General features: G+C 33.7%; 10 protein-coding genes across 11 annotated transcripts; 7 read left to right on the forward strand and 3 right to left on the reverse strand.

Moving 5' to 3' along the window:
* The first annotated feature begins 201 nt into the window (after window positions 1-201).
* On the forward strand, window positions 202-2,559 carry LOC124914157 (glutamine synthetase cytosolic isozyme 2). Of its 2 annotated transcripts, XM_047454648.1 has the most exons (12): window positions 202-344; window positions 508-547; window positions 635-738; window positions 833-881; window positions 956-1,062; window positions 1,150-1,237; window positions 1,334-1,462; window positions 1,548-1,622; window positions 1,708-1,761; window positions 1,853-1,890; window positions 1,964-2,123; window positions 2,210-2,559. In XM_047454648.1, exons 1-12 carry the CDS (start codon window positions 271-273, stop codon window positions 2,360-2,362), a joined length of 1,071 nt encoding a protein of 356 aa, XP_047310604.1. In that variant the 5' UTR covers window positions 202-270; the 3' UTR covers window positions 2,363-2,559. The 2 variants fall into 2 exon arrangements, with proteins under 2 accessions (XP_047310604.1, XP_047310605.1); XM_047454649.1 differs by lacking the exon at window positions 1,964-2,123 and having other exon boundaries at window positions 2,261-2,559.
* Window positions 2,560-4,421: 1,862 nt separating this feature from the next.
* On the forward strand, window positions 4,422-6,386 carry LOC124914348 (putative pentatricopeptide repeat-containing protein At1g09680). The gene has a single exon (XM_047454874.1). It carries the CDS (start codon window positions 4,435-4,437, stop codon window positions 6,232-6,234), a length of 1,800 nt encoding a protein of 599 aa, XP_047310830.1. The 5' UTR covers window positions 4,422-4,434; the 3' UTR covers window positions 6,235-6,386.
* A 3,081-nt stretch (window positions 6,387-9,467) lies between these two features.
* LOC124914121 (aspartic proteinase PCS1-like) lies at window positions 9,468-10,900 on the reverse strand. The gene has a single exon (XM_047454603.1). The coding sequence runs from the start codon at window positions 10,870-10,872 to the stop codon at window positions 9,607-9,609; it is 1,266 nt and encodes a 421-aa protein (XP_047310559.1). The 5' UTR covers window positions 10,873-10,900; the 3' UTR covers window positions 9,468-9,606.
* Window positions 10,901-12,374: 1,474 nt separating this feature from the next.
* Window positions 12,375-15,423, reverse strand: LOC124913637 (NADH dehydrogenase [ubiquinone] iron-sulfur protein 1, mitochondrial-like). Its single transcript, XM_047454044.1, has 5 exons — window positions 14,906-15,423; window positions 14,544-14,790; window positions 14,164-14,458; window positions 13,695-14,069; window positions 12,375-13,500 (listed from the first exon to the last, which is right to left on the reverse strand). The coding sequence occupies exons 1-5, from the start codon at window positions 15,321-15,323 to the stop codon at window positions 12,598-12,600; spliced, it is 2,238 nt and encodes a 745-aa protein (XP_047310000.1). The 5' UTR covers window positions 15,324-15,423; the 3' UTR covers window positions 12,375-12,597.
* Window positions 15,424-17,734: 2,311 nt separating this feature from the next.
* Window positions 17,735-25,444, reverse strand: LOC124916769 (nicastrin). The gene is made up of 16 exons (XM_047457532.1): window positions 25,141-25,444; window positions 24,905-25,024; window positions 24,707-24,821; window positions 24,069-24,151; window positions 23,891-23,967; window positions 22,787-22,864; window positions 22,093-22,164; window positions 21,921-21,994; window positions 21,529-21,661; window positions 21,360-21,431; window positions 20,850-20,969; window positions 20,184-20,255; window positions 19,668-19,802; window positions 19,241-19,325; window positions 18,634-19,075; window positions 17,735-18,168 (listed from the first exon to the last, which is right to left on the reverse strand). The coding sequence occupies exons 1-16, from the start codon at window positions 25,202-25,204 to the stop codon at window positions 17,901-17,903; spliced, it is 2,010 nt and encodes a 669-aa protein (XP_047313488.1). The 5' UTR covers window positions 25,205-25,444; the 3' UTR covers window positions 17,735-17,900.
* Window positions 25,445-25,580: 136 nt separating this feature from the next.
* Window positions 25,581-30,782, forward strand: LOC124916770 (protein ABA AND ROS SENSITIVE 1). Its single transcript, XM_047457533.1, has 8 exons — window positions 25,581-25,720; window positions 27,698-27,828; window positions 28,584-28,683; window positions 28,790-29,006; window positions 29,412-29,691; window positions 29,899-29,974; window positions 30,063-30,109; window positions 30,468-30,782. Exons 2-8 carry the CDS (start codon window positions 27,740-27,742, stop codon window positions 30,640-30,642), a joined length of 984 nt encoding a protein of 327 aa, XP_047313489.1. The 5' UTR covers window positions 25,581-25,720; window positions 27,698-27,739; the 3' UTR covers window positions 30,643-30,782.
* Window positions 30,783-34,477: 3,695 nt separating this feature from the next.
* On the forward strand, window positions 34,478-40,570 carry LOC124915499 (potassium channel SKOR-like). The gene is made up of 13 exons (XM_047456223.1): window positions 34,478-34,697; window positions 34,774-35,050; window positions 36,821-37,045; window positions 37,180-37,243; window positions 37,636-37,975; window positions 38,249-38,544; window positions 38,662-38,742; window positions 38,823-38,921; window positions 39,000-39,221; window positions 39,292-39,480; window positions 39,567-39,642; window positions 39,714-40,127; window positions 40,198-40,570. The coding sequence occupies exons 2-13, from the start codon at window positions 34,827-34,829 to the stop codon at window positions 40,458-40,460; spliced, it is 2,493 nt and encodes an 830-aa protein (XP_047312179.1). The 5' UTR covers window positions 34,478-34,697; window positions 34,774-34,826; the 3' UTR covers window positions 40,461-40,570.
* A 17,412-nt stretch (window positions 40,571-57,982) lies between these two features.
* Window positions 57,983-60,947, forward strand: LOC124915419 (metal-nicotianamine transporter YSL3-like). The gene is made up of 7 exons (XM_047456131.1): window positions 57,983-58,514; window positions 58,597-58,769; window positions 58,917-59,014; window positions 59,091-59,225; window positions 59,305-59,494; window positions 59,579-59,693; window positions 59,771-60,947. The coding sequence occupies exons 1-7, from the start codon at window positions 58,151-58,153 to the stop codon at window positions 60,700-60,702; spliced, it is 2,007 nt and encodes a 668-aa protein (XP_047312087.1). The 5' UTR covers window positions 57,983-58,150; the 3' UTR covers window positions 60,703-60,947.
* A 2,474-nt stretch (window positions 60,948-63,421) lies between these two features.
* LOC124914535 (metal-nicotianamine transporter YSL3-like) lies at window positions 63,422-66,115 on the forward strand. The gene is made up of 7 exons (XM_047455111.1): window positions 63,422-63,830; window positions 63,906-64,078; window positions 64,257-64,354; window positions 64,430-64,564; window positions 64,645-64,834; window positions 64,916-65,030; window positions 65,103-66,115. The coding sequence occupies exons 1-7, from the start codon at window positions 63,482-63,484 to the stop codon at window positions 66,035-66,037; spliced, it is 1,995 nt and encodes a 664-aa protein (XP_047311067.1). The 5' UTR covers window positions 63,422-63,481; the 3' UTR covers window positions 66,038-66,115.
* Window positions 66,116-67,174: 1,059 nt separating this feature from the next.
* LOC124916113 (PHD finger protein MALE MEIOCYTE DEATH 1) lies at window positions 67,175-69,445 on the forward strand. Its single transcript, XM_047456847.1, has 3 exons — window positions 67,175-67,469; window positions 67,543-67,786; window positions 67,855-69,445. The coding sequence occupies exons 1-3, from the start codon at window positions 67,175-67,177 to the stop codon at window positions 69,443-69,445; spliced, it is 2,130 nt and encodes a 709-aa protein (XP_047312803.1).
* Window positions 69,446-69,470: the final 25 nt, after the last annotated feature.

Here is a 69,470-nt window from a genome sequence, read left to right on the forward strand (position 1 = left end):
TTTGCTCTAATTTTTTCCTTCTTTTCTTATTCACAACTCTATCACTCTTCCTATTTATTTATTTATTTATTTAATTTTCCTTTTTTTTAATACAGATTCTTCTCTTTCATTAAATTATTATAATATTATATACGTAAAAAAAAAAAAAAAAAAGTCTATAAAATGGACTTCTACGTTTCCGTTTCTCTGCATACAATCTCCTCGTGAAAGAAGAGAATCATTTCAAATACTGTATTTGCTTTTTCTCTGTTCTTCTTCAGCTGCTTAAAAATGTCTCTGCTACATGATCTTACCAACCTTGACCTCTCCGACTCAACGGAGAAGGTGATCGCCGAGTACATATGGTAAGCTTTCTCTTCCCTTTCTTTGTCTCTTTCTCCTCTGTTTCGAGTCTATTTTCTGAGAAGTTATTCTTAGCTGCACTTAATACTTGAATGACTATGCAAAAGTTCATGGATCTATCTCTATTGTTATCATGTTAAAGAAGCTCATGAATCATTTTGACAGGATTGGCGGTTCTGGCATTGATATGAGGAGCAAAGCCAGGGTAATTTATCAATCCAGTGAACGATTTTCTATTAGTTTAGTTTATTGATCTTGCATGTCTATTGATAATATGATATGCATTACACAGACTCTTTCTGGACCTGTTAGTGATCCCTCGAAGCTACCGAAGTGGAATTACGATGGATCTAGCACTGGTCAAGCTCCAGGGAAGGACAGTGAAGTGATCCTATAGTATGATTTTCCAACATTTCATTCTATTTATTGTTTTAACATCAAACATGGTTAATTACTAATTGGATCAATCCTCCTTGTTAATCATGATCAGTCCTCAAGCAATTTTCAGGGATCCTTTCAGGAAGGGAAACAACATCTTGGTGAGTTGAAAAAGAACTTTGTCTGTTTATTTAATTCGAGAAAACTTTATTAAACAGATTTGATGATTTCCCAGGTGATGTGTGATACCTATACTCCGGCTGGGGAGCCAATTCCAACCAATAAAAGATCGAATGCTGCCAAGATTTTCAGCCATCCTGATGTTATTGCTGAAGAACTATGGTAGAATTATCAATTATGCCATAATCGTCATTCATACAAACAATTCATCAAGATTTTGATTTATATAACATAGAAAATATGAATTAGGTATGGTATAGAGCAGGAGTACACCTTGCTGCAGAAGGATGTCAAGTGGCCAGTTGGCTGGCCGATTGGAGGTTACCCTGGACCTCAGGTGAGGAATGATATATATACCCTTAAGTTGATCTGTTTGGATTAAAATTTCTTCGTTTTTTTTATTATTTCCAGTTGTTGTGTTTCATATTTTTAGGGACCGTATTATTGTGGAATTGGTGCTGACAAGGCTTGGGGACGAGATATCGTTGATGCTCACTACAAGGCCTGTCTTTATGCAGGCATTAACATAAGTGGGATTAATGGAGAAGTTATGCCCGGACAAGTTCGTACATTACCTTGTTTACTAAACAATTTAACTCTTTTTTTTGTGTGTGTTGTCTAATGTTTGAGAGTGAATGTCGATCCAGTGGGAGTTCCAGGTAGGACCTTCGGTTGGGATCTCAGCAGCTGATGAGATATGGATTGCCCGATACATCTTGGAGGTAGCGAAAAAATCATTACAAAACTGTTTATGATGCATAGAAATAATGCCAAATGAATGAAATTTGTTCATTTTCATGTCAACAGAGGATCACTGAAATTGCAGGAGTAGTCCTTTCCTTCGACCCCAAGCCAATCCAGGTTAATTTAGCTTATGTTGATGATTATAAATAAAGAAAGAAAGAATGTGGCAATTATGAAAATTGAAAATCTTGTTTGATTTGCTCAACAGGGTGATTGGAATGGAGCAGGGGCTCACACTAACTATAGGTAAGGACTTCATGTTTTATCTTTTGAATTCCATAAAATGGGGAAATCTTGATTATTTTTTTCAAAAAAACAGCACGAAATCGATGAGGGATGAAGGGGGGTATGAGGTGATTAAGGAAGCCATTGAAAAGTTGGGGCTGAGACACAAAGAACACATTGCGGCTTATGGTGAAGGCAATGAGCGTCGTCTAACTGGCCATCACGAGACAGCAGACATAAATACTTTCCTATGGGTACAAATTATAACCGAGATTATTATTATTATTAGTAACATGAACAAATAATAAACTCGTATATTTACTTATCGGGGTTGAAACAGGGAGTTGCAAACCGTGGTGCATCGATAAGAGTTGGTCGCGATACGGAGAAGGAAGGGAAAGGATATTTTGAAGACAGGAGGCCAGCATCAAACATGGACCCTTACGTTGTTACTTCAATGATTGCGGAAACAACCATCCTGTGGAAGCCATGAAAACATAATATCTGAGATATGGTCATTTGAAACAGAATTAATGTTGTGATTGTTGTTCCATAATTAATATGTTTGTACTTTGCTTTAAGTTTGGATTTGAATATACATCCAATCCTTGTTCCATTATGGTCCTAATTGTTTCTCAACTCTAATGGACCATTTGGACATTTTACATGTATCAATAAAACAACCATTTTCTCATAATATGTCCTTAGAATAAATTAATAAAACATAAAATGAAATGATTACTAGTTGGCACGACATGTAAGTCTAAATCATATAATAAGGAAGCATAAGTGTCGGCTATGTGAATTGTTATAGAGAGGAATTTAATTAGGAGATCAAGACAAAAATAAATAAATAAATAGGCCCTAATATTGTAATAGGACAATTAAATCATGGATTAGTTTATCCGATCCACTAGTTAATCATAACATGAGATTCTAAATTCCCAATCACTTCATTATTTTTCTATTGATAATTCATAACATGATTTTAAAATAATAATAAAAGTTTAATTTTCATAATTAAAAATATTGTAATGAACTTATAAATAATTTACTTGTGAAGATAGAGTTAATTATATTAGATTGTTTTAATTGAAACCAAAACAAAAGTTCAATAAATTAATTTTTCACATATAATGCGTCCAAAATGCTCATGGTATAATAATAATATATATAGCTTCACCCTTAATTATGGGGAGGGCAGTCGATTCTTTGAATATATATCATTCTCTTTTCATCAACACCACCAATATTTCAATCTCCATCTTCAAAATTAAGAAGAAAATAATTTATTTTTATGGAGTTTGACCCTGCTGCTCCTAAAGTAGTACTTGATGATAATATTATTGCTAGTGCCTATAATTCATCACTTTTTGATGCATACGAGATTACAAGAATCTTAAAGCAGCTTGATCTATACAGCCTTGATCAGAGCCGGGTGCTGAAGTCGGCGCCGGAAAATGATAATGATGATAGATCTAATATTGGGTGGTCGACCCATAAGAAGAAGAAGAAATTAGAGAAGATGACGAGGATCAAGAATATTCCAAAAGGACTAGGGTTAGGGTTAGGATTAATAAGGCATGGGGTGGTGGTTTGTGGTGGCTCCAGAAATCAGGTGGTGGAGCCAATGGCAGTTTCCGATCGTCGGTGGCCGGAGGGGAAGCATATTCCGGCCAACTATCGGCGGCGGGAGACCAATGCGCCTCAATAATTGATCAGTAATGAACCACGTAGTTATATAAATTAATATGTTAATTAAGTATTTTGAACTCTTATTGTAATTTAATTTGTCCTAATAAAACAACTTTGTGTAGTCGGCTGTCTCGTTTACTGTGTAATGTAGCCTAGCTCATTTTGATTTCAATAAAATAACATTTATCTTTTAGTATATTGATGATTCTTGATTTTGATTTGATCTTCTTATGAAACATTTCTTTTATTAGAGACAAATATTGAAGACAAACTAGATGAATTGTGAGATGGTAGGAACTGCAATTCTAATTGAATTTGAACATAAATATGTTATTAAATTTATGAATAAAATGTAATTTAAATTAATATTTAATAAAAATAAATACATATATATTTGTTTAAACCTAGATCTAGAACTAGATATTAGTATTTTCAAATAAGGCCTATATATAAGAAGACATATCAATGAAGATAATTATATTCAAACCACTCTTAATTTCACTTTAATCAGTTTAGAAGTTAACTTTAAAAGTTATTCAAGTTCACAAAGATTGCAAATTCTTTATAATTAATTGAAAAAATATTTAATTTAAATGGACAATTATCAAGAAAATTTGAGGAATATTTTAAATTTTCTAAATATCTATAAGCTAAAAAATTGAAAATAAATTTATAAGATCTAAGTTTTTTTTTCTAACTAAATGCACAACCGAATCACACAATAATATATTTATTGAATCATGCACAAATTAATATAAAATATTTAATTACACTTCAAATTTAATTTTTTTAAAACTAAAACAGTTTATAACAAAAACCCTTGAGAATTATTAGTAAAAAAAACTATCATAGAAGGAACTAAACCCAGATATGGCTGCTGCCATGAAAGCCCATCCACGGCTCGTCTGCTGCTTCTCCACGGTCGCCGCCGGCGCCAGAATCAATTCAATCGCCTGGTATGCCCCTCCATCGCCCAATCAGCATCTCCTAGAAGCAGACCCAATTCTCAAAACCCTATCGGAAGCCATAAAAGATGCCAATTTCAAGCCTCTTGATACCTCTATCGGAAAGCTAATCACTTCCATTCGTCCCCGTCACATCGTCGATCTGATCAACGTTAATCCCTTATCTATTTCCCCACCTTCTCTTCTATCCTTTTTCCAATGGATATCCTCTCGTCCCCCCTTCCGCCACACCGTTCACTCGTATTGCGCCATGGCCATTTGTCTTTCCTCCAATCAAATGCAGTCGGAGGCACAAACCCTGATCAAATTTCTCATTTCTCGAAAAGGGAAAGAATCCGCTTCTTCAGTTATCGATGCCATTCTTCAAACTAAAGGTACCCATGAGCCAATTTCTTTGATAAACGATCTTATGAATGCTTACATTGACTCAGGATTCATCTCCGATGCGATTCAGTGTTTCCGGTTGATTAGAAAGCATCGATTGTCCATCCCATTTCAGTCAACACGTCGCCTTTTAGAAAATCAGCTCAAATCCAATACATCTGGATCAGCTTGGGGATTTTATTCAGAGGTTTTAGAATATGGGTTTCCCCCTAATATATATGTATTTAACATGTTGATTCATTCTCACTGTAAAGAAGGTAAACTTAAGGAAGCTAAGTTGATCTTTGACGAGATAAGAAAGTGGGGATTACGGCCAAGTGTTGTGTCTTTCAACACTTTGATCAATGGATATTGCAAATCTGGTATTACAGAAGAAGGGTTCAGATTGAAAAGAGCCATGGAACAGAGCAATGTGGCGCTGGATGTTTACACCTACACTGTTTTGATCAATGGACTGTGTAAAGACGGTAATCTAAGCAATGCAAGACAACTGTTTGATGAAATGCCTGAGAGAGGATTAGTTCCAAACAAGGTCACTTTTACTTCCTTGATAAATGGTTACTGCAGGAATAGTATGGTCGATATAGCCATGGAAATTTATAGAAAAATGCAGAAGCAAAACGTGAAGCCTGATCTAGTAACGTATAACACGCTTATAAATGGGCTTTGCAAAGACGGAGAAATGATGGAAGCAAAGAACATTTTAAACGATATAATTGGTATGGGACTGAAACCCGACAAGATCACTTATACATCTCTTCTAGACGGATATTGCAAAGAAGGGGAGATGGAATCAGCATTGAAGATGAAGGAGGCAATGATTAGGGAAAGGATTGAGCTTGACGATGTTGCTTTTACTGCACTTATCTCCGGTTTTTGTAAAGACGGTCAAATGGAAGGAGCAGAAAGAATGTTTGGGGAGATGTTGAGAGCAGGATTTAAAGGTGATGATGCAACTTATACAATGATGATTGATGGATTCTGTAAAAAGGGAAATGTTAAGATGGGATTCAAGTTGTTAAAAGAGATGCAGAAGAATGGTGATCCTAATGTTATCACATACAATGCACTTATGAATGGTTTATGCAAATTAGGTCAAATGAAAAATGCCAAGATGCTTTTAGAAGCTATGCTTAATTTAAAGGTGGTTCCTGATGATATTACTTATAATATCTTGTTGGAAGGTCATAGGAGATGTGGAAATCTTGGGGATTTTGAAAACCTAAGACACGAAAAAGGACTTGTTTCTGATTATGCTTGTTATAATTCGCTTGTTAGCAGCTTGGGTAAAACATCCAAGTATCATCGAAATCATCGATGATTTTTGTTCGTTTTTTTGTGATATCAAAGGGCCGGTTTGAGCAAAGGGAGACTAGCGCAACATCGTGATTATAGTGTGCAAAATGAATTATTTTTGTATACCATTAAATGTTAAACAACCTCTGAGTTAGTTCTTTAATTCCTGAAACTAATACAGATGTCTATTTAAAAAAATTGTAATAGTTTGGTTTAGATAAACTAGTTACAAATATGTGTAAAAATTTATAATTGTATGATTTTACAAGTTATAAATTATTTCAATTTTACTATTATATATCTTAATAATATTTAGATACTGAAAATCAAAAGCATGATAAAAAAAATATGTTACAATAGAAAATTGATATAACTTATAATTTTTTAAATATTGGAACAAACATGGACTTGGTAGATAATAAATTAGTATTTTTGGGCTGAAAGCTTTCAGGCCCAATGTAGATACTCTCTCCCTCAATAATTGTTTGAGTTTGGATAGAAATCGCGGGTTCGGTTGAATTGAGTTGATGAGTCACTATTTCATTTATCTACTGGTATTGAACTATTTGACTCGAAAAAACTATAAGATATTCAATGATCGTGGTCGACCTATGTGTTTACTCCACAACACTGTTATTATGACTATAGAGAAGTCTCTTCATAAAAATAGTTGGAGACGGTAAATTAACTCGGTGATATTCTTGAGAATCTTCTAGCTCGTTAAAATCAGTTGTTATGTTTGTTCGTTGTTCATTATTTTTTTTTAATAGGTTTCATTTTTATTTGAAATGGTTCATCTCACTTTGTAGGTAGGTGGTTGGTGACCTTTTGGACACTCATGTCTTTTTTTTTTTAATAATTTTTGTTATTAAAGTTATATTAACTCTCATTTATTTCATATTATATTAAAAAAAATTGTCTTTTCTAGTCAATCAATTATTTAATTAAACCTATGTTTAAAGCAATCCTTAGTATCAAACTATTAAAACATTCAATATACAAATAATAAAGCCCTAGCCATATGCGGTCGGCTTAAAAGCCTAAATTTGCTCATTTTCAATTCCAAAGTATTTTTGCCAATTTGATCAACACTTTTTGGGTGTCGAAGTTAAGTGTGGACCAGAGAAAACAACAACAAAGAGAAAATTGACAAAAATAAATAAAAATATGGCCAATTGAAATTCATTTTGTTTTTTGTTTGTCAAAAACATGCTTAAATTTTAATTGTGTGACCCCTTATTTGACACAGGAAGGAAGGAGACAAACATGAAGGAAGTTGCATACATAGCTGGGCAAATATTGGTGGGTCCTGTTTGGTTTGGGACCAGTTATTAGCTGGCTTAACTGTCTTCTTTAGGTTAGGGCATATAATATTATATTATATATATATATATATATATATATATATATATATATATATATATATATATATATATATCAGCCAAATTAAGCACTTAAACGAACGTCGACCGTATAAGAGAATCGAATTAAGCTAGCTCCATTAATTGTATAATGTATAGTCTTTATCCTTCTTTATTGTCTTTCTAAGGACAATCGACAGCTGTTTCTTTTTTTTTTCTTTTGTATCATTTGGTGGTTCCAATATTTATTTCATTTTCAATCGAATAGGCCAGTCATGCGCGAAACCGATGTATACTTTGGTTTAAATTTATGGCGAGATTACGAGTTCATGTGATAATGTCAATCTCAATCTATCTTAAATAATCTTGGACAAAAAGAACGTAAAAAAAATAAAGTGATGCAGATTTTTAAATGTAAGTAATAAAAGCAAGGGAAAGCATGCATGGATGGGTGTGAGTCAATTTATTATAAACTTTCGGCTATATCATTTTTAACCATTTAAAAAGTCATATGATTTTATAATAAAAATAACCAATCAATTAATGACTACTCTTGATCGTGGAAGCACTTAATTAGCTAGCTAGAGTCTCGAAATTGTGACACCTATACTCTTAGAGGAAGAAGTAGAAACCCTAAAATTAAAAGTGGAAAGGATGCGATAGGAACTTAGGATATGATATTTTACAAAGAAAATTTATCTAACTTCTGTTTGTTTAACTCTTGAAAAGTGTTTCTAAATATAAACCACTTTAATTAGTTGTCATTAATTATCTAGTCTTAGGATTTGAGAACAACCCACTTTTGTAGTGTTACGTGTAAATTAATTATATTATATTATATATAACCCACTAACATGATCTGGTCTCTACTATACCACCAATTAACCTAAGTGGGTTGACGCCAACACACTAATTTATCCCACAATTAGCTACTAGTATATTGTATACGGTCAAATAAGATCATTTTTTAAAATAACTAGTATGTATCCCGTTTTCGTGCAGTTGCACGAGTAATAATATAAAAACCATGAAAAAAATATTACGGTAAATTTTTATGGGCGGGTCAACTCACAATCCGACCCAATTATCCATTTACTCTCACATATATCCAAATTAATCACAGCTCTCGACCCGGAAATCCGGACACTTTAAAAATTAAGCATTATATATATATATATAGATTAGTTAGTTAAAAAATTAAACTTATATTGTTAAAATGTCACGCGTTTATTAAAATTTGGGTTGAATTTAAAATATAATGTCTTATTAGTCTAGTTGGTTAAAAGGTTATACTTATTTTGTTAGGTTGCAAATTCGAACCATACTTATAGTATTTTTAATTTTATTTTTAACCGTTTTAAGTTTATGGGCGGGTCAACCCACAATCCGACCCTAATATCCATTTACTCTCACATATATCCAAATTAACCACAGCTCGACCCGACAATCCGGATACTTTAAAAATTAAGCATCATTATATATATATATATAGATAAGTGTTACATAAGAATTTAAATTGGATTGAAGTGGATCGATACTAATTTCTTAAATAAATAAATAAAATATTATTTTTATAAGAAAATAATTATAGATATAAAAAAAAAATTTACATATAATATAAAATAATGTTAAATATTATTACAAGTATAGAAAATTTTAAATTTTATTAAAAGAATACAAAATTATATATATTTGTTAAGTTAACTCTATAGAAGAACTAGCTTAAATTTAGTAACAAATTTTGATAAAGTAAATTAAACCATTTTTTTTTGGTAAGAATAATCCCCTCTCAAATAATTTAATCTTTAATAAAAAAAATTGACATTATTTGTGAGTTGATTAACCATCTACATGTATTATTTAAATAATGAAAAACTCATCTATTATGAACAACAAACAACCCATCTATTAGGAGTATTATTATTCAAATATCGACAAATCCGATTTGATTATACAAGTAAAAATAAAAAATAAAATAAAAGGAATAGTATTAAACTAGCTAAAACTTTCAATATACCCTCACACAAGATTACTACTCACCCTAATCTGCTGCTTCTACACAAAGCCTGACCAAATCCAACCCTACGTTTGTCCACGTCATATTCAACCCAAAGATCTTGCTGATGAACGTTCCCGATTATATTACTCGCAGCTCCCAACAATCCCGACCGTGAAATTCCCAAACAGTGGATCCCACCTCCAACATAACTCAAAACCCTCTCTTTCTTCACTACAATCTCCACTCCTTTCTCAAATTCAAATACCAGATCTCCTATCAACCGTCCGATCTCCTCCATCTTCCCACCACCAAAACACATCTCTAATCCTCCCTCATAAACATACCCTTTCTTCATTTTCCGACCAACCACCTTTCCAATTTCCTCCTTCACCTTATTATAAGCTTCATCCACCAAGTAACTGAATTCACTGCCGGAATCTATCATAGTCTGACCAGACCCTCCAGTGTCCGGTCGGAATACTGAAACAGAAATGTTCAATCTTTTTCCGGCTAGTCTTATACCCACCATCGGAAGTGTATAAGCATAAGGATCAAGATTCGGCATTTGTTGAGGCTTAGGAAAGATCAATATGTTGACGTATTTGAAAGTAGGAGAATTCGGATTGTCACCTAAATAGAATATTCCGGTCGAATTCCGACTCGGTACGCAATAAGAGAACTTCCCCAGTCTAGATTGTGAAGCGAATGACATCCTGCCGCGATTCATTCCCAAGATACCTTGATTATCGGATGAGTAAGATGCGCAACCGAGAATCAAGGGTGGGGTGATATGGGCTTTTGAAAAAGTGAATCTTTCCCGGACTAAATTACCTTCTGCCAGAGTACCGTCGGCGTAGAAGTAAGAATAGTGACAGAGACGGTTATGGTCGCAGGATGTGGGTAGGGTGAAGTCGGGTTTTCGAGGTTTGCAGAGGGGATGGGTACATGGGAGAAGAGAGAAGGAGGATGAAAGAGATGGATCGAACGATGATGTTGGGTTGTTGCGGCATTGAATCCATGAGAGCTGGCTACCTGTGTCGAGAACCATTTGTTGGGATTGTGGTGGTGTGCCTATTGGAAGAGTGACGATTAGGGCCATTGAGTATTTGAAAGATGATCTGTAATTGTATGGATGGTGATTATTTGTTGTTGCTTGAGAAGAAAGGAGCTGTTGGTTAATGGAGGAGAGAGAGATGGATGTAAGAGGGAAGGAGAGGGAGAGGGAAATTGAGAGAGGGATTAGATGGGAGTTGAGAATTAGAAATGTGCAGAGCATGAGATGAGCTCTGGGTGAAGAAGCCATGGAAGAGTTTGAGAGAAGAAATGTGTATGTAGATGAAGAAGAAGAAGAAGAAAGAGTGGTGTGGTTGAATTTATAGGATCTTGAAAATGGAAGACGCGGTTTCATATGACTGGACACAGAGAAACATGGAAAGATGATGGTCTAGAAACAACTAAAGCTTTGCATTCAATACATAAGTGTTATATATACTTTTTCTTTTTGAAAAAGTAATTTTGGATATTTTTATTATAAAAAGAAATCATTGTTAATAATTATGAAGTTTAGATACAACTTAAGTTGTATGAATAGATTGGTAACAAATAAAAAATCAGATATTCAGCAGTATTAACTTAATTGATGAATGGTTATTTTTTCTTTTTTTTTTCATGTCTAAAAAAACTATAAAAGATTTGAATCATCTTATTTATCTTTTCGTTTCTTAAATTTTATTTATCTTTTCGTTTCTTAAATTTGAGTTAGTGTTGTGTTTTTGTTCGGTATAACGTTCTAAGAGTATTATTGAATTTGTCGTTTGAGATTTTATAATTCGAATAATACTCTAAATCTTTGATGACCGTCTATTTCTTATACATTCAATCGTATTGGTGATCATTCATTGAGTTTATATTTATCTCTTTTTTGTAACAAAGAAGATGTGTAATCGGATTTTAAGTTTTTTTTTTTTTTTTAATAAAGAGTTTTTGGATTTATCTTAACTCTAGTGAAATTTTTACAGGTATTTTCTAATAATTTCGACGAGTTTCTCGCTATTTTGATCAAATTTTTAGATACTTACATAATTTTTTCTGACGTTGTTAACTAACCCTAAAACAAACACAGATTTAATTGCCACGCATAATTTATTTTGGGTATAGATTTCTCCGACAATGCTTAATTGGTTTGTTCGTTTGCCACACATAATTTATTTTGGGTATAGATTTCTCCGACAATGCTTAATTGGTTTGTTCATTTTGTTTTCCTTAATGACTCGTTATTTTGAAACTCTCTTATTATCTATAATATTTCAGTATTATGTTTACAAGTCTAACATCAATAATTCTGTATCATATTCAAAAGGGAATATGATGTACTCAGTTATATCATATTTCAATAATAATTCAATTTATATACATCCAAACTTAACATATTCTACTTGAATATATATATAAAAAAAGAATGTTCTTTCCTCTAGGTTCAAATCCATACAACATTACCCACCCTAAACCCTAACAAACCCACCACCAAAATTACCTCCACCATTTATGACACCTTGATTCTGGAGTCTGAGAGTCAAATTGAAAGTATAACTAAAGTCTTAAAAAAACTAAATATGATAAAACATATAACATAGACGAGGTCTTGAGTTTGACAAATTTTGCGCCTATTTAAGTGTATTTGAGGACTATCTGCTTAATTCGTAAAAAAAAAAAAACCTATCATATCTTGTGCACAGTACATGGAATATCAACAAATAGCTGAATAAAGTTATGCTCTCCAAAAATACAAAAGTAGAAAGCAAAGAATAGCCATCAAATTACATTTTTAATTCCAAAAAAAAAACTATCACAACTTCGATATAGATTAGTATCTTCAATTTTAATGCACAAATACATGGAATATCAACAAATAGCTGAATAAGTTATGCTCTCCAAAAATACAAAAGTAGAAAGCAAAGAATAACCATCAAATTACCCGGGGGAGTATCATCATTTATTCAAAATATGTAAGAGATAGCAAAATAATCGACTATTTCTTGTTCAATATCATCGAACTGCACTGTGCCATGATCTTCGAAGCTCTAGTAATAGCGTCCGTCATGTAAAAATTCTCAACTGCAGCCTTAAAAGGGGCAGAACTCGTCTCACCTTTCGACTCCGGTTTCAACTCGCCAAAATACGAGGCGGGTTCTATTTCTTCAACCTGCAACAAATTAGGAGCAACAGACCTCAACCTCAATCTCAAACCATCAACATTATCATAACCCAACCGAGCTCCTGCCACCTCAGACAAAGCCCTAACTATTTTCCAGTCATCTCTTGCATCGCCAACTGTCGTAACCGCAGGCACTGTTTGTTGGGTCCGACCTTCTGTATTCGAATATGTCCCTTCCTTCTCAGTAAAAGCAGTCGAAGGTAATATAACATCAGCCCGATAAACACCTCGGTCTCCATGATGCCCCTGATAAACAACAAACGCGTCTTTTGGAATGTCGTCCAAGTTCTCATCGTCAGCACCCATCAGATAAACAAACTTGGCGGTTTCAATAGCTTTGTCAGATTCTGGTACAAGGCCTAGGTCAAGGGCAGCGGCTTGGGCAGAGTGGAGGAGTAATACGTTGAATCCGTTCCAATCCGGTCTGACTAAGTTGGATTTCTTCACTATGGTATCGATAGTTGAGAAAATAGCGTCCTTATCCTGTCTATCGAAAACACCGGCTCCAACAAGAATGACAGGGTTCTTCGCATTGAAAAGGTCGGAGGAGAAGGGATGGAGACCGTCCGCTATCTGCTTGAGCGTTTCGGGACTTGTTCCGAGGTGTTTGTGATCGTAGTTGATATCGGTTGGTGGGCCTATGTACCCGACCTTGGCTTGTGTTGCCCGGACAGTTTTCCTGATTCTCGCATTCACCATAGCTGCTTCAACTCTTGGCTGAAGAAGGAAGATCCACATTGTAATTATAACACTTAGGTGAACTTTACTAGAAATCAAATGAAACTAACTTTGCACAGCATAAATCAAAATCTCATATAGAGTTTTACAAGGCCTTGTTTGATGAGTTATCCAAATAGGCTCAAAATTATTCTATTCAATGAATATGATAATTCTAAGCTACAATATTTTACCTCAGTTCCCACCAAGAGAAAGACATCAGCTTTTTCAAGGCCACTGATGCCGGTATTCATTATATAGCCTGAACGAAAATCAGCATTTGGTCTCATTTTATTTCCTTCACACCAGATGTTATTGGATCCCATTTTGTTAAAGAAATCTTTCAGTGCCATCATAGATTCAGCATCAGACAGCCGACCAGCTATCCCCACTATCTCCTCTCCTTTAACTTTGTTAATAACCTCAGCCACTACAGAAAAGGCGTCACGCCAGCTCACAGCTTTAAAACGCCCATCAGCTCCCCGAATCATAGGGTCATTAAGCCTTTGCCTCTTAAGACCGTCATAACAAAAACGGGTCTTGTCTGATATCCACTCCTCATTAATGTCCTGCGTTACGAATTCAGATACAGTGTTACAGGATAAGTAAGAAAAAAACGAACATAACCAATAGTTTCAGCCTCTTTATACACATATAAGCAACCTCGTTTAGTCGAGGAACAATACGCATGACTTCTGGGCCTCTGCTGTCAATTCGGATGTTTGAACCAACAGCATCAGTAACATCGATGCTCTCTGTACCTTTCAACTCCCAGTTACGGGCTTTGAAGGCAAAAGGCTTTGATGTAAGGGCTCCCACAGGACAAATGTCAATCACGTTTCCAGAAAGCTCGCTGGTCATGAGTCGTTCCACATAAGTTCCTATTTCTTCTCCACTTCCACGTCCCATCATACCTAGATCCTCAACACCCGCAACTTCGGTTGCAAATCTAACACATCTATCAGACAAAAAAGATCAATTAATAAAAATCCTATTGTGAAACAAACACAGATACTGTTATGTGAACTGATAATTCTGCTGACCTAGTACACTGGATGCATCTAGTCATGACGGTCTTAACCAGTGGACCTAAATTCTTGTCAACCACAGCCCTCTTCATCTCAGTAAAGCGGCCACGATCTGAACCAAAAGCCATGGATTGATCTTGTAGATCACATTCTCCACCTTGGTCACAAATGGGACAATCTAAAGGATGATTCATCAACAAAAATTCCATGACCCCTTCACGAGCTTTCTTTGCAACAGGTGTATCAGTTTTTATCTTCATACCTGTAGTGCATTCCAACAGGTCCTAAAATATCTAAAGTTACACTACACAACTGCATTAAACACTTCAAAAGACGCATACTTTCCACCACCGTGTAGAAAAAGAGAGGTAAAAAACCTGGAAGAGCAGGCATGGCACATGAGGCGACGGGCTTGGGTGACTTCTCGACTTCGACGAGGCACATTCGGCAGTTTCCAGCGATCGAGAGACGGCTGTGGTAACAGAATCGAGGAATATCAACGCCGGCAACCTCGCAGGCCTGTAACACAGTCATGCCTTTGGGAATTTTAACAGGGTACCCATCGACGAAAACCTCGATAGCGTCGTCGGGGTTTGTGAAGTGAATTCTTGCTCCCCCAATGGGAGTCCTCTTGGGGAGAACTTCAGGAGATGGGTCTGGCTGTGATTGAGCTGCTTCAGCATTCTGGAGCTCGGGTGTTGAAACAATTGGACGAATGATCACATTTCTAGGTTTTGAAGAAGTTAAGGTCCTGGATGATCTTAGGGCTCTCGATGCAAGCAACCCTAATCCCATCTTCGCTCTTTATCTCTCTCTGCAGAAATTATCTTCCTTTGAATACTCTAACAGTGATTGAACGTTCACTTCTCGTCTCAAAGAGGCTAAAGAATCATCCTAATGGAGAATTCTGCGTGTGTCAACCACAGACGGTGGAATTGGGTCGACCCGTCGATACCGGTTTTCGGGCGGTCTATTTCTTTCAGTTCCAGATTAAACTCAATAAAGAGTTACTTATACAACAGTATTTTACAAAGAATAAAAAATAACATGAACTAAATAAAGTCTTAAATATTAAATAATACAAATTTGTAAAGATTAAAAGTTCAATGTAAATGATCCATAAATCATGCAATCTTTTTTAGATTTGTAAGGTAATTCAATAAACGAACTCATGTCAATTCAATAACGAGCGATGAAAAGCAAGTCAAGCAAATTAATAAAGCGTTGTCGAAATAATTCCTATCTAAAATTTCAAACAATAGTGCAATTTATTTTTATCCGAGAGTTCGTTACTCACGCGGAAAATTTTTTATAAAATGATAACTAACCATTTACAAATATAGTCAAAATAGATACAAACTCATAAAAATTATTAAAAAATACATGTAAAAAGTATCCGGATGAAAGATAATTTCAAAAACTGTTTATAAAAAGTTTGAAAAGAATTTTAAATTAGCAATTTATGCAAAAGAAAAGACAAACACTAACTTGAAAAATGGTCACAAATACGATTTAAAGGTATGAATAACAGACGACCCACAAAAGAATAAGAGTATTAGGGTTGTGCAAAAAAAACGAAAAATCGATAACCCAACCGAACCGATAGCTTATCTGTTTATTTTACTGTTTTATTGGTTAGTCGGTTCTAACGGTTTTAGTTAATCGATTTTTTATCGGTTAAACGGTTCGGTTTTCGGTTGAACTATTTTTCTAGCGATTTAACCGACAATAATTTTAATTATATATATTTATATTAGTTATTTTTATAAATATTAGATATATTATAAATAATATTTAATAATATATATTAATTATTTTTAAAATTTAAATTATAATGGTATAAAATTATTTTAAAAAAATTTAATTTATATAGTTATTAGTTTAAAAATTATGACTTTTAAAATATATTATATTGTTAATATAATATAATATATTATATTATAACAATAATATAAATATTATTGTAGAGGAAGAAATTAATGATGTAATATAATATAATTATGAAGAATCTAATGATATAGAGAAAGAAAGCAAGGTAGAATCAAATAGTGAAGAAATTAACGAAATTAATGAAATATGTGATACTGAAAAAGATAAATTTAAAGACAATGAAGATGAAGAGGTAGAAGATGAAATCAAAGATACAATAGAAAAGAAAAATACAGAGAAAACCAAGGTTGTTGATCCTCAAACACGTAAAACTGAAATTGAGAAAAGTAGTGACAAAAGCTCTGAAATTCTGAAGAAGAATACATTTTATTATGTTAGTACGAGTTCATATAGAGGAAGATTAAACAATAAGAGCAGACAAACATCATCATCAACTTCAATTCAATCTCCCTTCATGAAGAACGCAAGAAGAATGGGACGTGGAAAAATGCAATATGGTCAAAATGCGGATATGGAGACAACATAAGTTGGGATAGCTAGATTATAGTCTTTGTTCATTATAATCTGTGTTTGGTAATGTGATTTGACTGCCACCATTCAGAAACTTTTGGGTCTTTTATTTGTCATCTTACAATTAAAACTAGGGTTTGTCTAGTTTTGATTATTGACCCCTCCCACTTTTGAGCCTTTTAATGAAATGGTGTTAAACCGTTTTCCCCCCAAAAAAACATAGCTAAAAAAAATATAAAGAATACTATAAAAGTAAAGCGCAAACAAGAATTTTGAAAGAAAAAAAACTATTTAATAAATTTAATACTTAATTTAAAATTTTGTATTATTGGTTCACGGTTAAGCTGACTAGTACCAATAAAACTAAAACCGATAAAACCGATACCAATATTGGTCAATTAACCGGCTTGTAAAATAAGAGGTAAAACCAGATTTAACCAGAACCGTTTAACCGACCGGTTGAACGTCCCTAGAGAGTATTATTCGAATTATAAAAATACGAAACAATAAATTTAATTCAACTAAATATAGTCCTTCACCTAACAAAAAAAAAAAAAAACATTAATTTAAATAGAGCGATAAAAAGATTAAAAAAAAACCTAAGAAGCTAGAAAATCACACAAAGTGCCATGCATAAGATAGGGTTTTTTTTAGAAAGAGAAAAGATCTCAAGTTTATTTGTAATACTTTAATGGTATGAATTAACAATGATGTGAAAATGTACATTATAACATTTTACTTGCTACAGTTTAAACTCAAATTAAAAATGTTCAAAAAAATACAGATAATAAATGAAATGTCCAAGCAATGGTTAATATAAATGCTTCTAAAATTGAAAGACTTTGTATAATCAGAATAAACAATTCAATGCTCCATTACATAGGTTTTACATTTCGTATTTCCCCCAAGTCAGACCATGAAGCTGAAGAATTTCAGAAACAAATTAGCCTTTTCTAGGGCATTACAATTGATTCAATCTCTTTTCAAGGCCTTGATGATGAACCCTTTAGTTGCTACAGTTGCAACGTAAGTCAATAACGTAACAGCAAGGCCAGCTAGAAGGACCAGACGGTCATAAGTAGCATCCTGAACAGTGTAAACCCTAAGCCCAATTGTTGCCCAAAAGCTCTCTGTCCAAATAGGATCATTCAACATCAAAGGATCCGAGGAATTGAGAGGCAATACCTTCCAACCTACTTCTGCCTCATACTTCAACCTTGTTGAATATGCTGGAACATATCTAAACAGTGGCAACACAGATTATAATCAGTAAGGAGATTGTAACAATAATTGGGATATAATAATAAATTAAATGAGGCTACTATAGTAATCAGTAGAGGAATGAGGTTAGTAAAAATAAAAATAGTAAGGATATTAGCTTCATTTAAAAGATTTTTTTGTCAAATTTCTCGTCACTGAACTTAGTTAGACACAAATTCATAAATTTATTAGCAGTTTCTCCAATAGGCACGGATCCAGATACCAAAAATATAAGTGTTTCCAAATAGGCTCATTGTGTGAGCCAGTTATGAATGTATTAAATCTGGGTTTCTCTCATCTCAAGGCTTAGGCCCTTCTCTTTTCATCTACTTGTTCTTCTAAAATTCAAAATCTGACTAAGCAGCGTAAAGGAAATGTACTATACATGCATAGGAAAGGAAGTTCTAAAAGCTGGAAGTTGTAGGAACCATTATTATGTGTTTACCTGGTGGAGGAAACAACACAAACTCCCTTTCCTTTGATCTCTGATTTAATGCACAACGCACCTTTCTTGGTGCAATTACTAGTGCACTCAGACGCAACATTCTCTGAAGGCATGGATGTTTTTTCGGCCAAAAAGTTCCACAAAAACCTTGAAATATCGCTCACATATACAAGGTCAGGAGAGGAGGAAGGTTCCTCCGCCATAACACCCACATAATGGCTTGGGCAGGCACCAGTAGTTGATATATATTGCTTTATCAGCCCACATGATAAGCCCGGATCGCACTTCAATAGGCAACTTTCCAGTTCTTCAACAAGAGAGGAATTTACACTGATACCCTTTATAGTTGACAAACTAGGAGTGGTCTCGCCACTGGCAAGAATGTAAAGGGTACGAGCAACAAGGGAAGCAGCTGCCACTATGGCCGAGGAATCGACATTTGCTGCATTAGAACAATAAGAAATGAGAAAACTATACAAAATCTAGATGCTTAAGGAATCAACATCATACAAGAACCGAAAGTATTTTGATTCTAACTTTGTGGGTTCGAGCCTTCGTGACCATTTAAAAAAAAAGAACCAAAAACTGAAAGTAATGAGCAACTCACAATGATCATCCAGATGACTATGGTAATATTTGTTTGTGAAGCTAGAATCAAAATCCTCCAAGATGATCCCAGAAGTTTGAGGATTCTGACACACAGAGAAAGAGAGTGAACCAATGAAATATTAGTTGCCTGCCAATCCAATACAGCTTCTTAGAGGATGCAACAAACAGAAGTAAAGCCTTTGGTTGCTTCTTCAGACTTTAGTCAGAGAGAGCTTAGTCTCTGTGACTTTTGGTTCATAGATAAAAAATGAGATTGAGAACATTCTCAACGAAAACTATGGAGGGAAAAAATAAATAAGGGACCAAGTGGAAGAAATAGAAAGAGCCTTTACAGGATTTAGATGAGCACTAAGTTCAATTCTAGTGATAAAAGCAAGAGTTGAAGGAATGAAGAAAAATAAAGTAGGACACATTAACTTTATAACCTTTCTCAGGAATGTCATCAATGAGGATGGAGGTATTCCAGGATTTGTTGCACTTGCTTTCAATATTTTGATGTCATTAAGTGATTCTTCAGCTAGTTGAAAAGCATCCAAAGTTCTATTGGTGGCAGCTGAAACCTGCATGACCAAAGAGTCACAGTCAGAGAGTTCCAACAAAATGTGCGGCATTGAGAAGAAAGCTAAACAAAAAAAAGAAAAAAAAGGTATGATAATTAAATCAGTAATGCACATTATAATTGGAAAATCCACATAGAACGGTTTTGGATACATTATAGAAGTTTATCCTTAGGCGAGAGAAGTAAACGAAACTCTAATGAATACATGTGAAATACACTCCTCTAAAGTGTGTCAAATATTGTCCATGGTGAAGATGTTTTTCAATTCATTATAAACCACAAATACTTTGCAAGAGAAACCATAGAACTGGCAACATTAGCCCAATCAAACTCTGATATAAAGTTACTGAAGATGAAAAATGTAAAAAGAGCGTTTGCTTACACCAGTGGAATGAGTGAAAAAGGACTGGACCCCATTATTAAATGCCTTCCCAACAGATCCTATTTCCAAAACCTGCAATCAGGAGGAAATGAGCAATAATATTTATTTATTTCTTAAATGAAAGTTCCATTAATAATCCTAACTGATTGGAAGACAAACCAGTTAAATACAAGTCAAAACATGTGTAGTCATGAATTCGGAAAATAGAAGACACCATAGGTCACAACTCACCATGGTGTTCAAACAAAAAGAAAAGAAAACCAAATAACTTCCTAGTGTCGAAGTTCACTCCGGAATAGATTCGTTTTTGCTCTCTTCGCAATCAGGAAATGAGGATTTTGAAGAATTCAAGAGGAACTTGTAAAATGTCATCAAATTCAATCTTGATCTGAAACAATAGTACAGCCAACTAACAAGCATAGGGGTGTGTGCGCAAGCTACCCCTGTCAAATTGGCTTTTTGTATTGCCTGAATAGTAGGAATTCCTCTAGGAAACATTAAAAGATGAAAGTTATCTTTTTGGGAGAATTCTCCAGAAATTAATCAAGTCATAATAAAAGAAATACCCATATAGCCATAAGAGCAAAAAAGATTCAATAAGTGGTACTAACAATGTAAAAGTAAAGAAAAATTGATATCATCCAGTTCCAAAGATGAGGCGTATACCGTGTCAATCAATGTGCTGTTAAGACCCTCAAAATCATCTGACTGCTGATCAAGCTCAAGTAGGAATCTTCGACTGCCTAGGTATCCCCAGGATTCTCCAGTGAAAAAAACAAAAACAAGCTGTGGCAACAAATTGTTGAGAAAACAATGAACAGTCAACAGAATTATACAAAAAAAAATTCTCTCCAGGTTCTCTCTCTCTAATCTCTACAATTACTCTCTTCTTACCTAGGAATTCTCTCTTTCTCATCTTTAATTTCTTACCAATGCTCTTAGTTTGTTAAGAGTTCCATCCTCATCTCAATTTCTATTTCTCTCATTCATGTAATTTCAAGGTTTCAGACCTAAATCTAATACTTGTTCTATCACATACCTAATTGTCACAGATTACAGCACACAAAACAATTTTTTTTTTCTTTTCAAGTTAGAAACGGCAAGAATGTCAATGAAAAAAATAACCTCTTATTTAGGAAAAGTTAGAAGAAACATTTTGAATGTAAATATACAAACCTGCTTCCCAAAGTCTTGTGAACCATTGACATGAGAGAGAGCATCAATAGCTGCCAATAATGCAATCAAACCCTGGTTTGGACATAATTTTTGCATTTAGGACACCATGAGGACTTATGTATTAGGTATGTTGGTGTTTGTAAAGAATATGACCAGAACTTTAACTTACAGATATAGAGGAATCTGCACCAAAATTTTTGTCACGAAATAAAGAAGATGAATCCATGGATGCCACTGCCAATATGATTGGCTTTGGTTGCTTCTTGGTTGATGAATTCAAAGCTGGAAATGCTGATAAAACACTGCCCTTCATTGAGATGTTCACATGGTTAATTATCAATGAACAATTAAATACTACATACAATATATATACTAATTTTGTCTAAACCATTAGTAAGTAAATTAAAAGTCAACATTATAAAACCTGTAACTAACAGGATGTATACAATGATAAACACAAAAAGGAACATCTCTATCACCCTAGTTCTAATCTAGCCATTTTTAAATAAAAGACTAAATTAGTTCAAGTTGGCCAAAACCACAACAGTTAAAGTACACTACCTGTATCCTCCTAGTGGAAGACATGTTCCTTCTTTCAAGCAAGATTCTGAATCATGAGTACCTGATTTTGTCGTCTAGGAAAAAGTACGAAGGCAATACAAATATCAGTATAAAATCCTTAAGTTGCATCACATGTTAAACAAAAGAAGTATGATAACATATCCATGAATACCTGCATCACAAGATTAAATTCAGCAAAATCTTTTGTATAAGCATTCTTTCTCGCCTCATTCTTTGTAGCAGACTGCATATCAAAGTACATATAGCATACAAAATTATGCCTATGGGGAAAGAAATGTAAATAGGACGACTGACTCTAAAATCTATGGATCTGCCTAGAAACTGAATAAAAGAGACAATGCTGACAACTAGTTTTTAGACAATCTGAAGGAAGCGCAATGGTAGATAACAATTTTTTTCACTGGCTATACTGGAATACTTGTTTCATAATGGTAAGAGACGGGTTATATGAGATGTGGAGATAAACCAATATCCCATCATCAATCACTTGTTCCATCAAATCATTCAAATGATCAACGAAAATACCCTAAGACCTTTATTTTATACTATAACATTTTAAAATATTATATGCCAATATTTTGGTCGTTTGACCCAAATAATCAACTTTTTCAACAAACAATCTTTTATCCCCAAAAAACAGTTAATTTAGAAATAACCCCAAATCAAACAAGCGCATACATTGTTTCCCCAATACAATGTCAAATTAGAAATTTTGACTTAATTTCCTTTTGATGATAATTGTTGACATCATATAGCTGCAAAAACCTTGTTCGCTCTCATATAAGGTACCTGGTAGATCACTAATTAGCAATGATAGATAAAAGAACAACTTAAACATTGAATACCTCAAGCAAGGTAACTGTACTGTTCTCAGAAAGCAAGAATACAGGGAAATTGTAGGCATTCCTCAAAATATCTAATCCCTGCAACACCAAACATGATAGTTCAGATTTAGCAAATGGCAAGGCTTTTATGTGGAACACAAAGTCACATTGATGGAACAACTAGAGAAGGATGTAAGACAGACGAAGGAAGTGGAGCACGGGGAGCTTAATCCCATCGAACATCCTCTTCCCATCAATTCTTGAGAAAGAAAAGCGGAAGGCTACAGTGTGGTGTTAATTACGATAGTAGAAAAGGGAAAACTAGGAGTGGTCATTCAAACGCCAACACTGTTCTGGAAACCCATCTTCACATGGATCAAACCTCGTCCGAGAATCAATGATAATGCGCATAGTCTTATTAGACGAGATTTTAGTGGTTTTGTGTATGGTACTACGTACATTTTGATGCTTCTTTTTTGATTGTGTAACTCATGGAAAACATTGTTATGACTTGTTTCTAAATGGTTGTCTAGTAGAAAATGCGACTTTCGTGATGACTGAATGTGGTGTTAATGAAATTTTTTGTTTTTCCGAAAATAAATAAAAGGATCTAATCACACAGTTTGACAGAGCTTGTTGGACTCAGATATCATCAATTGGATATGGTGTTAAAAAATTGATATAATGAAAATGACTACTAATTGAATTGCATTTCCTTGGGAGCTTTGAATAACTTAGAACAACTTAGGCAATGTCTAATAATTTGACGTATCACTTAATATGTCTAATTTAAGTCAACTAAACCTTAATTTCAAACACTTTACTAATTATACTTAAAACAATATTCATTTATCTATTACTAATTCACTCAACATATTAAGTACTCAGTGTTCAGTTTTATTAATAATCCCTAATCAAAAGAATCAACACACAAGTTTTCATAGATGGAATATTTCCTCTTATTTTGGGCGTGGTGGGGTGGGGGGAGATGAGAAAAAATTCACAAAGTTCGGTCTTTCTGATTGTAGTTCATTCTTTATCAGCCTGCTATAGCTCGTATTCTGTAGTTTATCAAGTCACAAAAATGACAGAAAACAATGATATGTTAGCCAGAAGATGACATACATTTGGGTTCCACTGGTGTTTTGTGCTTTGGTAAGGGGAAAATTCAGCTTGTGGGAACTTTTCCGCAGGAGAGAAACCTAAAAAGGAGAAGAAATCAACATCAACCTCAAGTATTGCCAGGAAACCTAGTCAAAGCCTTTAATAGTATAAAATATAATGAGGTTGGAACATATTCAACCTTTTAACTTGCTTTCAATGTTACTACCAGATCCCACCAAAACACCTCCAATATTTCGAAGCAAATTTGAGTCATTCGACAGCCTGAAACATAAGAGAATGAAACATGTTACCAAACACATATTCTCCAAAATCATGAAAATTATTCTTATTTGGGCTCCATCAACACATTTCTGGCCTTCATAAGAATGAGCCAAAAAAATAATCAATAATCAGAATGAACCAAACTTGTGTTAATAATTGTGCGAATTGCAGCTTCATACAAACAACGATCCAAGAGGATATATAAAAGATAAATAGATGCATGTTTTTCTTGTGAACATAACTTTGTATGGCAAAGTGGAAATATGCAATTGCACCTTCCGTATGCCAAAGAAACTAATCAACTGAGAAGGATGTAAAATTTGGTCGATTCTTTCTGTTCTCACCAACTATGTCAAAGAAATTGAATAAGTGTGATTGAATTCATCTATCAAATGGATCAACATATATTGGGAAACAATGTTGATCAATGCTGACATGAAAACAAGGATCTCAAGAATGCTTAACAAGTATGGACTCTCTAAAGAAGACATAACGCTAAGGCATCTAACATATATTAGAGAATTAAGTAAGAATGAAATTAAGAGTTAACATTACCTAAGGAAGAAACTTTCAACTTCATCTAAAGATAACAAAACTGTAGATTTCTGCAGCAATTGATCAGCATTTTTGAATCTGACAACTGGGGCAACAACCTTGTCACGACCGGGATCTAAGAAGACAGAACCCATCAGCAAGACTATAAAACTAAAAACACTTAAGGTCAAGTCAACTGATGAAACACTTGATACCCACTTCCACAGCCAATTTCCCCATCAATGTTCAGCAATCGCACGCAAGGAAATCCATCGATAACCGTGTACATTGACTTCTCAAGATCAGGGACCGACTGCAACTGGTTCAGTGCTAACGGAGCTGCTCAAACACGAGTACAGAAAGCATATGAGAAGGGTAACAAACATGTTCAACCTCAAATATAGAAGAAAAAAAAAACTTATAGTAGAAACTTAAAGTAGTCAGCTTCTGTTCACCTGAAATGCAGAGATGAAATAGAGCAATAAGGCAAAGAAGCTGATACAGAAGCTTCGACGCCATATGGAAAGAGGAATGCAATTCTTCCAAGCCCTAAACTTCACAAGTTCCCATCAACAAATAGTCCAAGTCAGTTCATTCTCCTTTCGTTCTCAGTCGCAGCAGACCCAGACCCTGTTTCGTCGTTGAATTTGTGCCTCAATATCAATCAACCGATCAGAATTCTTAGGTTTCCAAATGGGTTTTAGTTCTATTTTGCTCCACACTTCAGTTCGTCGTTAACCGAGATGGGAGAGAGAATGCCGAAAAACGATACATTTAACCGAACCGATCGGGTCGGACCCATCGGATACCCGACGAAATGGTCCCGTTTCCATCTTTACCCAAAAGAATACATTTCTTTTTTAGCGGTTCGGATCTCCGGAATTATGAAACGGGGCTTTGATACCCATAAGACTCGCGTCGAGATTGTTTGCTGATTTTTCCACTTAGCCCATCAAAACCAAAACCCCATTGGCGCTCAGGCTCCCAATCCCCGTCGTCTTCCGCCGCCGTCCGCCGCCGTAATCGAGCCTATTGGTATATGTATATATATCCTAGTTCCTAGCGTCTTTCGTTTCTTGTTTTCTCTTCCATTATCTCCGTTTGATATTTATCAGTATATATGTATGACTGCGATGAATCGGATAACATAATTTTTCCCTAAACGTCTCACGCTATTCGATTTAGTTCTTCTGTGATCATTTAACTTCTAACAATATATCAGAAATGACATTTAATGACTACTTCGAATGCTTCTGTCATGACCCTATTGGGGTATCAACTCACTACTGCAGCAAAGCTTTCATTTTTGAATGTTGATGAATAGTTTTTTTTTTTCCATTCTCTCCTATGAAGCCAGTTATGGAACGTCTTTGGAGCCTTTCATTCTCTTGAATATCTCTCCATATCTCCTCCTTACTTCCCTTGTACTTCCCAAAGAGTCTGGCATTTCTTTCTTTCCAGATTTCATATAAGTGCATTGGAACAGACTTGATCTGAAGCTTGTACCTTGAGTTTCGTCACCACCCATTTCTTGATATCTTCCTATTCTTCAGGAGCATTAGTTTTTATTAAGATTTTGCCAGATGTGATTTGAGAAATGACATTTGAATGTGTTACATTGTCTCCTCTTCTTCTCCATAAAGAGTGCATCTGGTTTCTTTGATTTTCATAAATTTATTCAGTTTGTCCCTTGTTCTGAGTGTGCTCATGAACCCTAGCCAAGGTATAAATTGATGTCTTGGGACAATTTTGTAGGCCAAACTAATTTCCACCAGTTAACTCTTCTCCTTTGCTTCTGATTGTTTCCTATGCATTTGATGTGAAGAAGCTGTTGTTCATTTCTGTTTTTCAAGATTGCAGTATTCTGGTTGATAAGTACATTTGCTTCTTCCCTTGCTTTGAAGATCTTTTTTATTGATCAAGTTGTATTCTCCTTTGTGTTTAGTATTGTACTTTGAGAGAGTAGAAATAGTGTTGCACTGGGTGTTGTTTTGGAGTTACATAAATAGGTTTACTCTTAAATTAATAAATTAAACCTCCATAGGGAAAAAGGTTACATAAATAAGGGCTTGTTTTTAACAAACAAACCCTAGGTTATTTTCAAATAACCCTGTCCGGTATATGTTATTGAAAAGTGAGTTATTTGGGTGAAAAACATTAGAGGTAAAAAGATATATAATGATTTTTTTTAGAATAGATGATATTTTGTTTCATGATTTGAATGATTGATTGATAAAGGAATGTATGATCGAATTGTGAGTTGTTTGAGATTAAACCTAAATAAACTGAAAACCATTAAGGTTTAGTAAAACTTTTGATGTAATTTTGGGGATAAGAAAGGTGTAGTCCCTTTCTCTCTTTCGAATCAATCGGCCATTGGCCTTGGTCTAGCTTTTTCAAACCTTCACTGTATCTTCTTCCCCAGTCCCTCTATCCCTTGTTGTCTCACTCTCTTTTCTCCCTTTCTACTACTCTCTTCACACAAATCTCTTATCAAAGGTTAAAGACAAGCAATTAATTGGGTCGTTACAGCTTCAAACTTAGAGACAAATTGTTTTCAAATTTCAACTGACTTAGGATGAATCTACAACTTGGAAACTTCAAATGACACTATAATAGGTTTGTTTGTGCATATGCCCCATTTTTTTATGCAAGTTTTTTGACATTATATTTATGATGAAGGGTATCACTGGATATAGTCTCATATCATGGATTCTTATATAGAAATGAAAATATGTTCAATACTTATTGCTAGTCAGATTATCTTTGTACAAAAAACTTCAACTGACTCAAGATGAATATACTGCTACTATTTATTTGTAAAGTTAAAGCTTGCATATTAGATTGTCACCAATGTGAATGCAACTTCATTATATAAGAGAAAATTTTGCTGCTGCTGGTCTCTTACAATTGAATTTCTCTTACATGAGCTTTTTATTTTCTGTTTTCCTTTTGCTACCTTGTTGTCAATATGTTCTATCGACGAACAATAATGTTGCTTGACTGCTTCAGGCTCAGGGTAGTTGCTTCATTGGATAATAAAGGGAACGCCCAATGGATTTACAAGCCAGGAAGAAGGCAGTGTATCGTGCTAAACTGAATGCACACAAGTCGGAGAAACGAATAGAATCACCTCTTGTTAGGTACTTTGATCTATTTGTGAGACTAATTTGTAATAATCATGATATATTGTATCTGAGTTGTTTTCTGGTTCACTCTATTGCTTTTCTGAATGTATATGAGAATGATGCCTTATATCTGATTTGTTTTAAGTTGATTTTCTTACTGCGGATTCAGAATCTTCTCTTTCTGTGTGTATGATATTGCTTTTGAGATCCTTCTATTTAGACTTGTCGGCTTCCCTTCTTGATGAGAACTTGACTTGCAAGTTCTATCTGTTTCGTTTCGCAAAAAAAAAATAACATGTATCTTTTGTTATTCCTGCTCATTAACAAGCAATTTTTGCCACCTAGAGTAGACAAATTAAGATTGTCCATAGACAAAGAATGCTTTATTGGCTCCATCTGGAAACAAATCAACCATTTCTTTAATTTTGAATTAAAACTCTTGCATGTGTCAACATTATCTAAGGTAATGGATTCTCAAATTCAAACTTATACTAGTGTATCCAGAAACAAGTATGGTAATTATCATCCATTTCCTATGAGGGCAGTGTATAATTACTTACAATTTTCCAACTGATTCTTTTGGGTAAATTGATCTATACGCATCAGATTCATTTTCAATTTCTCAATGAAAGTCCTCCAACTTATGTTTTCCCTCTTTCACATTGTCATGTTATTTTAACTCTACATTTCTACACTGTTCTTTTTTGTGAATGTCATTGATGAGTGAATTGCTTCACTACAGAGTTGACACATCTGTTTTGCATTTGCAGATATAATGAATCTGATCAACCTGTTTGTCGGGTTTGTGATATCACTTTGAAATCTGAGTCCAGTTGGCCAGCACATCAAGCTTCTCGGAAACATCATGAAGTAACTCTATATGGAGAATCCATTGAACTTTTCAAAGTCTTTGATCAGTCTCCCCTGTCACATCTTTTAGGTCATTATAACAGTTATATATGCTTTATTTGGTCAGGCTATTGAAAATGTCAAAGCAAATGCTGCTGGTCATACACGGGTTAAGGACAAAAAGACAGAACCATCTAAAGAGTTGCCTACATCAAAACTTGAACAATCTAAGGAGCTCCCCCCTACTCAACCTGAATCATCTTCAGGAGTGCCTAAAGCCAGGTCATCAGCATCGCTTCCTTCAGACTTTTTTGACAATAGTGAAACGAAGAAGCAAAAGACAGGTAATTTTATATTCATTTTTTCTAGATCTTACTATACTTCATGTCCAAGGAAGCTGGATTGTGTTAAGTTTCGGAATACCAATTCTGACCTTAATTTTCAGGTATTCTTGTACCAAGTGGTTGTAGTCCATTTTGCCAATAAATAATTAGGCTTGTTTTCTGTATAACATTATCCTATTTGGAATACTTTTTGTTTCTGGATCTAGATTTGAATCAGGATCCAAATATGATACCGCTAATAATTTTTTTAATGTGTCTGACTAAGTTCTGTTTCCAAATGTGGTCTCATCTGGATCCACATCCACGTCTAGAGGAGATATCTGACAGAAAAAGTGTTTCCAAATGTGGTTCCTTTCAAAATGTTTCTCAAGTAATGACCTCTATAACATTATTGTATGCTTCTAGGAACCGATCCTGGCAGAGAGGAAATTCCAGTTTCATCTAGGAAGGCAGTTGGGCATGCTCAAGCTCAAGTCACCAAGCAGTTAGACTCTAGCCAAAAAGTAGAAACTCCAACTGCCAAGTTTAGAGAAAGGGAAATAGAAGAAGATAAGACACATACATCAAAACCTGAAGTTGTTCCAAATAACAACCAAGTTAAAGGCCCTCTTCCTGAAGGCTTCTTTGATGACAAAGATTCTGATCTAAGGGCTCGGGGCATAACTCCAGTTAAGCCAGATGTCAAGTAAGTTTGTACTATGCTGTCATTGATCTTGCATTATCTATTCTTCTTTTGTTAAAAAAATGTTTCATTGTGTGCAATTCCTAATTGTTTTCAAGGTCACTAATTCCTGGCTAACCTCATCTGGACAAAGTTATTTCATTTTTTCATCTTCCTAGTTTGTTATATCTTCTCTCTAGTTAATGACCATTTGTCCAATCTTTTTGTTAGAGATGAGTACAAAGAATTTGAAAAGCTTATCCAAGAAGATTTGAAGGAAGTGGATAACCGCATGGAAGAAGAAGAGGTCAAATTTAAACTTTTCATGCGCATAATATTCCTCCACACATGACAGTATTTTATGTTGACATATTTGGAAATATGATATAATGCAGATTGATGCAGCTGAGATGATAGAAGAGGCGGAGTCTGTTGAACAAAAGTAGGTACTTTAATGGCTTGTTTGATAGAAAGTAAAATGTCATAAAAAAATAATGGTATTTGGGGTATTCTTATGAATGATTTGTCTAAATTCAATCAAGGACTAAGCAAACAAAGTTTCTAATAGCCCACTATCCTATCAACAATCCACTAAACAATCAAGTTACTTAAATCATCAATACATATATATCATATATATTTATATCCCATTATCACTTGTGTCTTTGTACCTACATAACCTGATTTTCAGTAACCTACATCAAACCACTCGGTTATTCCAATAACCCCAGATCAAACAAGGCCTAAATCTATGAACAAGCTTCATTAAAAATTCTCCTTTTGCATTGATTCTTTTATAGGGTCTATTGGGAGAGAGTGGAAAGGCTAAAAAAGAAGAAGATGGAACTTGCAGTTGCCAGGTCTTCTGATTCACGCAAAAGAGCTCCCGAGAATCCCTCTCCCGAAGAAGAGGCATCTAGTGGAGATGAAAGTGACGACGACTTTACAGTTGACTGGAGGGCCAAACGAATATAGTACTAAAATTCATGGATTCAAGTTTTCACTGGATTTTCAGTTGTATATGGTGAATCTACTACTACAGTGCTTATAACTTTGCTTTTGAATTGGTTAAAACAACAGGTCTCAATTTGGAAGCCGAGTCAAGTCAAGCCAAACCACATGTTTAATTTGCAAGGGATCTTTCGATCCCACTAAGAACCCTGTCATTGCGATGACTGTGTGATCGTGCTAGTTTCATTCGGAAAGAAAAAAAAACAAAAAAAATCTGTTTATTTAGTTTTTCTTCTGGTATTGTCAGCAAATCCAATCTGTTTTTACAATCAATCTTTATTGAACTGGTTGAATTAGTCGGACTAACTTGTGTCAGCATCATTAATAGTTATCAAGTTTATATACAAATTAGAGGTCAATCACGTATCAAAGTTCATCTGATTGATTTTTTTATTAAAATAAATTGTATTAATTTATGTAGTAGTAGGTGTCTTGAGATGTTTTTTATTGTTTATTTGTCCTATTAAGGGTTTGTTTGATGTAGGATTATTTTGAAATATTTTGTCTTTAATATTAAAAGAGATTTATTTGGTTAAGATGATTAAAGTATTTTTAATGTTATTTTTTTATTATAAATGTAATGAAAAATAAAGGATAAATATTTTAATTAATGAATAATTAAAAAAAAGTTGATATTGATTAGATATTAGTGTAAAATATTATATTTATTTACTAAGGTAGTTTTATGTATCAAAGTTTTTATTAAAAATAATTGTCTGTTACTAAAAGTATCATTTTTATTAAAATAAACAAAAATGAAAAAAATATTTTTTATCTCTTTACATGCAAAAAAATATATATAGTTTTTTAAATCATTCAAATAATCTCCAAATAACACATTCAAACAAGCTCTAAATGTTTGAGTAAATGACTTGAAATTAATTGGATTAGTTTTTCAAGTAGTTGATAAGCCCGCAAATTGATTGCGTGTTCAATTTGACCACAATTAATTAACATTTTTAGGTACTATACTATATATAATATATGTCAGTATTATTTAACAAATATGTCCTTAATCTATAACTATTATTTTTGTAATCATAATAAAGTAATAAATCTTGGAATTCTCTCATTTCATAGTGGTATTACAGACTTGTTTATTTTAAAGTAGAAAGTATATTTTAACAAAATATAAAATTAAACTAAATGGCATAGAAAAATGTTTGTATTTGAAAATATGGTGTTTGTTTGATTAAGAAAATAAGCAGTGTCTAAGCTGATACAATAGTTTGAAACTTGTAGTGAATTAGTTGTTACAAATAAGTTTGAATCAAACAGATGTAACAAAAATGTTTTTTTTTTCATTTAAATAATAATAAATTATTTATTCTGTCACTATTTGAATCCAACAAAGTTCCAAATGTTTGGTTAATAACGCTGGGTGCATTTTAATTTATGATAGGGTTTGAAATTAACATGTACATGTGTTTGATGATAGGATTAATAACTCTAATTATATAAGTTGACTTAAAATGGGTGATGTTTGCTGAAACATATGGTTATTTTTTTAAAGTGTATTTCAAAAAATGAAAAATTCAAATCATAGTAAAATATTCATTTCTCCCTCAAGAAAAGTGTACTTCATAAAAGTTGAAAGGTCATTCTTTTTCTAACATAGAAAGTTGTCTCATATTTTTTTAATGTTTTGTTTTTTAATAATATTTTCAAAATTATTCGTGATTCATTCATTGTTTATATTCTCCAATTGTGTTGATGATATTTTCTTGAGTATGTGTCTGTGTCATTCTTAGCCGTAAAGGAGACGGAGTAATTGGATTCGAAGTTATTTTTGTATTTTTTTTAATAAAGAGTACGTTACTCGATTTAATTTTTCAAATGGAGGACCTGTATTTTCCCATTATTTGTATGAATTTTTCATGATTTCGGTCATATATGTAGATGATTCATTTTAACTTGACAGAACATTTTCCGACTTTTTTTACCAACCATCGGCTACAAATAATTTTAAATATCGTTCGGCTACAAATAATTTTAAATGCTGTTCAGAATATATGGTAGGATTCTTTTGATACTGTTTCATTGGTTTGTTAAATTGATCTACTTAACATTTATCCTTTGTTAAATTGATCTACTTAACATTTATCCTTTAGAAACTCAAATGAATTCGTTTTTAGAGAAACCTCAACAAATTGAATAATCGTTAGATTTTTTCATTATGAGTTTTATTTCAAATTGAATAATCGTTAGATCTTTTTCATGAGTTTTTTTTTTTTTTTTTGCATTTTTTATACAATTTGATATCTAAATTATTGATTGTTTATTTTGATTTTGTAGATGTTATTTTTATTATTTATTAATTAATTTTTTAAATATCATTTGAATTTGATAAGAATATTTTTTTATAAAAAGAAAAGCTCACATAATCGATTCTGTTTAAACAAGTTAATTTTTTTTAATAAAATATTGACTACACCAACATTTATAAATGCGAGATTTAGGACATGACAATAGGGTGATATATTCTTACATATTAAATATATTTCTATAATTAAAACTGTTTCCAAAATATTAAAATAAAATAAGAAGGTTACCTAACTTATGAGTTTGAGGACTTAAAATAATATTAATACTATATTATCATATATATCTTATTATTATTAGTGGACATGCTTGAAACCAACTGATTCATCAACTCTTAATAACAAGTTAATCTATACAAGTCCCTCACAAAAACTCACTCTTCTTAGTGCTAGTTTTGCCATTAAGGATACTTTATACTTAATTAAAATTATCTCATCCAACTCTTTCTTAATTATTTAAGTACACTCTTATTTTTAAATATTACTCATAATGGAAAATGAACGTGAAAGAATACCTAATATATTTGTTACAATATAGAAAAAGATTGTATTGAATATTTTTATTTTGAGTTAGATAAGTTATATTTATTATATATACATTATATTAAACTTATAAAAAAAATTAATATAATATTATAATATAATATTGATATTATCATAATTTATCATATTGTCATAATATTTTAGGGATATCTTATCTTTATATTATATCATAATATTAACAAGGTTAATTCATAAATAATTAAAAAAAAGTTATAGGTTCTCTTCTTATGTTTTTAAACTTCTACCTACAATTATTTTGTATAGTTTGTATAAAAATATTGATTATGTTTCAAAATCAAATTATATATCAAATTTAATGATGTATAATATTTTTAATATTTATGTTTCTAAAAAGAAATAAAGAAAAATTCACAAAAAGTATGATAGTTTAACTAGTTAGGACCATTTTATTGAAATATATCATTTTCATGTGTTTAAAATAAGATAATAACCATCAATAATATTTTAGTTTACAATATTAGTTAAGAATTTGTGTTGTTTGTTTGAGATTTGGATTGGAAAATTGCTATAATATTTCAATTTAATTGGTAATTGAATATATAATTTCATTTTATTTAAAATTTTTGTACTATTTTTCTTCAATTTAAAATGCTTTTTTAAGTGATAATTGAATCTAAAACTTTTGCTTTATTAAAAAGATAAAAAAAAAATTGGTCAATTTTAGTTAAAAATATACTATTGAGTTTTTGATAATCTATAATGGAAGAGATGATTATCTTTCTTAGTTTAAATAAAGTTATTAATTAATGAGAATGTGACATTACTATTATAATACTTAAAATGAAGACAAAATAATTTATTAAGCTTACTTAAAATGGCTCTATATATTTCTTATATAAAATTTATAATTAATGAAAAGTTTATAAATAGGGATCGCGTGTCCCTCGCTTTCCAAATAAACCGCCCGTCTTCAAAATAGTATAACGCCCATTTCCTCTCTCTCTCTCTCTCTTCTCCATCTGGTTCCGATTTGCGATTCAGTAATCGCCATTGGCATGCACCTGCTTCGATCTCGTTGGTCCATTTCTTCTCCTTCTTTAGAGCCACAGATCCTTCATTGCTTCAGGCCGTCATTTCATATTTTACTACTTTACTCCGCCATCACTCATTTCTCGTGACTTCAATCAATACAAGGTTAGCTTCTGTCTCGTGCATTTCTCTCTGTTTTGTTCTGGATCAATTGATTGATTTCTGATTCATTGTTCATTAGACGAGAAGATGGATCAGTTATAATATAGACTTTATATTGTTAAGAAGATCGTCATGCTTGGATCTGGAAGGAGACACGAGATTGAATCAGTTGTAAGGAAGGAAGACTTTCCTGTAAATGATTTGAGAGATCGACTTAAGTCTTCACGTGAAAGCCGATTCGATCTCCTGACTAACCAGCTTGGGCTTGAGCCAACTCAGAGGAAATTCAGCACTGAGAACCTTATCAATGGCTTCAAAGAATTCTCCAAATCTCTCCTCATCCTTCCTGACAGCAGGTACATACTCTTCATGATACTATAACTGTACCTCTTCTAATTAAAGAGAATACATAAGTAATTAAACCTTACTTTCTATGTATGATTCAAGTCTCATACCTTAATCAATTAGGTCATGACATTAAATATTACATGTTCGGGTCATACTCTTTGTTAAAGTTAGGAAAACATAGTTAGGGTTTACACAGGGCGTCACAACTCGTTTATCATGAGGGATGCAAGGCAATGTGTAAAATGTTTTGAGGGACTGAAGTTTTCAAATTCATGTTTGAATCTTTAATCAGATCAGCATTCCAATCAAAGAAACATGAGAACTTTGTGAGTTTGAGATTTAGGGGGTAATAATTCTGCAGATCTCCTGCTATTAGTGGTTGTCAAATCCATCTGATGGGTCCTATAGGCTATAGCGCGTCTCGGATTTGGTCTTTTTTAGCTCCTGATTATACAATCAAAAGGGTGTATGTGTATGGGTATGCATGCACCACGTCACTCCTAATTCAATGATCAAGTGTGCTTGTTGTGGTGCATATTAACACAAAGGGACGCAGGTTTTCTACGTTGGTCCCACTCATTTTTTGATGAACGGTAAACATCATCCTTGGATTTTGAACTCTAGCTGGTCCACCACGTTATCGGTCATGAGAACGTGTAGGAAAAATCCAGAATGACATGTTTATGACCAGTCAATGCTGGTACTGTTATTTATTGGAAACTCTTACTGATTAGTTAATGTTGACCACTGTCACTGTACTAGTAACACAGCTTTTACATAACTTTATTAATTACTTTTAGCTTTTATTCTTGTTTATTACTTCAAGTATGGAATATAAAACCACGCTCAATTGTAAACAAACTCAAATTGTAGTGCTTTGAATAAAGATTGCCAACGGAAGGTGTTCTTGTTTGGCAACATTGAAAATGAGCTTCTTTGGCAATTTATTAAGTTTCTTTACTTTCTTAATTAAATTCAAACATGTTAATTATTTTATAATTTCAACAATTTAAACACATATATATTTTAATTAAGGAGAATTAGCATGACACTTACATTAATTTCCCTCTGTTTTCAGTGGAAATCAAACCCATGACCTTTTGGTCTCTTAGGATTAACCTGGTGAGATAACAGCAATTTAAATATTAAAACCATATTATATACATACATTGTTAAAAATTTAACCAAAAAAAAATAGCAGCTAAACAAAGTCTACACATAAACAAATCCTTAAATACTGACTACTAGTTTATGGATAATAATATATTAGAAATTTTACTCATAAACTGGCAGATATATTTGCAGTATCAAAAGAAAAGGACAAACTATTTCAAAGGTAGTTTAGAAACTGGAGTTATTGCCATAAATCAGGTTGATATATTTGCTCCTTTCAATTTCTTAAATCACCCTTTTAAGCCTTACACTGAGAACAGCTTATGTATTCTCTCTTAAATGAGGCTGAATTTTTACTACTATTGTATAATCTTATTGAAATAAAGAGACATTGGAAGAGACATACTTGTCTTCCTTTGGCTTATTCCAGCCTTTTATTCTATATTAATTGGACATAACAATTTCCCATTAAAGAATTATATTCAAAGAGATTTATATTGAGGAAAATTGTTATGCTGGGAGAAACATAACCATTTTATGCAAAAAAATGAAAAGTTTTGGTCTCAGTCCTCTGTCTGCTGAGCTTGTTCTTTTTTATCTCGGAAAGTTAGTCATGGTTGTTAAAGAGCTGCAAATGTCTAAAGCTAACGTTAGAGTGAAAACAGGTGGTATCATTTGTGGACCTACTTCATACTTTTATGGGCAATTTACTCGTCTTTCTTCACGCCCATGGAGTTTGCATTCTTCAGGGGACTGCCTAGGAAGATCTTCATCCTGGATATTGTTGGACAAATTGTTTTCCTGTTTGACATTATCCTACAATTCTTTGTTGCTTATAGAGATAGTCACACTTACAAGTTAGTCTGTCGGCGAACACCAATCGCTCTTCGGTTAGTTCTCTTATCTATGTTCTTATACATAAGCAAGAATATATTATTCCAAAGAATGGCCTTTTATTTGATACAAAACAAGATTAATGATTTCTTCTGTTTAAATTTTTCATTTTGTAATGTTTTTTCTACAGGTACCTGAAATCTCATTTCATCTTTGATCTTCTGGGGTGCATGCCTTGGGATATTATCTATAAGGTAGCATTTTTCTTTCCTATAGTTGTACCTCTTAGAGGAGCCCATACAAGTGTGGTTTTCTCTTTGTTATGGTTATCCTTAATTACCAGCCTAGTTTTTATGTACTAACTCTGCTATTATTAACCACTTTTACTTGTAACTTGCATATGTTTGCTGGCAAAATCTATACTTCTGTCTGATAGAACTAATTTTGCAATTTTCTTCTTTTGTGACCAAAACAATAAATAATTTGTTATTCTATTTTGCTTTTTTATTTTTCAAGTAAAGTTCTTATATCCCAGCAATCATTGTAACCAATTTGAATGTGATGGAATTTTCATTTATGGAATGTTGCCTTAATTTAGATAGTTATTGTTTTGAATGATCATTTGCTGATGATCTATTCTAATCAGGTTTGTGGAGAAAAAGAGGAAGTAAGATATCTCCTATTGATCAGATTGAGTCGAGTTCGCAAAGTCATAGATTTCTTTCAAGAGATGGAGAAGGATATAAGGATTAAATATCTTTTTACTCGGATTATAAAGCTCATTGCTGTTGAGCTCTACTGTACCCATACAGCAGCTTGTATCTTTTACTATTTGGCTACCACTTTACCTAAGGAAAGAGAAGGCTATACATGGATTGGAAGTTTAAAAATGGGTGATTACAGCTATGCAAACTTCAGAGAGATTGACCTGGGGACACGATACATAACATCTCTATACTTTGCCATTGTCACCATGGCAACTGTTGGTAAGAAACTTCTCAAGACGATCATCGTGTTGTTAAATTATTCTTATATTCTATCACTTTTTTATATCAAAGTAAAAAATAACTTAACATGATGTTGTGATGCTATTGAGGAAGAGTTCTTAGTTTCTCTGATTTTTTAGTGTCAAAAGATATACCACTTTGATAAAAATAAATAAATCATAAGGTACTTCTAACTGTTGCTAGTGTTTCAACTAAGATTCCAACAAAGGAATGAGATGGAAAAGGTTAAGTTAATGAATCACAACTTTGCAGGTTATGGCGAAATACATGCAGTCAACTTGAGGGAAATGATATTTGTAATGATCTATGTGTCTCTTGACATGGTTCTTGGTGCCTATTTGATCGGTAACATGACAGCATTGATTGTTAAAGGATCAAAGACAGTGAGGTTCAGGGATAAGATGACAGATCTGACCAAATACATGAACCGGAACAGACTGGATAGAGATATTCGTAATCAGATCAAAAGTCACTTGAGATTACAGTATGAAAGCAGCTATACTGAAGCTTCTGTTCTTCAGGACATGCCTATCTCTATTCGTGTTAAGGTAAAAAAGAACTTTCTTTCTTTTGTACATCTGTTCTAGTATAGTTTCTTGATAGTCATTGACATTCTTTATTTGCTGGTTGGATGTCTAAGATCACCAAAAATGTGTCTCTTGCAGATTTCTCAATCTTTATATAAATCTTACATTGAAAATATTCCTCTTTTCAAAGGATGCTCACCCGAATTCATCAGTCAGATAGTAAGTCCTAACCACTGTTTTTCTTTTGTTCTCCTCCATAAGTAAAAAATATCTGATTCTGAAGTTCTCTTATAATGCAGGTAATTAGAGTTCATGAGGAGTTTTTTTTGCCAGGAGAAGTGATCGTGGAACAGGGACATACTGTTGATCAAATTTATTTTGTGTGTGATGGTACATTGGTAAGGTTAATTAAACTACATTGTTCTTCTCCACATTAACATAAATTTTGGTAACATTTAGTACTGACTGGCTTGCAGGAGGAATTGGAGATAGATACTGATGGAACAGAAGAGACAATCTCTACTCTAGAAACCTATAGTTCGTTTGGTGAAATTTCTATTCTCTGCAACATTCCTCAACCTTATACAGTTAGGGTTTGTGAGCTATGTAGACTTTTACGTGTTGACAAACAATCCTTTGCCAATATTCTTGAAATGTTTTTCCATGATGGGAGAAGAGTGTTCAACAATCTTCTAGAGGTAATCTTCTAGCCTTTTGAACAAGGTCATATCATCATATATTCATGTGTCTAATATGAGTAGTTTACAGGGTAAAGAATCAAATCTCCGTGTAAAGCAACTGGAATCTGACATCAATATTCACATTGGCAAACAAGAAGCTGAACTTGCTCTGAGATTTAACACTGCAGCTTATTATGGAGACCTACCTCAGATCAAGGAATTGATCCGTGTAGGTGCCGATCCAGACAAGTCAGATTATGATGGACGTTCGCCATTGGTATATATGATTAGCGTTTTGAAATATTATTATTATTAAGAAAATTGGTTAGAGCTGATAAGTTGTTGTGTTTTTCTTATTAACAGCATCTTGCTGCATCAAGAGGCTATGAAGATGTGGTTATGTTTCTGATCCAATCAGGCGTAGACATCAATGCAAAAGGTATAGTGGTGGACTTGGTTAGTGAGAAATGAATAGACTATTAAATGGTTGGTGTGTTGTTTGATTGGTAGATAAATTTGGAAACACACCATTGCTGGAAGCAGTGAAGAATGGACACGATAGAATTGCGTCATTACTTCGTTATGAAGGAGGGGCGTCGTTGAAAGTTGATGATGCGGGTGGTTTATTATGTACATCAGTGGTAAGAGGCGACGCTGATCTTCTGAAGAGATTGTTGGCAAATGGTCTGAATCCAGATTCAAGTGATTATGACAATCGAACTCCACTTCATATTGCTTCCTCTCAAGGATTATATTTCATGGCAAAGTTGCTTTTAGAATCTGGAGCCAGTGTCTTTATAAAGGACAGATGGGGGAATACTCCAGTTGATGAAGCAGAAACATGTGGAAACAAGAGCATGGTGAAGCTCCTGAACGATGCGAAACAAAACCAGTTTTCTGAATTTCCTGAGGGAACTATTACAGGTGAATTGAAATTTGAAGGCTTGTTGTTTTAATTTAATTTGTAAATAATTAATTGGTTTTATGATGACAGATAGTTGTAAAGTGATGGGGAAAAGGAAATGTACTGTGTTTCCTTTCCATCCATGGGAGTCGAGTGATACAAGAAAACATGGGATCGTGTTATGGATACCGAAAACTATTGAGGAGCTGGTCAAGACAGCGGCTGAGCATCTAGAATTGCATGAAGGTGTAATTTTATTATCAGAAGAAGGTGGTAAAATTATTGATGTGGATATGATAAACGATCACCAGAAGCTGTACTTAATCACTCAAACACAAACACATTCTCATTGATATGTTTTTCACATCACAATGGGATTCAAAACTTTATTGTGAAATGTTAATATCCTAACTATTAAACCATTTATAACCGTTGCTCACCATGCATGGATTTAGTGACTTGGCTAACTTGAAAGTCCGGGTTTTCTGACTGGTTACGTCGCCATAACCTGTAGCACCGCCCATGCACCGAAGGCCTGGATTATTCCAAAATCTACTGTAAGAATTTTCGAACCTTTCTAAGTGGATTTAAGGATAAGCTTGGTTTGTGGTCAGATAAAATAAAATAAAATTTCAAGTTAACAATCACATGTTAATTTATATATCTATTAATAAGTAACATTTTAAGAAAGTTTTAACTAATTAAAAGAATAATACTTAGACAAGGTATTCATATTTTATTTGTAACCCCGATTACTATAGAGAACTCGCAATCCATGTAGAGGCAACTGACACGATCGTTATCGTCCAAGCATCACCTGAAATGGCAATTTCGGAACTGCAATCAACCCAAAGTTCTTTATGTTAACCCAAGATAATCTCATGGAATGCGAGTTTATTATGTTAACTCTTGTAATTGCGACATTATTGTAAAGTTAAGTTTTTAATTAAAAAAAAAGAAGTGGTTAAAAATGGGCCACGTAGGTGGCAGGTATATTAAATTAAAAGGATGTACTGATCAACAGTCCATCTCTCTATATCCTTCCAGCAGCTTCTTCATCTTCAACATTGAGCAGCAACATTCTTCATCTAATCATCTGTCCGTCTTCTTCATCAAATCCACGGTTCATTTCTGTTCATCTTCTTTATCAATTAATTTCATTTGATCAGTAAGTCATCTCCATCAACTTCATTTTTTCTGATTAGTTTATCTTATGAGCAGATCATCATTTCATTAACAAATCACCTCTTTCAACAAATCAATTCCTTCATTAACAGCTCATTTGAATTAAAGGTAAGTAAATGGTGGATTTGATAAGGTTATGGATGTATTAGGGTTATAAATGAAATGGAATTTGCTGGTAGAAAAAAAATGAAGTTGATTTGTTTGATATGGTTGAATGATTTAAGGTTGTTTATTGTTTAGGAAGGAGGAAGAGAAAACAGAGAATGAAGGAATATGGATTATTTGAGCTTATAAATTTGAGCTCGAGTTCGACTCAACTATATTACCCAAAAGTTCGACTCGATTCAAAAGCTTGAACCAAAATTGAATTATATATAACAAATTAATTTTTTGTTCGAGCTTATAAATTTGAACTCGAGTTCGACTCGACTATATTACCCAAAAGCTCGACTCAACTCGAAAACTTGAACCAAAATTGAATTATATATAATAGATTAATTTTTTTAATATTTTTTACTATTATATATATTATATATTTTTATTATATATAATATATTAACATTTTTTTTTATCTTTTTCAATATTATATACAATATATTCATTATTACATCTTTAATATTTACTTTTATTATATATATATATATATATATTAATATATATATTTTTTTTATCTTTTTAATTTTATATATAACATATTAGTTATTATATCCCTAATATTTATTTTTTATTATATATAATATATTAATCTTTATTTATCTCTTTCAATATTATTTATAATATACTTTTATTATATATATAATATATTAACATTTTTTTATTATAAATCCCTAATATTGTTTGTCGATTTTTTCTATCCCCTTTTCTAGCCTAGAGGAAAAAGAGGTGGATACCAACCCTAAGTTCTTGGGTTCGAGCTCGTCAGACGGTAAGTTCTGCGCCTGGTTAAATGGTTAAGTATGTTTGCGGGCTACATACTTAATCCGTTGTCCCGTTTTTTTTATATTTATTCAACTATATCTATATAAACATAAGTTTCTCCTAATACATGAAGAATTTATGTAAAAGAAATTGTGAAAACGAAGTATATAAAAACTAAAGAAGAAAATATAAGAGTGACGAAGAAGAATAATAACTAAAGAATAAAAAGAAGAATAACTAAAAAAAAGAATAAGAAGAAGAATAACTAAAGAAGAAGAAGAAAAACTAAAGAAGAAGAGATAAGAGTTGTTGAAGAAGAACTATGCGATTAGCGTGCCGCGATATGCCGATAACATATTCGCGGTCGTAATCGTCGTTGAAGAAACCCTCGGTCGTATTCGCAAAGAAATCACATATCGTTCATTGTCGTGCGAACTGTGCCATCTGTGCGATTTGTGCGATCCGTGTTCCGTGTGCATCATGATTTCATCTCTCGGTCGGAAGGGTTGTCTTTTCGTAGAAATTTACTAAATCTACTCATCGATCTCTCGGTTAAGACTAGAGTACATCAGGAAATCAATTTCAAACCTATGTGTACTGTAAAGTTGTTAAAAGCTTCGCTGACACGAATCTGTCCGTGTCGGCCACTTTAAATATGACTTTTGCAAACATCGTAGCTTCAGCAGTACGGGCAATTCCCTCTTTGTCAACAGTTGGTACAAGCCCAACCAACTCTCTTAATCGGGCAATGGGTGAATCCAACACATGCTCCCCTGATCCTAAGACAAAAATTCGAATGCAACTAACCTCCACATTGGCTCAGGAGAGAATCACACGAATATCCTCTTTGAAAATCATGGGTCTCCAAAGGCAGAAGGAAATGGTGACAATCTAACTGACGTGAACAAGAGCAATAATAAGGATTTTGCAGTCAACACGCCAGATATGTTTTCTACCAATCCCAATAACACTCATGAAATTAATGCAAATGATAATAGAACTGTTAGTGGAATACATGTTGATAGCCTAGATTGTGATAGTCTAGTACATGCTCTAGGAAAAGATAGAGTAGTTCTGGAAAATAGTTTAGGAAATAAAAATGCACAGGTCATTAACTCGGATTCCAATGAGAATCAAATTCAACTTGAGACTATTGAGATAACTGACTTAGACGAAGAAGTAGAGAAAGTAATCCAGAAAGAATTGGAAAGAGAAAGAATTAATGCAGAAAATCTGGGTGAACAGGAAAAACGCAAAGAATGGCAGCGAAAGCATTGGATAAAGAAACAGACCCGAGGAAATGGAGGGTTGGTTTTAATGAAAGGGTCAATCTGAAAGGGCTTGGAAATCAGATAACAAAATTATTGATATTGGGAAAGAAAGACCAAATCGTTTTAAACAAAGAGAAAAACCAATAGTACACAGAGCAGCTCAACCTACATTACCTACAAGACTGAAATCTCCTAAAAAAAGAAGAGTACGATACTATTGTAAGCTGGTCTATTGAAACTTTGAGAGAGATTTCTAAATGCCTCAAAACCAGAGTCTACTTTATCAAGAACAATTCTAATTAGAATGTAGACCAGGTCTGGAAGAAAGCTGAAGAACAAAGTAAAACTCAAGGGAAGGATCAGAAAATAGGGCAAAACCAGAGTAACGAGCAGAATGAACAACAGAAACAGAATGCATGGCAGAAGAACAAAGGGGAAACAAAACTTGACAATCCAGTTCAAGAGAGGGGAAAGATTTTCCTTAGAACATTTAAGCCAAAAGTTGAAATTGTCGGTTCCCCGTTTGAATTCAAACTACCCCAAGAAGTTGAGGAAAACTGCGTAAAGTCATGGAAGAATGTCATAGTGGGCAACTTCATCGGAAGAAATAAGGTGCCATTTCTAGTAACCAAAAAACCCTAATGGAACAATTGGGGGAAAATGGTCTAGAAAAGGTAACATCAAACATTCATTACTTGTACTTTCTCAAATTCAAAGAAGGATCAGATCTCGAAAGTATTCTGATCAATGGGCACACATTTGTTGAGAAAAACTACATGAAACTCGAAAAATGGACAGAAGGTATGAACCTCTTTAGCAAGCCCAAAGAAACTGCGCAAATCCGGTTCCAATTGCGCAACATCCCTCCCCACATGTATAACCCTGAAGCATTAAGTCACTTTGCGAGCCTATTGGGGAGTCCACTCTACATGGACCCAACTACAGAAAAATGTGAGCATATAACTTATGCTAGAATGTGCATTGAGATACACCCGAGATCAAATCTTCCATACCAGATGACGGTAACGGACAGAAAAGGTGAACTCACAATTATGAGAATCTCATATGAGTGGAGGCCGAATAGATGCTTTGACTATAATACATTCGAACATGTCTGTTACAAATGCCCGAAAATAATTGAAGAAGAAAGGAAAAAGAAGATCGAAAAAGAGACAAAGACAGAGACAGAAAAGAAACAAAAAGAAGAACAAGAAAGGTTGAAAAAGGAAAAGGTTGAGAATGAAAGGCAGAAAGAGGTTACTAAAGAATCAGTATTGAGTAAACAAAAGGATCAAGATAAGGAAGGAAATTCAGAACATGGTTTTGAAGAATAGGGGAAAGAAGATAGAGTGGTAAGAGATTCAGAATCAAAGGCTGAGAATGAAGAGGTAACAAAGAAACTTGAACTGGAAGCAAGAATCAATACCGAATAGGTTATGGAAAGAGAAATCGTGGGAGAAATCAAGAAAGAGGAAGTGAGTAAAGGAAATGAGAAAGATAAAGAAGAGACAGCTGAATCGGTTGAAACTGTACAATCTCCAATTCAAAAGAAAGTTGACCAGAGAAATACAAAAATCCCAAAACAGCAAGGTAAGCAAGTTAAGGAAAATATAATTCCTTATAGCCCTGCTATATGGGAAAAACAGAAAGGAAGAAAAAGTAAAGGAAGGGGAAGTAAAGCTGGAACATTTTCTTTTCATTAATGAATTTAATGACATGGAATATTAGAGGGTTAAATGACCCTATAAAAAGAAGAGAGGTTAGAAGAATAGCAGAAAGGAATGAAATCACAATATTTGGAATTATTGAAACAAAAGTCAGACAAAGTCAAATAGAGAATGTTGCCCAAGGTTGTTTCAAAGAAGAATGAGAATTTATTCATAACTCTGATGGGGTTAAAAGTAAAATCTGGGTTGGATGGGATAAAAGAAGGGTTCGAAATCAAGAATTTTTTTGAAAGCAATCAAGTTATTTTGATATAGGTTATCAATCTGGTGACAAAGGTAAAAATATTCTTTGTGGTAGTCTATGCAAGCAACTCTGGGACAGAGAGGAAGACACTTTGGAATGATTTGAGAAGAAGCATTACGGACGACGAACCGTGGGTTATTATGGGAGATTTTAACGTTACAAGATTCAGAAATGAAAGAGAGCCTGAGATAGACATAACACAAGACATGCAGGATTTCAATGAATGCATTCGAGACATAAGCTGCATTGAACCGTCTTCCTCAGGTAATCTATTTTCATGGTCAACTACAAGAGGGGAGGACAACATGAGAAAGAGTAGAATTGATAGAGACCTAGAGAATGAAAAATGTGTGGAGTTTTACCCAAGAAGCCAAATCCAGATTTTGCAACCAGGTATGTCTGATAACTGCCCTTTGAAATTCTTTTGGGAGAAGGAGAAAAAACAGAAAATACCCTTTAAGTTCTTCAACTTCTGGATGAAAGATGAAGAATTTAATGAAATCCTTAATGAAACTTGGAACATCAGAATTAATGGAACAAAGATGTTCAGATTTTGTGAGAAACTAAGATTACTGAAAGGGAAACTAAATAAGTTAGACCGGAAAAAATATAGTGGGATTTCTAAAAGAGTAGAGGAAGCCAGAACAAAACTGGAGTAAATACAAAGCAAGGCACTAAGAGCCCCAAATCTACCTTATAACAGAGAAGAGGAAAAAGAGGCTCTTACGCGATTCAGAGACCTCTGTTCTAAAGAAAAAAGTTTTGCTAAGCAAAAATCTAGAGAAAATTGGCTTTCATTAGGAGACAAGAATACTTATTTCTTCTATAAAAAATGTTCATCAAGGAATTTCAAAAATCAGGTCCTAAGGCTCACAAACTCAAATGGAGATGTTTTACAGGGACAAAAGACAGTTCATGAGGAAGCAATAAATTTCTATAAAGAGCTGATTAGAACATAAACAAGCACAATAATAGAGGACATCCAAAGATTGCTTCAACAAATTGTGCAAAGAAAAATTAGTGAAGAAAGTGGTAACCAATTGATTACAAGAGTCAGTATGGAAGAAGTCAAAAAAGCTGTATTTTCGATGAAAGGGGATAAAAGCCCAGGGCCATATGGTTTCAACGTGAACTTCTTAAAAGAAAACTGGGAAATAATAGGTAAAGATGTAAGCGAAGGGGTTTTAGAATTCTTCCAAAACAGGAAAATGTTGAAGCAATGGAACGTCACAGTGTTGAATTTGATTCCTAAGAATTCAATTCCGGAAAAATTCAGGACTTTCGTCATATTTCATGCTGCAATGTTATTTACAAAATTATTTTAAAATTTTTTTTGCAACGTTTTAAAACAGTTATTGATAAGCTTGTAGGATTAGGGAAATCAACATTTATTCCTAAACGTTCTATTTCCCATAACATCCTACTCATGCAGAGCTTATTGAATGGATATGGCAAGAAAAATATATCGCCGCGTGTGCCTTTCAAAATTGACATTAAAAAAGTTTTGACTCGATCAGATGGGGATCAATCCACGAATTCCTCCTTGCTGCAGGTTTTCCAATTATTTTCATTGATCGGATTATGCAATATGTTTCCACTCCTCACTTTGTTGTGAGCGTGAATGGTATTCATGGAGGCTTTTTCAAGGGTGCAAGGGGAGTAAGGCAAGGAGACCCTATATCTCATTACCTATTCGTCTTAATAATGGAAATTCTTGACTGCATTTTAAAAATACTTTTGAGAAGTCATTATTTCAAATTTCACCCGTACTGCAAAGGATAAGCAATAACCCATATATGTTTTGCAAATGATCTATTTTTTGTGGCTTATGCGGATGTTGAATCTGTTAGTATAATCAAAAAGGCTCTAACAATCTTTTCGAGTATTATAGGTCTATACATCAATGAGGACAAAAGTCATGCTTTCTATGGAGGGGTTAATGAAAAAAGGAAAGAAAACATATTCAATATTATGGGAATAAGGAAGGTGAACTACTAGTGAAATACCTTGGAGTACTCCTGTCATCAAAACAACTCCGATACAATCACTTCAGACAACTGATATAAAAGGTTAGAAATTTTGTCTTGGGTTGGGCTACGAAAAAACTGTCTTATGTAGGTAGAATCGAGCTCGTTAAAAGAGTCATCTTTGGAATTATTGGCTACTGGGCACAATAGATAGTTATCTCAAAGAAAGTAATGGTTGAACTCGATAGAATCATGAGAGACTACATCTGGGGAACACAATGCAGAGGAGGAAAAAAAGTTAAATGGGAGGATGTTTGCACTCACAATGAAGAAGGCGGACTAAGAATAAAAAGTTGTGTTGAATGGAACAAAGCCCTCACCATCAAGAACTTATGGGAGTTGGAGCAAAAGCGGACTCCCTATGGGTCAAATGGGTGCATACAAGATTTATGAAAGAAGAGCTTAGTATCTGGACACGAAGCATCAATGAAAGAATGACATGGTCATTGAAGAAAATCCTAAAAACAAGAAAAGATGCCTTTCAAATGGTGAAAACCACAATTGGAAATGGAAGAGGGGTACTATTCTGGCATGATCCTTAGTTGGATAATATTCCCATTATATTCAAAGAATAAATGCAAGGAAACAGAGTTAGAAAAAAATACATCAAGTACTCATTTAGAGACGTCTATGAAGGTAAATGTGATTCACTTTTGAGGCATATTCCAGAAAGTGATAGAATCCTAAACCTAATGAGGCAGAAGCAACTCAATGAAAGTAATGATGAAATATGCTGAAAATAGAAAGCAATGAGACGTTTATTACAGGAAAGGCATGGGAAATGGTTAGAACAAGAGGAGAGGAGGTAGATTGACATAATGTTATTTTGGAGCAGTAATCTACAATATCTGGAAAGAAAGAAACTCAAGAACTCACAGTGGAAGAAGTAGAACCGCCGAAATGCGCTCATTCAATCCTGGAGAGGAATCAAAAGGAATGAAGAGAATAGAAAGCTATGCCAGATATGGGATATTTCGTTTGAGAATGTCACAAGTAGAATAAAAGTAAAAACGTTGTAGGCTCTAATTGATTATTGTTATTGTCTGTAATTTAATTATTGTTTTATTGTCAAATCTAGAAATTGTCTAGATCTGATCTTAAACTTTTGTATTTTTTTCACTCTTTTGGGTTTTTTTAATGAACTGGTACTAAGCTGTTTTCCCCCCCCCCCCCCAAAAAAAAAAGAGTTTTTGAAGAAGAAGAGTAACTGAGATGAAGAGTAACTTGAAGAAGAAGAGTAATTGATGAAGAAGATGAAGAGTAACTGATGATGAAGAAGATGAAGAGTAACTGATGAAGAAGAGTGATGAAGAAGAGATGAAGAGTGACGGTAGAATATGATGAATGAACTATATATTAGAAATTAGGGTTTTACTTTAAGGATTATGGGCCTTCATATTGGGCTTTGAAGAGAGAGGGAAATAAAAAAATATTGTGTAAAATTTTAATATTAAATAAATAAAAAATATTTAATTATTTTGAGGCTCGTAAAAGCTCGACAAGCCATCGACCAAGCTTTATATAGGCTCGAGTTCGACTCGAAAAATAAACGAGTCGGCTCGAGCTCGACTCGAACTCGGTCAAAGTTAAGCTCAAGTCGAGCTTTGACTGAGCAGCTTACGAGCGGCCCACGAGCGGCTTGACTCATTTGCTGCCTAGCTAGTACAAGACGTCTTTTTGACTATTAACCCAGTTTCCTAAACTACGGTCAAACCTCACAGCCTAAATCACTTTTCAAATTCAAAAATGATTTTCTCTCATGTCATAATTTTGTGTTGGGTGTGGGAAAGTGGTGGGTGGATCACTCATCGGTTGTGAGGAGACCATCGTTTATCCTTTCTTTTAAACTTAATAATCTCAAAATTTTCATTAAAAAATGGAGGCGAATCAATTTTGGCTCTCTTCGTTCTAACATTACTAATGTTTCCAAAGATGTTGATATCATTGACAAGTTGAAAAGAGAACGAGATCTGACTGAAACTGAAACCTCTATGAAATACACCCTCATAGAAAAAACTCAACTTTCTTTATAAATGTGAAGGAGACAACGCAAGACAAAAAAATCACGGTGTAAATATCTTAAGGAGGGTTTAATAACAGATTCTTCCACAATTTTGCAAACTATTGAATAAAATATAATCAGGTATTAATCCTTAAGGTGAACGAGATTGAGATCATCGAGGCAAACTCCATTCGAGATTACATTCTCTCTTTTTATGAAAATCTTCTCACGGTGCCTGTTTGTGAGAGACCGATTTTGGGAGGAAACAACTTTAACAAAATTAACGAGCAACAAAAGTTCTATATCGAGCAGGATTTCAAAATTGAAAAAATTTAGGAAGTTATTACAAGTTATGATGGAGACAAAGCAATTAGTCCGGATAGATACACAATCGTTTTCATTAAGGAGTCTAAAGAATTTATTAAGGATGACTATTTAAGCTCGTTCAGGCACTTTAATGCTACAACTTATTTTAAGAAATGTTGGAATTCTAGTTTTATTGTCCTTGTTAGAAAGATTCAAGGGGCTAAAGAACTCAAACACTTCAGACTTATTAGTCTTGTGACGAGCTTCTATAAAATCTTGGCAAAACTTTAGCTAATAGACACAAAGTTGTTTTGTCAGAACTCATTTCTTCTAACCAGATGACGTTCGTACAAGATCGATAGATCACGTATACTTCTCTCATTGTGATTGAGTGCATTGACTATATTACTAGAAGAAAAGGGACATAATATATTTGTAAACATGACATCGAAAAAACTTTTGATCACGTTAGTTAAAATTTTCTCTTTTCTCTCATTGAGAAGATGGGTTTTGGAGTGAAATGGAGAAAATGGATCAAAACTTGTGTTTCTGAATCTAATTTCTCAATTTTTATCAACGATATAGTGTCTGAGTTTTTTAAGAGCTCAAGAGGGCTTAGACAAATGATCATTTATCTCCCCTCCTTTCCACGGTGGTTATGGAAGGTTTGTCAAAATATTCGAGAGAGACATCAACACTAGTCTTTTCACGGGATTAATATAGGAACGATACCCAACTACATATCTCACTTATTTTTGCTGATGACACTTTTTGTCTTACTAAATCTAGAATAGAATACCTTCATTCTATTTGAAAATTTCTTAAATTTTTTAGGCATGCTCGGGGTTGAAGATTAATAAAGAAAAGCCTGAATTTTTTTCCATTGGCAACATTAATAACACTCAATCATTGGCCATAATTCTAGGGTTTAGAATTGGTTCTCTCCCATAAAAGTATCTCGACGCCAAATTTAGTTACAAGGATATTTGAAATCCTATCATCGAGAAATGGGAAACATGGCTTTTTGGAAGAGCAAACTTCTCTCTAAAGACGGTAGGTTAGTCCTCATTAAAACTTCATCACCACAATCTCAACATTCACTATGTCACTCTTTCCTCTTCCTATATCGGTGACCAACAGAATGGACACAATCATTAGGAATTTCATTTGGAGCAGCTCTAACTCATATAAAATCACTCACTTGGTGAGATAGGAGAAAACAAAGCTTGATGTTGTTGACGACGAACTCGGAATCAAAGACTTCACCCTTTTCAACACTTTGCTCCTTTGTAAATGGTGGTGGAGATTTCTCAACGAAAACAAAAGCCTCTAAAAGAAATCAATCATCGTCAAGTACGAACTTCGAGATAACGAATGGATACCTCTTTCTGGGAGAAGGTTTATGGGTAAAAGCCTATTGAGCCATATCTCTAAAACATGGGAGAAGTTCCACCCCTTCTCATTTTTATGGTTGGTAATGGTAAAAAAATTAATTTCTGGAATGATCCGTGACACCTTAACGAAAAATTGTCAAACTCTTATCGAGATTTTTTTAAAATCTCTAGTAAAAAGAAGACTAAAGTGACAGACTATTTTGTCTCACATCTAATCAAATTGTTTGGAGAATTTATTTAAATATACGACTTTTCATTTTGATTTCCTTGAAAAGAGGCGTGAAATCAAAAATTCTATCAAAAATCTCGTTTTCTAGTTAAGAGGCTATTAATGGAGAAGTCTTAACATCTAACAAACTGAAAAAGAAAGGTTTTCATCTCACTAGCAGATGCAACATTTAGGCCTCGTTTGATCTTTGGGTTATCTGGGTAATGTCTGGGTTTCTTCTAAAAAACCTATGTTTGACCAAATTAAGTAAAAATCTAGGTTTTTTTTCTTCCAGTTTTACCCTTCTAATTATTTAATTATTTCTACCTTATCTTATCCTCCCCCCTCTTCTCAAATCTCATTTCCACTGATACATTATCAAAGGTCAGAGAATTCAGATTCTCTCTCTAACCCAAATCAATTATCAATTCCATTGATTCCATTTGATCTCATTATCAATTATCCATTTGATCTTTCTCCTCTAATCTTTCCATTCACTCAGCCGATAAGTTCCTTCAACTCAACTGATCAGTTCCTTCAACTCAACCTGATCAGTTCCTTCAACTCAACCTTTATCAGGAATCTGATCAGAAATCAGTGAATATTTTCAGCGAATATGAAGCAGGTAAGATTCGTTCTCATCCTTCATGATCAATTTTCATCATCCATCAACCCTATATAAACTTGATCATTGATACTTATCCCTTTGTAGTTACCGGGAAATAACTCATTTTAAAAAAATCTAAGATCTTCGTCGCATCCTAATTCCAGGTGAACGGCTGCAACTCCAGGTTAGTCTTCTGTTCTGTTCTCATATGCTTTTTAATTTGTATACTGATTAGTATTGCTTTTCATTTCGTATGCGGTTTAGTACCGTTCTTTGAATAAAGAGATTTTTAGTTTGAACATATACTAATTAGTGCTGCTTTTTATTTTGTATGCCGATTAGTATTGCTTTTCATTTCATTTTGTATGTTGATCAGTAAATTTTCTGTTAATATATATTTTTTTGTTTAAACATATATTAATTACTGCTTGTGAATGAGCTAATTAAAAAATAATAATAATAATTGAAATTATAATTATCATTGTTATATATAATTATACTGTTGTCTGTGAATGAAGTAATTTATAATAGAATATGAATACAGTCTGTGAATGAAGTAATTTATAAAAGAATATGAATCTGTGTATTGTTTTGGTAGAATATTTAAGTTATAGAAAAGAATAATACATGTATCTATTGTATCGGTGTATTTATTTGGTAGAATATTTAAGTTATATAAATGATGTATATATGGTACAATAGATATGATAGTATATGAAGATAATATTACCTGTTGGATTTTATAATAATAACTTCCCTTCAGTTAGGAAAATGAGTTTGTCAAAGTGGCAAGGTATTGCTCCAAATACTGCAAAGTGGGAAGCATGTCCCGAAAGAGCAACCTACTTTCTTGAACTATTAGTCATTGAAAAAGAGAATAAAAAACTTGTAGAAGGAGGGCTTCGGAAACCCACATGTGAAATGTTGGCTGAAAGATTTTGGGAGAGATTTCGAATTTATCACACAAATGAACAATTCAAAAACCACTTCAAGAATAAAAAAAATTATGGAACTTGATATGCCGGGCTAGAAAATCAACTGGAATCGAATTTAACAACGACACAAAAGAGATTACGGCCTCAGACGAATGGTGGGCAGAACATAAGGTAATAATATTTCAATTGAAATTAGAAAGTCAATCCACAATAAATTTTTATTGGATTCTAATTTTATTGGAATATTTTTTTTAGAATTGGAAAGGGCTATCACAATTAAAAAACAAACAAATAGCATATTATGATTTGTTGGAAAAAAATTTGGGGCTCATCGTGCTGCTACTGGTGAAAATATGGAACATGCATTAAATATAGACGAGGGGTCTGGCGATTCTGATAAAACCATTGATGAAGGTTTTCATGACCCACTTGTTGGTAACCAGAGCCAAGGTACGAAGTCTAATTATGACAGTTCAGGGAGCAAACGAAAAGCAAGTTCATCCAATGCACCAAAAAAAAAAGATCTGTTGTATTTGTTATTTAACCACTATCGTATTAATTATGTAAGAGGTTTTGTAAGGTATTTAAGTACTTTGTTTAATTATGTGTCACCTTTATAATTAATATATTATTATTATTATATGTTAATCTATGAATGTATTTTATAATTATATAGTTTAATTTTTATATTTTCATTACATTGCAGGAAAAAAATGGATCATTCTAATTTACCACCAGAGTTAGACGAATATGATCTATCTTTCTTAACATTATTGATGGAGATATTGGGAGACACATTCTATTATTCATTAACACGCCCAATGAAGGATCCTTCTACTCGAGGTATGGAACTTGTACAAGTGATAATGTCTGACAATAAGAAATGTCTAAACATGATTAGAATGGAGACTCATTGTCTTAGACTACTTATAGAACAACTTGTACAAGTGTATGGGTTGCCTATCTTACGATCTTCAATTCGAGTTGAGGAACAAGTGGTGATGAACTTACAATATTTAGCACATGGTCATAGTATGTCTTGTGTGGGAATAACATTTGGTCACTCTAAACAAACAGTATCTCGATACGTTTCAATGGTACTAAAGTCCCTTCATCGACTAAGTATTGCTGAGATACAACCGATTGATCAAAATATTATACATCCAAAGTTTACAACAGCACCATTACGTCAAATATTTAAGGTTTCAATTTATTTTTTTAATTTTATATGTGTTATCTTATGTAAGAAATTATCTAATTTATGTTGTCATATGTGCATAATTGCATTGGTGCTATAGATGGTACTCACGTGGAAGTGTATCCTAAAGCAGAAAATTCGTATTGTTGGCGTGGACGATCGGGGCACACAACCACTAACGTAATAGCAATATGTAACTATGATCTCATGTTCACTTATTTTGTGTCTGGTGCAGAAGGATCAATGCACGACTCAACGGTGCTTGATATAGCACGACATACTCCTCAATATCTTTTTCCACATCCACTCTCGGGTACGTTAATTAAACACATATCAGGTTTATTGTAATAATACTATAACTAATTATTAATTTGTTACAGGAAAATATTATCTGGTTGATTCTGGGTATTCAAATCAAATAGGATATTTAGCCCCATATCCTCGAACAAATTACCATCCTCATCATTTCGGAGGAGTACTTCCTTCTACGAGAAAAAAGATGTTCAATATGCACTCTTCACTCAGATCAACCATAGAGAGGACATTCGGAATTTGGAAAAATAAGTGGCGAATTATCTCAAACGGAAAATCATTACGTGAATTTAATCTTAAGAAACAACTTCAAATAATTCAAGCAACTGCAGGTTTACATAATTTTGTTCGGAAGAATAATATAGAAGTCATAGTGGATGATAACCCCAACGATGACACTGAAATATTAGTAGACGATGATATTTTATTGTCGTCTAATGTTTTACCTCGTAATGAAATGGATCAATTTCGAGATGAGCTTTCTAAAAAAGTGTATGATTGTATTAGACATGAATAAATGATAATTTTATATGAGTTGTTTAAGATTTTATTGTCATTACTTTTTTTTATTTGAATGTCATGTATTATATCAATACAAATAAAATTTTGATTATAGATGTGTTTATATAAGATTGTTAGAGTTGCAATATTTTTTTTAAAAATTACATTCTAATATTTTTTTATTTTATTAAATTAAAAAAATATGAACTTAAATTAATTAATATATTTATTTAAAATTATGGTTTAGAGTTAGTTTATATAGAAAATAAAGTTAGAATAAATTTGTTTATAAATATTTAATTTAGATGAGATATTTTTATAAATTAATTAATATTTGTTAGATAAATATATAAATTTTACTTTTTAGTATAATTATTTATTTATTTGAATTATTTAAAATTTAAATGTTATGATAAATAATATGATATGTTATAGTTAGATTTATATGGGATTTTAATTTTTATTTAAGGTAATTAATAAAAATAATATTAAATTTAATTAAAGGGTAGTTTGGGTATTTTAATTAATGAAATAATTGATTTGAGCTGTGATGAGATTGTTGGGGTTTGGGATAAAACCTGGGTTTTATCCCAATAACCCAAAGATCAAACGAGGCCTTAGGGTTGTGCAAAAAAAAACCGAAAAACCTAACCCAACCGAACCGATAGCTTACCAGTTTCATTTTACCGGTATATTGGTTAACTGGTTCTAACGGTTCCGATTAATCGATCTTTTACCAGTTAAACGGTTCAATTTTCGGTTGAACTATTTTTCTAGCGGTTTAATTGATAAACTGATAATAATTTAATCATATATATATTTATATTAGTTATTTTTTTTTTTTAAATATTAGATATATATTATAAATAATATTTAATAATATATATATATATTAATTTTTCTTTTAATTTTAAATAATGATTTGTACATAATTGTTTTAAAAAAAATTTAATTTATATGACTATTAATTTAAAAATAAATACTTTTAAAATATATTATATTATTAGAATAATATAATATATTAAAATATTTTTAAATATATTTATGAAATATTATTATAATATATTATATTATATTATAATAATAATATAATATATTATAATATAGAATAACATAAAAGTATTGCGTAAATAAGATTTTAAAAAAAAAATTATTTAATAAGTTTAATACTTAATTTAAAAAGTTAAATTATCGACTTCCTGACTTCGCCTTTCTTTCGTATAAGACAGATAAAGAGTATGCCTATCTGGATAGATCCCGTAAGTCTGGGTTCACGGTTAACCGATCAATACTGACTGGAACCAATAGTTTCAAAACCGGTAAAACCGATACCAATACTGATTGGTTACCCGGTTTGTGAAATAAGATGTAAAACCAAACTTAACCAGAACCGTTTAACCGGTTAACCGACCGGTTGAACACCCCTAGCAACATTTGTTTGAATAATGAAGAATCTATTGAGCATATTCTTTTTCATTGTGACATTGACAAGAGCATGTTAACTCTTTTGTAGAACCTCCTTCAATTTCAATGATTGAATGGAGTTAAATGGGTCGCTAACTTTTGGGTCAAATGGATTGAATGGAGTTTTAACAACAATATTGCAGATGATTGGAAGTCAATTCCCCTCGTCATATGGTGGACAATTTAAAAAAAATAGAAGAGTTTTCAAAGGAGAAAGTTATGGATACGAGTGTCTCAAAATATTTATGCTACACACGTTCGCTTCAATTTGAAAAAAGAGGAGATTGTACGGGATAGGAATTTTTCGATCTTATTTGCATTCAAATTTTTTACGTTGTTTTTTTTTCCTTCACTTTTGTAACGTTTTTACGCTATTTTTAATAAAATTTAACATTTTTCAAAAATAATAAATTACGAGAAACCCATGAATTAAAATAAATGGATCTAAATTTAGTTTATCATTACCAAGTTTAAAAGACTAATCTCAATCAATAGGGATGTTCTATTTAAAATTTGTTTTGTTTATCAAATTTCAAATCTCTCTTATACCACATATGCAGCCCCATAATTAGTTTAATTGAATATAAAAGAAATAAAGTAACACAACAACAAGATACTCCATTATGAAATTAGTATTGAAGTTTATTTTGGATTTGTTTTATCAAAACTAAAAAAAGTCTATTATATTTTTTATTAACCATTTAATTATTCAATTTATCAAGCAAATACTACTAAATTCTTCTTTTCTTTTATAAAATTTAAATTTAAAATAAAAATTATATTAAATAATAAAAATATCTAATTAGATAAAAAATATATATTATTTGAGTTTTTAGTTGGTTAAATTATTATAATATATTTTTATTAAAATTAAAAAAATTATAAATATAAAATTAATATATTTGAGTATTTTAATTAATTATTTAAATAATTAGATAATTTACAAATATAATATAAGTTTTTTATATAAAAAATTAAAAAATGAATCAACTATCTCTGACACAATCAAACATAATAGTGTCAACCAACATTTATTTCGCCTTTAACCTTTTTTGGATTTGGTAAGTTTCTCATTTAATTGATTAATAATAAAACTATTAAAATAACTTATACTTTATTTCTAAAAGATTGATTTTTTCTTATAAGTAATAACTTTTTAGACTTATTCAACAAAATAATTTAAATTAACTGAATTTGTTGCCAACCAGCACCTAGAATATTATGACATATGTTTAGCAAAATGTGGAGATTCTGGAAGAATCCCATTTTCAAAGTAAGGGAGTCAAACAAACGCAAATTGATGTTGAATTATTTATAATTTTTATTGGATTTACAAAATATATATTCCATAAATATAATTATTAAAAAGAAATAATGAAATGAGTACCACATGTTTATCAAAATGTAAATACGCGTGGGTTGTACGAACAAAGAATTTATGGATTGTACTTTGATCAAATCTCCTTATTGACTGTACTCCCATTCCCTACTCACAGTAGTACATTCTTTGATTTCTTTAGTTATAAAAACCCTTTTTTAGCGATTTAATCTCAACCCAAGCAATATCCGAATCGGTGAGGATACCCATTTTTTATATTTATCAATGGCCACCAACCGAATGCAGTAGTAGTAGTAGACGCCAAGCACCCATCTCGTGAACAATTCTGATACTTTCTATCTTTGATTTTCATCAGTGATCAAGAAAGTTGAAATTTTTAGTTTGAACAAATTTTGGGTTTTTAGAATGGTGAGCGCGATTGAAGATGAGGAGGTGTTGTCGACGACCCAGATAGAGGGAAGAATAAATTCAGAGCTGATGGATGTGGAAATGAAAAGAATTCCTCCCTGGAATAAACAGATCACATTTCGGGGAGTTATTGCAAGTATTTTAATCGGAATCATATACAGTGTGATATCGATGAAGCTTAATCTAACGACTGGGATTGTTCCCAATCTGAATGTCTCTGCTGCTCTTCTTGCCTTTGTGTTCATCCAGACATGGACCAAGTTGCTTCAGAAGTTCGGTTTTATGCCCACTCCTTTCACCCGTCAAGAGAATACAATCATTCAGACATGCGCTGTCGCATGTTACAGTCTTTCTTTTGGAGGTTAGATTTTTTCATATTAATTACTTTCAAGCTACTGTATTTCTCTGCTGATAAAAATTGATCATTGTTGAATATGATATAGGTGGGTTTAGTTCTTATTTGCTGGGATTGAACAAGAAGACATATGAGCAAGCTGGTGTTGATACAGAGGGGAACACTCCGGGAAGTTATAAGGAACCTAATTTAGGTTGGATGATGCCTTTCCTCTTTGTTGTCAGTTTCGTTGGCCTCCTGGCTCTAGTTCCCTTCAGAAAGGTATGATGATTCCTCTAATATGTTTTTGGGAATTCTTCTTGAAATTAGTGATTAGAGACTACATAGTGACTGTGGGATGATGATATCATTGTGTCTATGTGTTGTTCATATTAAAATGTTGATGGTATAGGTTGAATTTGTATGCAGATCATGATTATAGACTACAAATTGGCTTACCCAAGTGGAACTGCCACCGCTGTTCTTATCAATGGTTTTCACACCCAAAAAGGAGATGAGATGGCCAAGTTAGGCTCCTTCTTTTGCTGTGATTTTCTTTATTGAACACAAAAATTTATTTCATTTAGTGATGTTCATTGACAGGAAGCAAGTTAAGGGGTTTGGGAAATTCTTCTGCTTCAGTTTTGCTTGGAACTTTTTCCAGTGGTTTTACACAGCTGGGGAAGGGTGTGGATTCTCTAACTTCCCTACATTCGGATTGCAAGCTTTGAAGAATTCGTGAGCCATCGTTTCCTATTTTAAACTCGGGTTCTGTTGTTTGTTTCCATATTTATAAGTAGAATTCGAATTCTTGCAGGTTTTACTTTAATTTCAGCACGACATATGTTGGGGCAGGGATGATCTGCCCACATGTCGTGAACTTGTCTCTTCTTTTCGGAGCTGTTCTGTCTTGGGGAGTAATGTGGCCATTAATTGGAGAGAAAAAGGGAGACTGGTTCCCTTCTTCTTTACCCACAAGCAGTATGAAAAGCTTAAATGGTTACAAAGTATATAATAATGCTACCCTTTTCCCTTTTGAACAACATGAATCAATCAATTAAGAAGTAATTCATTGTTTGTTAAATTTGCAGGTTTTCATTTCTATTTCTCTGATCTTAGGAGATGGTCTCTACAATTTTATCAAGATACTGTTTTTCACTGGTAGGAGCATGTGTGGAAAATTGAAGAAGAGGAATCTCAAGACATGTAAGTAAAACATTATAAAAGATGACATTTTTCTGTTTGTTTTTTGTTTGTTTATGTGATTATTCATTCATATTCAGTTCCAGTTGAAGCCGAAAATACATCGCGGACTGATCTCCAGAGGAATGAAGTATTCACTAGGGAGGGAATTCCATTGTGGGTATCCTGCATAGGATATCTGATCTTCTGGGTAATTTCGATTGTGGTGATCCCACTATTGTTCCCCGTCCTCAAATGGTACTACGTTGCAATCACTTACATAATCGCCCCTTCTCTAAGCTTCTGCAATGCGTATGGAACGGGTCTGACTGATATGAACATGTCTTATAATTACGGGAAAGTTGCGCTCTTTGTTCTCGCGGCCATTGTTGGTAAAGAGTCTGGTGGTGTGGTTGCTGGTCTCATCGGATGCGGTCTGATTAAATCGATGGTCTCAATTTCCTCTGATTTGATGCTTGATTTGAAGACGGCTCATCTGACCCTGACGTCTCCAAGATCAATGTTGATTAGTCAAGCAATCGGGACGATCATCGGCTGCATTGTCGCCCCTTCGACGTTTTTCCTCTTCTACAAAGCTTTCGACATTGGAAATCCGGACGGTGAATATAAGGCACCTTACGCAATTATATACAGGAACATGGCGATTTTGGGTGTGGAAGGTTTCTCTGCTCTGCCCGCCCACTGTTTGCAGCTCTGTTATGGGTTCTTCGGATTTGCGGTGTTGGCTAACTTGATAAGGGACCTAGGACCCATGAAAGTTCGGGGGTGGGTCCCGTTGCCGATGGCCATGGCGGTGCCTTTCCTTGTGGGGGCTTACTTTGCAATCGACATGTGCGTGGGGAGTTTAGTGGTGTTCATTTTGAACAGGTTGAACAGGACGAAAGCGGCCTTGATGGTTCCTGCAATTGCTTCTGGACTGATATGTGGAGATGGGTTGTGGATCCTCCCTTCCTCTGTTCTTGCATTGGCTGGCGTGAAGCCGCCAATTTGCATGAAATTTTCATCGGGATGAAGGTCAATATGATATAGAAAGGGTTACATGATCGGTCATTTATTTATAGAAGAATAGGGAAGCTAGTTAGCTAGCTAGGATTTGTGGTTCCTTCCACAGACTAAGAAGAAGATATAAGCTAACAATTTAGAAAGGCAATTCCAATAAACTAATGAGACTGAGATAATACTTCATAATACTATATATTTTATTTCTATGTTTACAACACATTATGCATTTGAGTTGGTGCATTACAATTTTATTGAGAAAAATGTTTCTTATACTTATAAAAATCGGCATTGGCGGCCCTAAAATATACCATCCTTCTCAAAGAGCAAAACGAATTTGAGAACAACAAAATGGGAAAAAATATGGCTTTAGGGGCTTCCATGTTATTTTACACACATGTTAGGTAAGCGACTAGAAATTAATATCGACAATAAAAGACAAGTTTTAGCGTGGAAAAACCTCTCTTCAAATCGAGATTAAAACCACGAGATATGAAAATGTCATTTAACTATTATCATCAACTTATAAATTCTGCAATTATGGTTTCTCTTGAATTGACTTAGAAGCCTAAAAAAAAATCTTCACCATTCTAAACGTGACCTTAGAAATAACCAACAAGCTGTCAACGTTTGAAGTCGATCAAACGGTACAAACTTCGAGAAACGAAAATCTTCTCTCACTGCTATATCAAACCCGTGAATCTATTTTTGCTATGCTCTCTCTTGTTATTCTGTAAACCCATTAAAAACCTAAACGAAAAATAATGTTCATTTATATTATATACTCTAAGCCTAAATAAAGTCTACACTAAGTTGGGTCTCTCAAATTAGGAGGACAAAACCCAACATTTGGCTCCGAAAAATCTAAATAACACTATCGGTATCCTCTCATTATTTGTTTGGATTTTCACTGGTCAGTCATATATATAGTTGATCAATTTTCATTTGGCATGACATTTTCCGGTATAGTTTACTAATCATCAAATAAAAATAATTTTAATTGTCGTTCAGAAAATTTGGTTGAGATTCTTCCGACACCGTTTCATTGATCGTTCGGTTTCCTTTATTTTATCACTCATCGTTCAAAAATTCAAATGAGTTCGTTATTAGAGACTCTCAACAAACTGTGTGATCGTGGTATTTTTTTCATTAAAAATTTTATTTTTGTAAAATAGTTTTCATTAAGAGTTTTATTTTTGTAAAATATTTATATAACTTTATATTTAAATTATTAATTGTTTAATTTGATTTTGTATTATTTATTAATTAATTTTTATATGTAATTCTCATTTAAATTTAATGTGGATTTATTAAAATAAATAACAATAAAAAATAAAATGTTAACTTTCTTTATATAACTATTCAACTAATTGAATTATACCAATCAAATTCATAGTTTCAAATTTAAATAACTCAACGATTAATTAATTATATGTAATTTGTTAGAATATGTTTTGATTTTTTTTTTTTAATTAAGTAGAACTGTCATTGTACCAAAGTAGCATGACACCTCTTAACTCTTTTATTTTTTCACTTTTTCATTTTCAGTGGAATGAACTCATTCTAGTCTCCACTTAGGGCTTGTTTGATATTTGGTTATGAGATAAAACTAAAAACTAATCATTAAATTATTTATCTACTTAATCTATTTATCTATTAAAGTACCCAAATTATTTATTACTTTCTTTTAATATAAGTTAATTATTAAATAAAAACGTTGAAAGATTTAAGAATAATATGGTAAAAATAAAATAATAATCAATTTTTTTTTAACTTTTTGAAAAAAAATCATCAAAATCTAAAAAAATCACTTTCTCAACCTAGTTATTGGACTATGGTGGGGTTAAAATATTTTATGTTTAAAAAAATAAAAATCAATTATTGTTGTTAAAAAAATGATTTTTTTCTGTAATATTAATTATAAATTTATAAAAAAAAATAATTTTTTTCATTAATTTTTTTTCATACAATTCAATCATATATTATATATTAAAAAAACAAAATCACAAATTCTTTTATAATTTTTAGAAGTGACCATGACAAAATAATTACTTAAAGATGAATCCTCGTTTAATCTTTTTTTTATTATTATTATTTCATACTAGCATTTAGCCCGTGCATTTGCACGAGTAATAATATAAAAAACCGTGAAAAAAATTACGAATAACATTTTTAATTTTGTTTTTAACCGTTTTAAGTTTTTATGGGGGTCAACCCACAATCCGACCCAAATATCCATTTACTCAACATCATTATATATATAGATTAGTTAGTTAAAAAGTTGAACTTATATTAATATTAAAAAGTCCCGCGTTTATCAAATTTGGTGTTGAATTTAAAATATAAAGTCTTTTTAGTCTAATTGGTTAAAGAGTTGTACTTGTTTTGTTAGGTTGCAAGTTCGAAACATACCTCTAGCATTTTTAAATTTAAAAACGGGTCAACCCACAATCCGACCCAAGTATCCAAATTAACCACAGCTCTCGACCCGGCAATCCGGACACTTTAAAAATTAAGCATCATTATATATATAGATTTGTCACTTCAATAATAAATAAAGATTTTTTTTTTTTTTTTTTTTTTTTTTTTTTTTATTATCCAGTGGAGACTCGAGAAAGTGAGGGAAGTCAACGCAAGGATTGTCAACAGACCTATTCTATTCACTTTACTCTCCTCTTATTTAAACCCTTTTTGCTTATATCCTTCTTCTTCAACTCCTATTCGGGGATCTCTGCTGCAGAGGGAGGAGAGAAATTACTCAACTTGAATTTTAATTTTCAACTGGGTTTAGAATGGATCAGGCGACAACCCAGATAGAGAGAACACATTTAGAAGATGTGAGGAATGAGCTGGATGTGGAAATGAAACGAATTCCTCCATGGAAGAAACAGATTACATTTCGGGGAGTCATTGCCAGCATTTTCATCGGAATCATTTATAGTGTTATACTGATGAAGCTAAATCTAACGACTGGGATTGTTCCCAATTTGAATGTCTCGGCTGCTCTCCTCGCCTTTGTGTTCATCCGGACATGGACCAAGTTGCTTCGGAAGTCTGGCTTTATCCCCACTCCTTTCTCCCGACAGGAGAATACAATCATTCAGACATGTGCTGTCGCATGCTACAGTATTGCTTATGGAGGTTAGATAGATGATCCAATGATGATGAATACATTCATAATTTAAAGCTAATTCTGCTCAAATCCATCTTATATAGGTGGCTTTGGTTCTTATTTGCTGGGATTGAACAAGAAGACATATGAGCAAGCTGGTGTTGATACAGAGGGGAATACTCCTGGCAGCTATAAGGAACCTGATTTAAGTTGGATGATTCCTTTCCTCTTTGTTGTCAGTTTCGTTGGTCTCTTGGCTCTTGTTCCCCTCAGAAAGGTATGATGATTCCCCTTTTCCTTTACTTTTTGCAAAAACTTTCTAATATGTTTTTGGGAATTCTTGTTGATATTCTTGAAATTGGTGATTAAAAATTACATAGTGACTGTGGACTGATGATATCATTGTGTCTATGTGTTGTTAAAATGTTGATGGTATAGGTTGAATTTGTGTGCAGATCATGATAATAGACTACAAACTGGCTTACCCAAGTGGAACTGCCACTGCGGTTCTTATCAATGGTTTTCACACCCAAAAAGGAGACGAGATGGCCAAGTTAGGCTCCTTCTCTTAGGGTGGTTTTCTCTGTTGAACACAAAAAATGATTCATTTTCTGATGTTCATTGACAGGAAGCAAGTTCAGGGGTTTGGGAAATTCTTCTGCTTAAGTTTTGTTTGGAGCTTTTTCCAGTGGTTTTACACAGCTGGGGAAGGGTGTGGGTTCTCTAACTTCCCTACATTCGGATTGCAAGCTTTGAAGAATACGTGAGCCATCTTTCCTACTTTTCCTCCGCGCTTTTGTTGTTTGTTACCCATATTTATAAGTAGAACATGAATTCTTGCAGGTTTTACTTTGATTTCAGCGCGACATATGTTGGGGCGGGGATGATCTGCCCCCATTCCGTGAACTTGTCTCTTCTTTTCGGAGCTGTTCTTTCTTGGGGAGTAATGTGGCCATTAATTGGTGAGAAAAAGGGAGACTGGTTCCCTTCTTCTTTACCCACAAGCAGTATGAAAAGCTTAAATGGCTACAAAGTATAATAATGCCAGCATTTCCCTTTTGAACAACATGAATCAATCAATTAAGAAGTAATTAATTGTTTGTCAAATTTGCAGGTTTTCATTTCTATTGCTCTGATCTTAGGAGATGGCCTCTACAATTTTATCAAGATCCTATTTTTCACTTGTAGGAGCATATATGGACAATTGAAGAAGAGGAAACTCAGGACATGTAAGCTACAAGAAATTAAAAACATGACATTTTTCTTGTCTTTGTTTGTTTATATTATTCTTATTCATCCAGTTCCGGTGGAAGAGGAGGAATATGCATCGCAGACTGATCTCCCAAGGAATGAAGCATTCATAAGGGAGGGAATTCCACTGTGGGTAGCCTGCACAGGATATCTTGTATTTTCGATCATTTCGATTATGGTGATCCCGCAAATGTTTCCCGTCCTCAAGTGGTACTACGTTGTGATCACTTATTTGATCGCGCCTTCTCTCAGTTTCTGCAATGCGTATGGAACGGGTCTGACTGATATGAACATGTCTTATAATTACGGGAAAGTTGCGCTCTTTGTTCTCTCTGCCATGGTTGGGAAGGAGTCCGGCGGAGTGGTGGCTGGTCTCATCGGTTGCGGCCTGATTAAATCCATGGTCTCGATTTCCTCGGATTTGATGCACGATCTAAAGACAGCTCACCTCACCCTCACCTCTCCAAGATCCATGTTGATTAGCCAAGCTATCGGGACGGCCATCGGCTGCATTGTCGCCCCTTTGACGTTTTTCCTCTTCTACAAAGCTTTCGACGTCGGAAATCCGGACGGTGAATATAAAGCACCCTACGCACTGATCTACAGGAACATGGCGATTTTGGGTGTGGAAGGGTTCTCTGCTCTGCCCACCCACTGTTTGCAGCTCTGTTACGGTTTCTTCGGTTTTGCGGTGCTGGCGAACTTGATAAGGGACCTAGGACCCATGAAAGTTCGGGAGTTGGTCCCGTTGCCGATGGCCATGGCGGTGCCTTTCCTTGTGGGGGCTTACTTTGCAATCGACATGTGCGTGGGGAGTTTAGTGGTGTTCATTTTGAACAGGTTGAACCGGACGAAAGCGGCCTCGATGATTCCTGCAATTGCTTCTGGACTGATATGTGGAGATGGGTTGTGGATCCTCCCTTCCTCTGTTCTTGCATTGGCTGGAGTGAAGCCGCCAATTTGCATGAAATTTTGGTCCAGATAATAGGAAACATGATCCATCATGGAAAAATTACAGAGATGAGTCAAATTATGGATAAAGTACAGTGTTTACAAATTATAAAAAAAATACCCTTATAGTTTTAATATTATTTAAAATATCATTTTTACTATTATATATATATATTTAAAAATTTACGTGTATTAAAAAAGAAAAAAAGAAATTGTTTAAGTAGAACGACAAAACATGATAAGTAAAAAAATATTTAGGATGATAACCTAAATATGTATGTTGTTATATCAGTTAAATTAATCTAAACTTTCAGCAATTACTCAAATACTCTAGTATCACAAAAGACTTCAAATACTAGTCACCTCTGGACAATGGAGAAATAAGTGAGTTGTCGATTTAACTTCTTTGTAACTAATACGACAACGACTAGCTATAATACAACATTTTTTATTCACATATCATTCATAAAAATTCCACCGTGAATAACACTTCATCCAAAGAACGAGACCTTGAATTGAATTTTTGACTCCCAAAGTCTTTTCCAACAAAATTATATAGAATCATTTTAGCGAACAACTTGTAGCAATGCCCCATATGAAAATTATTTATAAATTGTCAACGTATAACGTCTTATTCAGACGGAGATACTTGTTTGAGTCATACCAAAAGTAAAACTTTATTACCGGACAAAATTTTTATAATATTTAATCTTCTTCGGTATATAATTCAGTTACTTAAAATGATGATTAAACATGTCTTTTAACGGTGATATTTCTATATATAATAATGAAAGTGAGCTAATAATACGTCGTAACTAGACTTTTGACACTACAACAAATGTCATCCCAAAAATTAATCGAAAAACAGTTTCTCAAAAAGATTATGATACAATTGAAACTTTAGGTTCACATTGAATTATTTCATAAAAAATTAGGTCCAATTTTAAAAATCTAAAATTGACATCGATACCCCTGAGCTTAACAGAATTTCCCACCGGCTGCAACTTGTAAAACGCCTAACTATTGTTCAAACTCTGAACCGGTACTTCAGTTTTGAAGCTTCCATATTCAGTTGAAACTTCCATTGATCAAAACCAGATGATCTTTCTCTCCCGCTCTTAATGAGAATTTACAGGAAGAAAGGGGAAAAGAATCGCAAGAAGCTTCAACAATGTCGATTCCAGTCTTCGAAGCCATAAAGAAACGTAAACGTACTCCAAAAATCTATGGCTTACATACATTCGGCTACTCCGGCAGTCCAATTTCTCCCTCCGGTCCTTTCCGAGAAAATATCCTGGCCTTCCTCAGAGAATGCGCCGAACCAGAAGAATACAACGTCGATGGAATGAACATTTGGTGTACCTTTCTCCTCCATGAGACCAGAGGTTTTCTCGTCCCGCTTTACACCATTGAAGAAAGCGTCGAGTATTCCCTCTCCCCATTCTGCGATCACTGCCGATGCACCGGTCAGTTAAACCTCTCCGCTTAATGAAGTTCTTACTTCTCGAGTTTTTTCATTAAATTTCCGATTTTGATTAGGTTGGAGTCATCATTTTGTGTCGAAACGTAAGTATCATATCATAATCCCGGTAGACGATGACTGGAATCGGCCTCTGGATGATCACACATTTGATCAGCAAACACATCTCCTACATGGATTGATCCATTCGAATGGTTTTGGTCATTTGCTCTGTATTAATGGAATTGAAGGCGGTTCTAAATATCTCTACGGGAGAGAGATTATGGATTTGTGGGATCGGATTTGCACCAATCTTAAAGTCAGGTAAGCGTAAACCCTTTTCAATTCTCTTAGCCGGAACAACATTAGGATACAATTTGTTTATTTTCCAGGAAAATTACGGTGGAGGATCAATCGAAGAAACGAACTATGGATCTTCGTCTTCTTCATGGCATATCATATGGGCATTCTTGGTTTGGAAGATGGGGTTACAAATTCTGCCATGGAAGCTTCGGCGCGACTGAATATAAATATGAAATAGCGATCCAAGTTCTAAGCAATTTAGAAATTGACAGTTTCATACAAGATTTCTCTTTATCGCATCAACACCGGACAATTAAACAGATTGCTTGCTATTATCGAGACTTAAGTGAAACCAAATTGCTCACAATGAGAGATCTTCTCAGATTCATGCTCACCCGAAAATTCCAAGCACCGGTTCAGAAGAAACAGACGACGACGACGACAACGACGAATTCATATGAAAGTTCAACCAGAAAAGTTACCCAAAGCAAGGTTGTAGCGAAAGAAAATAGTCACTTGAAGTACAGGAAATTCGAGAACATGGCCGCCAATGACAGCCGGTGGCCGGCGAGACGACTTGAATTCGCAGCCAATGTGATTGTGGATGCGTTAAAGGAGAAGAAAGCGTTTAACAAGTTCAAGAATTGTTCTATGACAAGACAGGAAGCTAGAGATGCGGCTCGCCTGCATATTGGGGACACGGGTCTAATCGACTACGTTCTGAAATCATTAAACAACGTGATCGTTGGAGGCCAGATTGTTCGCCGTGCCGTCAACCCATCAACCCGGGTTCTTGAATTTTCAATCCATGAGGTTGAGAACGGATCTGGGTCTGGGTCTGGAACTGGAACCATCCGGGAAGACGAGGGGGAACTCGCCGTGATATCTCCGAAGCCGGCTTCTGAAAAGGTGACTCCAGCCGGAGAAGATGTATACGAGGATGTGATTTACATATACAACAATGTGCTGATAGGAAACCATGAATCGAAATTGGTCCAATTAGCGATTAGAACAGTTCTTGACAGCAAGCATTTTGTGAAGGAATGGCCGTTCTTGGATCCACCCGACAACTTATTGAGATTTGTTTGCCGTGTCAACCCATTTCCAGGCGAATTGGAGAAAACCCAAATTCAATTCCCAAAAGTGATGGGAGAATACATTACTCTTCCTTTACACGCGACGATTGGAATTCTAAAGGCGGCGGTGGAGATGTCGATGAGGAAGACTTATTGCGCCATGGAGAAACTGGTAATAAGAAGCGTGAAGACAATGGAAGAGATGGAAGATGAAGAAGTTTTGTTTGGTTTAGTTCAATCTGGATCAGAGATTTCGTTGTGGGGGGAAGGGATAGATTGGGAAGGGGAATTGAAACACGAAGGAGGAGCTGAGAATTGGGTGGTGAAGTGTAAATGCGGGACCAGGGACGATGACGGCGAGAGGATGGTGGCTTGCGATGTTTGTGAGGTGTGGCAGCATACAAGGTGCAGTGGCATAGGGGAAACAGAGGCGGTTCCACCTTTATTCGTTTGTGCTTCTTGTTGTGCTTCTCTTATGCCGACTATTAACCAGCCGCAGCCAAGCTTTGACCTAGATTTCCTGGGAACGCAACTTCTCATTAGTAATGGCGATGGCGATCATGGTGATGATGATAAAAGGCTCGTCAATACCTTATTTTCTTGAACCCCTCCCACATTGGGGCCATTGG

This window comes from Impatiens glandulifera, chromosome 9 (genome assembly GCF_907164915.1).
Source record: "Impatiens glandulifera chromosome 9, dImpGla2.1, whole genome shotgun sequence".
NCBI classification, from domain to species: domain Eukaryota; kingdom Viridiplantae; phylum Streptophyta; class Magnoliopsida; order Ericales; family Balsaminaceae; genus Impatiens; species Impatiens glandulifera.

Bases quoted from the DNA above. Each gene is read 5' to 3' on its own strand.
- LOC124916770 (XM_047457533.1), top strand. From the start codon at position 27,740: ATGGATTTACAAGCCAGGAAGAAGGCAGTGTATCGTGCTAAACTGAAT. The intron at 27,829-28,583 runs GTACTTTGATCT...TTGCATTTGCAG, and splicing joins ATAGAATCACCTCTTGTTAG to ATATAATGAATCTGATCAAC. The intron at 29,975-30,062 runs GTCAAATTTAAA...GATATAATGCAG, and splicing joins ACCGCATGGAAGAAGAAGAG to ATTGATGCAGCTGAGATGAT.
- LOC124914535 (XM_047455111.1), top strand. From the start codon at position 63,482: ATGGATCAGGCGACAACCCAGATAGAGAGAACACATTTAGAAGATGTG. The intron at 64,355-64,429 runs GTTAGGCTCCTT...GTTCATTGACAG, and splicing joins AAAGGAGACGAGATGGCCAA to GAAGCAAGTTCAGGGGTTTG. The intron at 64,835-64,915 runs GTATAATAATGC...TCAAATTTGCAG, and splicing joins AAAGCTTAAATGGCTACAAA to GTTTTCATTTCTATTGCTCT.
- LOC124913637 (XM_047454044.1), bottom strand. From the start codon at position 15,323: ATGGGATTAGGGTTGCTTGCATCGAGAGCCCTAAGATCATCCAGGACC. The intron at 14,791-14,905 runs GTTTTTTACCTC...AATGCACTACAG, and splicing joins TGCCATGCCTGCTCTTCCAG to GTATGAAGATAAAAACTGAT. The intron at 14,070-14,163 runs GTTGCTTATATG...TTCGTAACGCAG, and splicing joins TTGTTCCTCGACTAAACGAG to GACATTAATGAGGAGTGGAT.
- LOC124914157 (XM_047454648.1), top strand. From the start codon at position 271: ATGTCTCTGCTACATGATCTTACCAACCTTGACCTCTCCGACTCAACG. The intron at 1,463-1,547 runs GTTCGTACATTA...ATGTCGATCCAG, and splicing joins GAGAAGTTATGCCCGGACAA to TGGGAGTTCCAGGTAGGACC. The intron at 2,124-2,209 runs GTACAAATTATA...GGGTTGAAACAG, and splicing joins ACATAAATACTTTCCTATGG to GGAGTTGCAAACCGTGGTGC.
- LOC124916769 (XM_047457532.1), bottom strand. From the start codon at position 25,204: ATGGCGTCGAAGCTTCTGTATCAGCTTCTTTGCCTTATTGCTCTATTT. The intron at 19,803-20,183 runs GTAAGCAAACGC...TTGGTCATGCAG, and splicing joins TTTTCACTCATTCCACTGGT to GTTTCAGCTGCCACCAATAG. The intron at 19,326-19,667 runs GTTATAAAGTTA...TCTGTGTGTCAG, and splicing joins TGATGACATTCCTGAGAAAG to AATCCTCAAACTTCTGGGAT.
- LOC124916113 (XM_047456847.1), top strand. From the start codon at position 67,175: ATGTCGATTCCAGTCTTCGAAGCCATAAAGAAACGTAAACGTACTCCA. The intron at 67,470-67,542 runs GTCAGTTAAACC...GATTTTGATTAG, and splicing joins CGATCACTGCCGATGCACCG to GTTGGAGTCATCATTTTGTG. The intron at 67,787-67,854 runs GTAAGCGTAAAC...TTTATTTTCCAG, and splicing joins TGCACCAATCTTAAAGTCAG to GAAAATTACGGTGGAGGATC.
- LOC124915419 (XM_047456131.1), top strand. From the start codon at position 58,151: ATGGTGAGCGCGATTGAAGATGAGGAGGTGTTGTCGACGACCCAGATA. The intron at 59,015-59,090 runs GTTAGGCTCCTT...GTTCATTGACAG, and splicing joins AAAGGAGATGAGATGGCCAA to GAAGCAAGTTAAGGGGTTTG. The intron at 59,495-59,578 runs GTATATAATAAT...TTAAATTTGCAG, and splicing joins AAAGCTTAAATGGTTACAAA to GTTTTCATTTCTATTTCTCT.
- LOC124915499 (XM_047456223.1), top strand. From the start codon at position 34,827: ATGCTTGGATCTGGAAGGAGACACGAGATTGAATCAGTTGTAAGGAAG. The intron at 38,545-38,661 runs GTAAAAAAGAAC...TGTCTCTTGCAG, and splicing joins CTATCTCTATTCGTGTTAAG to ATTTCTCAATCTTTATATAA. The intron at 39,222-39,291 runs GTAATCTTCTAG...AGTAGTTTACAG, and splicing joins TGTTCAACAATCTTCTAGAG to GGTAAAGAATCAAATCTCCG.
- LOC124914121 (XM_047454603.1), bottom strand. From the start codon at position 10,872: ATGGCTTCTTCACCCAGAGCTCATCTCATGCTCTGCACATTTCTAATT.
- LOC124914348 (XM_047454874.1), top strand. From the start codon at position 4,435: ATGGCTGCTGCCATGAAAGCCCATCCACGGCTCGTCTGCTGCTTCTCC.